This window comes from Lactuca saligna, chromosome 1, assembly GCF_052625555.1.
Source record: "Lactuca saligna cultivar CGN05327 chromosome 1, ASM5262555v1, whole genome shotgun sequence".
In the NCBI taxonomy this organism is placed as follows: Eukaryota; Viridiplantae; Streptophyta; class Magnoliopsida; order Asterales; family Asteraceae; genus Lactuca; species Lactuca saligna.
Window position 1 is genome coordinate 30,866,432 of NC_136417.1, and position 71,603 is coordinate 30,938,034.

Sequence of the window (71,603 nt, forward strand, 5' to 3'; positions counted from 1 at the left end):
ATGAGGTCCGAAGATCTTTGAAGACAGTGGCCCATGTCTGCGTCAGGAAGACCTCACGCAGACGTTTTCTGATCTGTGCACTTCCAAAAAACAAACAATCTGCGAGGGCATATGTCTGCGCGTTGTCTGCGCGGCGTAGACAAAAGTGGTTGCGCAGATCTTCACACAAAAAACAAATAGCCCCTTAGTCATGTTAGATATCTCTCTCTATTTTTTTTATAATATTTAATTCTTTCGTTGCTTAAACTAATTTTTTAGAGATAATCACTAAGGTGTTGTTTGATTTTCTGAACCAAAAAATTCATGAAGTCTGCGACCACCTCTGCAACCCTCTGCAGTAGAAGAGGTGGACCAAACAGCTGCAGACTGGAATAACAAAACGTGTTTGTTTTTTTAACATCTGCATACTGCTGTGAATAAAAATTTAAAATAAACTAATTTTATAAACCGACAATAATTTTTTAATACGTAAAATTTAATAATGTATAACATTTCGGTAAAAATTAATGATAATTCAGTAAAAAATAATGATATTTCACCAAAAAATAAATATATTTTAGTAAAAAATAATGATATGTCATCAAGAAATTATCATTATTGAATATAAAAAAACGAAAAATAAATTCAACAAAAATAAACAAAAAAGAAAAAACGAAAAAAAAATGTGAACTAAAATTTTAACAACATATAATCAAAATTTCAGCAATAAAAAAAAAAGAAGAAGAGGTTGGAAGAGGCAGTACAAGTGTTGTGCCAAACAGAGCACGCGTAGAAGTTTTTGACTCAGAAGACTTCTAAAAAACAAACAACTGCGAGATAAAAAGTGTTGCGCGTGTGCTGCGCCACGCAGCAATAAAAGGTTTGGAGAGGTTTTTTCCAAAAAACAAGCAGCACCTAACTATTTATTTACTTCTAGACAAAAATCAGCACTTATCCCATAATAACTTTTAAAACAGTAGGCTTGGTAATTCATCTACTCTTTTTGTCTAAAACCTACGTTTCAGGCAAATCTATATATATATATATATATATATATATATATATATATATATATATATATATATATTTTCATTTTCGAAATAAAAAACCGTAGGTTTTTAGAAACTTACGGTTTGCTCTCAAAGGTTTATGGTCTCCCAAAGAATAGTTCTTGAAAAACCTACAGTTTCCTCAAAAAAAAAAAACTGAAACTGTAGGCTTCCTTTGAGGAAACCGTAGGTTTTTTAAAAACTACTCTTTAGGAAACCGTAAACCTATGAGAGCAAACAATGTTTTAAAATCCTAGGTTTTTGATTTCGAAAATGAAATAAAAAAATTCTTTACATAGATTTGTCTAAAACCTTAGGTTTTAGGCGAAAGAATAAGTAAATTACGAAATCTATTGTTTTAGTGGCTATTATGGGATAAGTGTTAATTTTTGGCTAAAATTTTATAAGTAATTAGTGATTATTGCTAGTTTAATAATTTTATCATCCTTTTTTTTATGTTATGTACTAAGTTAAAACTCGTGGAAAACACAAACAAAAAAGAAAACACTATTGAATATATTAACGAACCCATTTATTTTGAATATAAACTTCAATTTTAGTTCCTTTATATATATATATATATATATATATATATATATATATATATATATATATATATATATATATATATATATATAATTAAAAGATATATTCAATTACATAAAATTTACTAATAAAATTAAATATCCACAAACAAATTACACGGATTTTGTCACACCCCCAAACCAAGGATGGCGGAAACGTCCGGGGGTGGAGGACTTCATGTATAGTATCATAACCACAATTTCGATAGTAATTTAAGCAAACACAACCAACATATATATAATTGAAAAAAAGTTACATCACTTGTATGAATTACATGTTTCAAAATCAATTACAATATGTTGACAAAATATGAAGAGTTTGACGTCTTAACGTCCCATCCTCAAAAGCACTTGATTACCTGTTTAGTGTTTTCCTGAGAATACGAGTTGTTTGAAAAGTGTCAACACAAAGGTTGGTGAGTTCATAAGCTTTTATTAATAAACTTAGTAGAAGTCTTTCACATGTAAATTCGCGTTTGTTTCAGAAAAATCCGATATTTTCCTTGAAATCCGAAAAATGTAGCCTTATAACCAAAGACTAGAATGTATGAGAAATCATCGTTTCTTAGTAGAAATGTTGTGAGTTTAAAATGTTATGGAAAGTAAATTTCTTTTATCAACCAAAAACCTAATTCGGTTTTATGAAACCCCGTAAACTTCATGAATTGTTATCTCCCTAGGTGAGTCGCTATAATCATATTGTGACTATGTGAACCTGCCACAACGTTTCTCAGGCGTTGCGAAAATGTAATGACATTTGTCACCCGTAGACCTGCAGGTCCCACTGTAGCTAGCAGCAAGGTGTGGGGTGTCAAACCCAATATAGATCTATATACAAGTATCACGTTCTCCCTCAAGGAGATTTTGATTATAACTACCAGGAATTATATCCCGCACTCGGACGTACGGGGAGAGAGAGAGTCTCACAACATAGGTTAACAAGTTTACGTGAAATGTGTGTGGATATAAATCTTTCTTGTATGAATGTACCCTTTTCGTACGAGTGTGTTGAGTGATGTATCATAAACTATACCTATTATAGTTTATCTAAAATGTATATAATATGTATGAATTCTTTTTATGGAATGTATTAGTGTTGTGATTTTATCCAACTATACTTTTTATAGTTACATAATACGTGTTCTAAAGGAATGAATAATTTTTAATATGAATAACTTAGTTTCAGTTCACAATGATAAACTAACAAGGATACACATTCAAATATTAGAACTTATGATTATACACTTTGCTCAACATATTACAAAGTGTTATGATATTTACATGCTGTTGGCTAACTTTAGCAATTCTGCCCAGTTTTGTAAAAATCATAGAAAAATCATACGAAGTCGAAAACTAGATCCGTAAATTCTGGGAGTTCACAAAATGTGTCTAGTTTACTCATAATTTTTATCACGATTTTTAATGACCTCCAACTTGGGTGAAAATGTCCATAATCACAGACTGGTCCGGATTGTTGTTTGAAATGATAGGCAGTTTTGTAAAAATCACCATAAATTGTAGAAAAATCGTATGGAGATGTGCAAGTAGTCATTTTAAAGCTAAGAACTTGAACTACTTACACCTTGTACAGTTTTGAAAACAAAAATGTTTAAGATACCCAAAACAGTCCGTGAATGGAGTTGAACTTTTCTGATGAAGGCTGTTAGAAAAATCTAGTTATGTTCTTAGTGTTTTAACTTGTATTCCCCCCCTGAAAACTTGAGAAAACATGAAAATGTAGGGGTATGAACTCACCTTAAGTGATTTCAGTAGATGATTGTTGAAGAATGGAAGTGTTTAATTCAAGAACACTTGGAGATGCCTTGAAGGTTTTCGAGAATCTAACATCATAGTTAGGGAGTTTGTGTAAGCAACCAAAGATTTGAGTAGAATGAAGTGAAATAGTAATAGGGAGGATGAATTTTTACTTACTAAGTGTGGAAGAACACTTGAAATCAGCCTTGAATCTCGAAAATTTGTGTAGAAGAGTTTGAGAGAAAAGTGGTGTTTGTTACTTAGTGGAATGAGAGAAATGAGAGAAAATGAGGAGTGTGGTTGTTTGTTCCAGCTCAAAAACGTGGGAGTGAGTGAAATTTGAGTGTAAGGGAACATTGAAGTGACATAGGTAAGGTGGGGAGGTATGGCTGGTCATAGAGTGGGTGTGGGGTGGTTGCTTGTGTCATAAGTTAAGGCAAAGTCAACACTCTACAAATAAATCCCCCATTAGATCTTTATTATTTAAATAATGATTTTTATCAAAATATGTTTAAATTATGAATATTTAGAGTTTATTATGTTAAAATATAATTTCTGGAGAAAATCCCGTTTTAAAATCACGAAAAACGGGCTTAAAATGTTAAAAATATCAAAAATGGGCTAAAAGTGACAAAAATGCGAAATCTGGCCGAGGCTCGGCCCTCTTATGCTGAACCGAGAGAGAGGGAGGCAGAAACCGAGAGAAGAAGAAGAGAGAAGGGAAGGAACCGAGAGGGGGAAGGAGAGAACAGAGGGGGCGCGAAGAGAGACAGAGCGAGAAGAAGGAACAGAAGGCGCGAATAGAGACCGAGAGGAGCGGAGCGTGAGCGACAGAGGCAGAGGCTCGGTCTCTGGTCTCTTAGCCACCAGAGGCTCGGTCTCTGGTCTCTAAGCCACCAGAGGCTCGGTCTCTGGTCTCTAAGCCACCAGAGGCTCGGTCTCTGGTCTCTTAGCCACCAGAGGCTTGGTCTCTGGTCCTAAGAGGCCTCTCACTCCGGTTTCGGTTCCTAAAGCCTATTTTTCTCGTTTTCGCCCCGTTTCAAGCCGTTTTTGACCCGGTTAAGGGCCGGAATGACCCGAATGATTCCAAAAAGTTACGGGAAACTTTTGAGAGAGATTTGGGAGAGATTTCTCACACTTGGAGAGATTTGGGAGAGATTTGACATTCTTGGAGAGATTTCTCATACAAAGAGATATTTGAGAGAGGTTTCACATACTTGGAGAGATTTGAGAGAGATTTGACATTCTTGGAGAGATTTCTCATACGGAGAGATATTTGAGAGAGATTTCACATACTTGGAGAGATTTGAGAGAGATTTGACATTCTTGGAGAGATTTCTCATACGGAGAGATATTTGAGAGAGGTTTCACATACTTGGAGAGATTTGAGAGAGATTTGACATTCTTGGAGAGATTTCTCATACGGAGAGATATTTGAGAGAGATTTCACATACTTGGAGAGATTTGAGAGAGATTTGACATTCTTGGAGAGATTTCTCATACGGAGAGATATTTGAGAGAGATTTCACATACTTGGAGAGATTTGAGAGAGATTTGACACTCTTGGAGAGATTCCTCTTACAAAGAGATATTTGAGAGAGGTTTCACACACTTGGAGAGATTTGAGAAAGATTTGACATTCTTGGAGAGATTTCTCATACAGAGAGATATTTGAGAGAGATTTCACATACTTGGAGAGATTTGAGAGAGATTTCAAGTGTGGCATTTGTGAGTGTTTGGTTCCGTAATGCGAGTCTCTTGAGCCCTGTTAAGTCATGATTAAGGATCCCATGCACTCCTAATGAGTATGCAACATGGTTTTCATCAGTTTAGTTCATTGATTAGTACTAGGGCTTAGGAAATTTTTAACACAAGACTTTTCTCAAGTGATGTTTTCCCATTAATATAGCAAGTTATACAGTATGAACATAACACAAACCCTAATATACAAGGTTTAATAGGGTTGACCGGCTTGACCTGATGACTTGACTTGACTCAAGATTGACGATTGTCACATCATCCCCCCGTTAGAGGGAATTTCGTCCCGAAATTTAAGTTCGGCTGGGACTTCAAGGGTTTGGGAAAAGATGTGGATACTTTTGCTTCATTTGATCTTCACGTTCCCAGGTAAACTCAGGCCCTCGTTTCGCGTTCCAACGAACCTTCACTATGGGAATGCGACTTTGTTTTGTTCTCTTGATCTCTCGATCCATGATCTCGATGGGTTCCTCCACAAAGTGGAGATTTTCATTAACTTCGATTTCTTCGAGTGGTATTACGAGTGTCTCGTCAGACAGACACTTCTTTAAGTTGGACACGTGGAAGGTAGGGTGCACATTACTAAGTTCTTGTGGTAGTCGGAGTTTGTACGCCACAGGACCAATCCTAGCAAGGATTTCGAACGGACCGATGTACCTTGGGTTTAGTTTCCCCCGTTTACCGAAACGTATCATCCCCTTCCAGGGGGAAACTTTTAGTAGTACCCGGTCTCCGACCTGGAATTCTAAACGTTTGCGTCGCTTATCCCCGTAACTCTTTTTTGTCGATCACGAGACACTTTTAGTCTTTCCCGAATTTGAATGATCTTTTCTGTGGTTTCCCTTATGATTTCAGGCCCAGTAAGGGTGCTATCAGGGACTTGCCCTCTGGCTAGCTGAGTATCTCCAACTTCGGCCCAACACAGTGGTGATCTACACTTGCGACCGTAGAGAGCTTCGAATGGAGCGACTCCAATACTAGTGTGATAACTGTTATTATAAGAGAATTCGATAAGCGGTAGATGGGTATCCCATGCCTTACCAAAATCTATCACACAGGCTCTCATCATGTCTTCCAACGTCTGGATGGTTCTCTCGCTTTGTCCGTCCGTTTGTGGATGGTAGGCCGTACTCATGTCTAACCTGGTTCCCAGAGACTTTTGTAGGGACTGCCAGAAACGCGAGGTGAATCTACTATCTCGATCCGAGATAATGGATGTTGGTACACCATGTAGTCGTACGATCTCCTTAATGTACGTCCTGGTCAACTTTTCCATCTTGTCTGTTTCCTTTATTGGCAGGAAGTGCGCGAACTTGGTCAATCTGTCCACAACCACCCATATGGTATCCATCCCACCTGATGTCTTAGGCAGTTTGGTTACGAAGTCCATGGTTATTTGCTCCCACTTCCACTCGGGTATATCCGGTTGTTGAAGTAGTCCTGATGGCTTCTGATATTCCACCTTGACCTTGGCGTAAGTGAGGCACTTGCTCACATAAGTAGCAATTTCAGCCTTCATGTTTGGCCACCAGTATAACCTTTTGAGGTCTAGATACATCTTATCTGACCCCGGATGAATGGAGTATCGAGTCTTGTGGGCCTCGTTCATTACAACGTCTCGGTACCCACCGAACTTCGGTGTCCAGATTCGATTCATGAGATAACGAGCTCCATCCCCTTTGACTTCCAAGTTCTTATCCATCCCCCTTAGTGCTTCGCTTGCCACGTTTTCTGGTTTCAGGGCTTCTAATTGGGCGTCCTTGATCTGGGTGGCCAGTTGGGAGTGGATGGTCATGGCTAGGGATTTTACTCGGCGACCCGAGTATTCTTTCCTGCTTAAGGCGTCGGCTACTACATTAGCCTTGCCCGGGTGGTAGCGAATTTCACATTCGTAGTCATTCAGTAATTTCACCCATCTTCTTTGGCGCATGTTTAGTTCTTTCTGATTGAGAATGTGCTGAAGACTTTTGTGATCAGTGAAGATGGTGCACTTGGTGCCGTAGAGGTAGTGCCTCCAAATCTTCAGGGCGAACACCACAGCTCCCAATTCAAGGTCGTGGGTTGTGTAATTAACTTCATGTGTCTTCAGTTGCCTTGATGCATAAGCGATGACTTTCCCCTTTGCATGAGCACACAGCCGAGGCCTTGATTTGAAGCATCGCAATACACCACAAAATCATCAGTTCCTTCTGGAAGAGACAAGACTGGTGCGCTGCATAGGGCTTGCTTTAGTGTCTGGAAGGCGGCTTCTTGTTTATCTTCCCATTCGAACACCACCCCTTTCTGAGTCAAGGGGGTGAGAGGCTTAGCGATTTTGGAGAAGTTTTGTATGAATCTTCGATAGTAGCCTGCGAGTCCCAAAAACTGTCGGATTTCTGTTGGCGTTGTAGGTGTTGACCAATCTTCGATTGCTTTGATCTTCGAGGGGTCCACATGTATTCCTTCCTTGCTTACTACGTGGCCAAGGAATCCTACTTCTCGGAGCCAAAATTCACACTTTGAGAATTTAGCGTAAAGCTTCTCGGTCCTTAAAACCTCCAGAACTAGTCGTAGGTGATGTCTGTGCTCTTCTTCGCTCCTCGAATAGACCAGGATATCGTCGATGAATACGATGACGAATTTATCCAAGAAGGGTCGACACACTCGATTCCTCAAATCCATGAACACCGCAGGCGCGTTTGTTAACCCGAATGGCATCACTACAAACTCATAGTGCCCATAACGAGTTCTGAATGCCGTCTTGGGGATATCCTCTTCCTGAACTCGCAGTTGATGATAGCCCGGCCTCAGGTCGATTTTTGAAAAGTAGCTGGCTCCTTGGAGCTGGTCGAAGAGGTCATCGATTCGGGGTAGGGGATAACGGTTCTTGATAGTGAGTTTGTTTAGTTCTCGATAGTCTATGCACATGCGAAAAGACCCATCCTTCTTCTTTACAAATAAGACTGGTGCTCCCTAGGGCGAGAAGCTTGGCCTGATGAACCCTTTGCTCAATAGTTCATTCAACTGGCTGGATAGTTCTTGCATTTCTGCCGGTGCTAAGCGATAGGGAGCCCTGGCGACGGGGGTAGCTCCTGGGATTAAGTCGATCCGAAATTCGACTTGTCGTGCGAGTGGTACACCAGGCAGATCGTCTGGGAAAACATCAGGGAAGTTGCATACTTCTGGAATTTCTTTGATGTCCTTCACCTCCTGTTTCTTGTCTACGATGTGGGCTAAGAAAACATGGTATTGCTTTTGGAGGTACTTTTGGGTTTTAACACAAGAGATGATTTGTAGGTTCGCACTAGGTTTATTGCCATAAACGGTGAGAACGTTTCCATTCGGCAGATTGAGGCGGACGGCCCTTTCGTAACATAGAATGTCGGCACGATGAAGGCTTAACCAATCCATACCAATGATTATATCGAAGCTTTTTATGGTGACCGGCATAAGGTCAATTTTGAACAAATGGTCGTCTAGAGTGAGAGTACACCCTATGTAAATATCATTAGCGCGCTCAATCTTTCCATTTGCCATTTCTACGATGTAAGAATCTTCTAGTGGTTGAGAATTTTGCTTAAGTATATGTTTGAATTGGTGACTTATGAAACTTCTTTCTGCCCCACTATCGAAAAGTACGCATGCATAAGAGTTATTGAGGAGGAACGTACCAGTAACCACAGAGGGATCCTTGACTGCTTCTCCCTGCCCTAAAGTTAGGACTCTCCCTACACCCCCAGCATTAGGGGCTCGTGCCTTGGGGCAGTTCCTCCTGAAGTGTCCCGTTTCACCACATCCATAGCAGGTTTGGCTTGCTCCAGTGTTGGCGGTCGTAGCGACTTGTGCGGCGGTTTGGGTAGTCGCTCTACAGAATCGTGCGATGTGCCCCTTTTTGTTACAGTTATTGCAGTGTAACTCTCGACAAGCACCGTTATGGTGGTAGTTACACTTGTTGCACTTGGGAAGAGTTCCTGTATACTGTTTCGGTGGCGCTGGAGCGACAGCAGTAGTGGCGGCACGCACAGCAACAATCGGTTGCTTTTTGGCGGGGTCTTGAATTGGTTGTTTCCTTTTATTGCTCCAGAACTTCCTCTTATTGTTCCCTCCTTTTGTTCGGTCGGTGGTGGTTATCACTGTACCACGGCTAGCCCTGTGATCTATGAGTTGTTGTGCCAATTCCTTGGCACTCTCAAAGGTAGTGGGTTTCGAGGCCAAGACACTATCTTGAATCTAGGATGACAGCCCCCAGAGATATCGTTCCACCTTCTTCTCTTCTGGAGTGACCATTGTTGGACAGAGGAGTGCTAGGTCGTTGAAACGGGCAGTATAAGTTTCAAGATCAGTGCCTGTCATCCTGAGGTTCCAAAGTTCTTCTTCAAGTTTTTGTATTTCGCCCCTCGGGCAGTATTCCTTTAACATTAGGGCTTTCAAATCCTCCCAGCTGATCGCGTTAGCTACTGCAGGAGTAAGTGACTTAACTCGGCCATTCCACCAAGTAAGTGCTTTTCCAGTGAAAGTGAATGCCGCAAACTTGACCTTGCTCGCTTCGGGACAAGCGCAGATTTCAAAAACTGCCTCGGTCCTTTCGAACCATTGAACCAATGTGATAACGCCCCCGCTTCCATTGAAAGGATCGGGTTTGCCATTCGTGAAGTCTTTGTAAGAGCACTCCCTCGTACGCCCCGTACTGTCCCCATGAATGGAATTGGTAGCTCCGGATCCAGAACCGCCAGAACCACTGGTTCCCATTTGCGACATTGCCGCCGCCACGGCTGCCGTTACTGCAGCCTGGAACATTGCAGGATCAAACTGCGGAGGTGGTGGTGGAGGCGGCACTGGGTTGCTGGAAGGCCTTGGTCTTTTCCTTGGTGGCATGGTTCTGTCATAAAAAAAATGACTAGTCGGTAAGACTTCAATAGTGATAACGAGTCGAGTGTTACTGGTTTCATCCCTCTTGTATTTTATCATAACTTTATTATTCGTAAACTGTTTGTGTGATCAGGTTATGCTGTATAGTGCCAAACATTCAATAAATAAAACACATGCCAAATTTCATTTATAACTTTTAGTACATAACGTTTAGAGGGAAAAGTTTGACCTCATAAGGGTCTACATTACATCGTTACAAAAGGTAGTTTTTGGCATTACAAAAGCCCTTTGAATAGTGTAATCACATAGTCGCAGGGTCGACCTACATACAAGGAGTAGCACCAACGCGTACTCATAAAATTCTACTACCAAGACGGGAGAATAGCAACGAGTTCTAATCACTGCGACCCTTCTTTGACGGAGGCTGCGATGATGTCGATGCGCCCTGTAGTTCCGCCAATTTGCGTTCGGCTGCAACCATTCTCTCTTCGAGTGCCATGTATCTTTCCCGATACTCTCTTGTTTCTGCTTGAGCCGCGAGAAGGTCTCGAATGAGTTGGTCTCGGTGGTGGGAGTCTCGTTCCAGGTTTCTGGTGCGATCCGTAGTAGACTGTACAATGGCATTTAACTCCCGGACCTGATCTGTCGTTGTCCTACCACGATCATCCATTCTTGCTATTCGTTGTATCGTGACGGGGAGAGCCCTGTCATCCGGTCCACCATGAGTGAGATCATAGTAACCTCGTTGGTAGCCATATGGTGACCGTTGGCGTTGTTGTCGGCTCCATCTTTCGATCGTTGTTATCCAAGGGGGTTCAGGTCCGTTGTAACCAAAACGGTGCGCGGGTACCCTCGTGATGTAGGGAGGGTTGAATACTTCTGGTGGTTCCTCCGCTTCGTTCCCAACCATGACTACCTCATCACCTTCCTCTACTTCCTCTTCTTCCTCTTCTTCTTGGTCGTCTTCCTCTTCTTCTTCTTGTTCGTCTTCCTCCTCGGGCTCCTCCTCGGGATCCTCTTCGGGATCCGCTTCGGGATTCTCCTCGGGATCCTCCTCGGGTTCCTCTTCGGGATTCTCCTCGGGCTCGTCTTCGATCCATCCCGCGTTTCCCTGATTGGGAAAGTAGGGGTCCCCGGGTATGTGAAATCCTGCCATGTCGTCTGCACGAGAAACGGGGTTAAGAAGTACGTATCGGAAAATAATAATTTGGCGCTATAGAAACGTACAAATACTCCTATAGTATTTTTAAATGTTTATATTTGGTTCTTAGCGTGTTCTTTATGGAGTGTAATTAAGTTTTTAGATTTGTCGCTCATTACGACTATTCCTTAGTGTGCGTAAGTTACTTCTTGGACGGATATAGTTGATCAGGCTATATCCTTCCCAGAATTGATTACACATGCTAAGGCGTATTAATAATGTTCGACTCCTCCTCTTTCAATTTATGTTCTTCTAAGTTATGACACCATGCTAGTATAGAATGCATGCAAGTATACTTTAAAACAAGAAATTATTTGTTTTCTAAAAGTACAACTCGTTAAATCACTTTAAGAATCAGAGACCTTTAGTCCCAAATGTGTTTATAGTTTGTATATCTTATGTGGTTTGACATACTTAATTCGCTATAAACCGTGCTCTGATACCAATCTGTCACACCCCCAAACCAAGGATGGCGGAAACTTCCGGGGGTGGAGGACTTCATGTATAGTATCATAACCACAATTTCGATAGTAATTTAAGCAAACACAACCAACATATATATAATTGAAAAAAAGTTACATCACTTGTATGAATTACATGTTTCAAAATCAATTACAATATGTTGACAAAATATGAAGAGTTTGACGTCTTAACGTCCCATCCTCAAAAGCACTTGATTACCTGTTTAGTGTTTTCCTGAGAATACGAGTTGTTTGAAAAGTGTCAACACAAAGGTTGGTGAGTTCATAAGCTTTTATTAATAAACTTAGTAGAAGTCTTTCACATGTAAATTCGCGTTTGTTTCAGAAAAATCCGATATTTTCCTTGAAATCCGAAAAATGTAGCCTTATAACCAAAGACTAGAATGTATGAGAAATCATCGTTTCTTAGTAGAAATGTTGTGAGTTTAAAATGTTATGGAAAGTAAATTTCTTTTATCAACCAAAAACCTAATTCGGTTTTATGAAACCCCGTAAACTTCATGAATTGTTATCTCCCTAGGTGAGTCGCTATAATCATATTGTGACTATGTGAACCTGCCACAACGTTTCTCAGGCGTTGCGAAAATGTAATGACATTTGTCACCCGTAGACCTGCAGGTCCCACTGTAGCTAGCAGCAAGGTGTGGGGTGTCAAACCCAATATAGATCTATATACAAGTATCACGTTCTCCCTCAAGGAGATTTTGATTATAACTACCAGGAATTATATCCCGCACTCGGACGTACGGGGAGAGAGAGAGTCTCACAACATAGGTTAACAAGTTTACGTGAAATGTGTGTGGATATAAATCTTTCTTGTATGAATGTACCCTTTTCGTACGAGTGTGTTGAGTGATGTATCATAAACTATACCTATTATAGTTTATCTAAAATGTATATAATATGTATGAATTCTTTTTATGGAATGTATTAGTGTTGTGATTTTATCCAACTATACTTTTTATAGTTACATAATACGTGTTCTAAAGGAATGAATAATTTTTAATATGAATAACTTAGTTTCAGTTCACAATGATAAACTAACAAGGATACACATTCAAATATTAGAACTTATGATTATACACTTTGCTCAACATATTACAAAGTGTTATGATATTTACATGCTGTTGGCTAACTTTAGCAATTCTGCCCAGTTTTGTAAAAATCATAGAAAAATCATACGAAGTCGAAAACTAGATCCGTAAATTCTGGGAGTTCACAAAATGTGTCTAGTTTACTCATAATTTTTATCACGATTTTTAATGACCTCCAACTTGGGTGAAAATGTCCATAATCACAGACTGGTCCGGATTGTTGTTTGAAATGATAGGCAGTTTTGTAAAAATCACCATAAATTGTAGAAAAATCGTATGGAGATGTGCAAGTAGTCATTTTAAAGCTAAGAACTTGAACTACTTACACCTTGTACAGTTTTGAAAACAAAAATGTTTAAGATACCCAAAACAGTCCGTGAATGGAGTTGAACTTTTCTGATGAAGGCTGTTAGAAAAATCTAGTTATGTTCTTAGTGTTTTAACTTGTATTCCCCCCCTGAAAACTTGAGAAAACATGAAAATGTAGGGGTATGAACTCACCTTAAGTGATTTCAGTAGATGATTGTTGAAGAATGGAAGTGTTTAATTCAAGAACACTTGGAGATGCCTTGAAGGTTTTCGAGAATCTAACATCATAGTTAGGGAGTTTGTGTAAGCAACCAAAGATTTGAGTAGAATGAAGTGAAATAGTAATAGGGAGGATGAATTTTTACTTACTAAGTGTGGAAGAACACTTGAAATCAGCCTTGAATCTCGAAAATTTGTGTAGAAGAGTTTGAGAGAAAAGTGGTGTTTGTTACTTAGTGGAATGAGAGAAATGAGAGAAAATGAGGAGTGTGGTTGTTTGTTCCAGCTCAAAAACGTGGGAGTGAGTGAAATTTGAGTGTAAGGGAACATTGAAGTGACATAGGTAAGGTGGGGAGGTATGGCTGGTCATAGAGTGGGTGTGGGGTGGTTGCTTGTGTCATAAGTTAAGGCAAAGTCAACACTCTACAAATAAATCCCCCATTAGATCTTTATTATTTAAATAATGATTTTTATCAAAATATGTTTAAATTATGAATATTTAGAGTTTATTATGTTAAAATATAATTTCTGGAGAAAATCCCGTTTTAAAATCACGAAAAACGGGCTTAAAATGTTAAAAATATCAAAAATGGGCTAAAAGTGACAAAAATGCGAAATCTGGCCGAGGCTCGGCCCTCTTATGCTGAACCGAGAGAGAGGGAGGCAGAAACCGAGAGAAGAAGAAGAGAGAAGGGAAGGAACCGAGAGGGGGAAGGAGAGAACAGAGGGGGCGCGAAGAGAGACAGAGCGAGAAGAAGGAACAGAAGGCGCGAATAGAGACCGAGAGGAGCGGAGCGTGAGCGACAGAGGCAGAGGCTCGGTCTCTGGTCTCTTAGCCACCAGAGGCTCGGTCTCTGGTCTCTAAGCCACCAGAGGCTCGGTCTCTGGTCTCTAAGCCACCAAAGGCTCGGTCTCTGGTCTCTTAGCCACCAGAGGCTCGGTCTCTGGTCCTAAGAGGCCTCTCACTCCGGTTTCGGTTCCTAAAGCCTATTTTTCTCGTTTTCGCCCCGTTTCAAGCCGTTTTTGACCCGGTTAAGGGTCGGAATGACCCGAATGATTCCAAAAAGTTACGGGAAACTTTTGAGAGAGATTTGGGAGAGATTTCTCACACTTGGAGAGATTTGGGAGAGATTTCTCACACTTGGAGAGATTTGGGAGAGATTTGACATTCTTGGAGAGATTTCTCATACAAAGAGATATTTGAGAGAGGTTTCACATACTTGGAGAGATTTGACATTCTTGGAGAGATTTCTCATACGGAGAGATATTTGAGAGAGATTTCACATACTTGGAGAGATTTGAGAGAGATTTGACATTCTTGGAGAGATTTCTCATACGGAGAGATATTTGAGAGAGATTTCACATACTTGGAGAGATTTGAGAGAGATTTGACATTCTTGGAGAGATTTCTCATACGGAGAGATATTTGAGAGAGGTTTCACATACTTGGAGAGATTTGAGAGAGATTTGACATTCTTGGAGAGATTTCTCATACGGAGAGATATTTGAGAGAGATTTCACATACTTGGAGAGATTTGAGAGAGATTTGACATTCTTGGAGAGATTTCTCATACGGAGAGATATTTGAGAGAGATTTCACATACTTGGAGAGATTTGAGAGAGATTTGACATTCTTGGAGAGATTCCTCTTACAAAGAGATATTTGAGAGAGGTTTCACACACTTGGAGAGATTTGACATTCTTGGAGAGATTTCTCATACAGAGAGATATTTGAGAGAGATTTCACATACTTGGAGAGATTTGAGAGAGATTTCAAGTGTGGCATTTGTGAGTGTTTGGTTCCGTAATGCGAGTCTCTTGAGCCCTGTTAAGTCATGATTAAGGATCCCACGCACTCCTAATGAGTATGCAACATGGTTTTCATCAGTTTAGTTCATTGATTAGTACTAGGGCTTAGGAAATTTTTAACACAAGACTTTTCTCAAGTGATGTTTTCCCATTAATATAGCAAGTTATACAGTATGAACATAACACAAACCCTAATACACAAGGTTTAATAGGGTTGACCGGCTTGACCTGATGACTTGACTTGACTCAAGATTGACGATTGTCACAGATTTGGGGAGTTCTATAAAAGATTAGTTTATATCATTGAAAGATATATTCAATTACATAAAAATTACAAATAAAACTAAATATCCACAAACAAGTTATGTGAATTTGGAGGGTGAACTCGACTTTCAACAAATCAAGTTGGCTAATTAGAACTATCACATTCATAGAAATTAAATAGTAAATAGAGATGAAATTAATATGCTAAAATGTATAAAAATTAAAATGAAAGTTGAATGCTACAACGGATTGTATTTCTTAATAAAAATGTATAAGACACATCATACTTCTATCAAAATATGGGTAGGTGTCTACACAAATCGTATGCCTATCTCCCTAATTATATTCGACCATCATTGCTTATAGATCATTTGGTGTTTAATACTTTCTTAAAGGGATTAAACCCTAAATTGAATAGACCCCTTCTCTCGATTGGAATTTCTTCTTCTTGTAACTCTTCTATGATTCTCAGTTATTTTTAAATCCATCTGCAAACCCTGCACTTTCAAATCGCACTACATGATTGCTGTCACCATCACCCAGCCACTACCCGAGCAATTGGCAAACATGGCAACAACGTTTGAGCATTACTGCATTGAGGTTTGCATTGATCAAAACGAAATTAATATTCTCGTTTTAACATGAATTGGGAATCGTTTCAAGTTGTTATGTAGATATGGGAAAAAGGAATTAATGTTGTTTGATTATGTTACTATCTACACACCAGTAATGCAAATCATATGATAAGTCTTATTTTTCAAAGCAATGTCAATGTAACGGCCCAATTTTCAAAAGAAATTTTCATTTTTATTAACCGAAATACTTTCCACAAACCATGAAATCCAAAATACAATTGTTTTCAAAATTCATAACAAATACAATTTTATTTCAAATCATCAGAGTGTCCCATAAAAACGCCTGAGAGAGAGAGAGAGAGAGAGTGCACTTCGCGTCATTAAGCCTTGCCCTTGGGTTCAGATGTACCTGAAAGAAATCCATAAACTGTAAGTTAATGCTAAGCGAGTCCCCCAGAGCATACCCCACACACAATTCACATAATACATATCATATAACCTATAAAAGCTACATATATCATATAAGCTATACATATGATGTTGGGTTTTTGATACTACAACATCTATGGTGCACATATAACCCTAAATATCTTGGATCTATGTTTTCACTAATATACATGCAAGGATATTTCCAAGGTATTAAGCTTATAACTAGCATGCAATTGTCACATATCATACAAGATACTAATTAGGGTAACATACCTTTTGTGTAGCTTGAAGTCTTGATGTATTTGGCCTTAAAAGCTTAGCCCTGATAGTGTGAAAGCCTCAAATGAAGTCACAACACATCATGAACAAAGGTGGAACTTGAGAGAGAATTCCTTCCACACCAAAACACCTCCGTGAACTCCAAGTACAAGTCTAGGTGTTTTTGGCTATGAATGGATATATTTATATGTAGGATTCCAAGAGTCATGGGTATAACCCAAATCCATACCCATGGGTGTTATGATAAATTGTTCATGTGGCCCAACTCTTTATGTATCCATACATAAACTTGGTCCAATCATGGATCATAAGCCCAACACATACAAATATAACTAATTACCATAATTAGTCCCCATATATTTAAATTAGTCTCTTTTGATCACTAAATTAATTCCAAATTAATTCTTGATCAATACTAATTAAAACATATGATTTCATATTAATATATTATAACTTATAATATATTAATAAATCATATATATAACCTTCTCTCAAGAATCCATCATAACAAATTATCCTGATGATATGCAACCTAAATGGACCATACTACTCACGGGTCAAGTACATACCAATAATAGTTATGGGCTTAGATATCTAATCCAACATATAACATATAAGGAAGCCATGGAAACCCTCTAGGGTCTTACACCTAGTGCAACTGGAACCCCTACGTGGTCTTACCACCTACCATGAGAACCCCCACATGGTCTTCTTACCAAGCAAATATCATACAAACTAATCATGCAAATATAGTAGGATGCCATGGAAACCCTCCAAGGTCTTATACAAAATGCCATGGGAACCCCCACGTGGTCTTAATCTACTGCCATGGGAACCCCCTGGGGTCTTCCATGCAAATGTCATACTAACATAATGCATAATCAATCGACAATCCGCATATCATAAAATGGTCCAACCTTGGTGCCTTAGACCAATTGGTATGGTGAGAAGACTCACCTCTCGAATACTGAACTGACAAGCTAAGATCAGATATATCCCAAGCACTGCTCCTCCTCAACTGTCTAAAATCAACATGTGATTAACTTGTCACAATCCCATAAATATCCTCAAAGTTAACCCTAGTCAATCCTGGTCAAACTCAAGGTCAACAGTCAATGTTGACCTCAACTCGTCGAGTTCCTCCCGAGTCCATTCCACCGAATCCCATGTCAACTCGCCGAGTCACTACAGTGACTCGTCGAGTTCATCAAATGTCCAGAAAACTAACAGTTCATGCAATCCCAAAACCCTAATCCTTCACTGCACTCATTCCGAATCTCGAAAACGGGTAAACCCCACCCAACTCATCAAGTCAACTAAGGGACTCGACGAGTTCCTTCAGTCGCTCTTATGTTTAGTCATTTTCAGTGGGATCTAAGGTCCCAAACTTTAGATCCAACTTCCCCTAGTGCATTTACCATGTAAAGTTGCAAACTTTACGTGCATGTAAGGCCTAACAAGGCTAAAACATTAAAACTAATCTTCCTACAAGGTTTTAGTGCATGGAAAGGGCCTAAGTTGGATAAAGGGAGTAACTTTATGCCATTGGAGACCTAGAGAGGTCCAGATCTAGAGCCACCTCCTTGTGATAAGTCCAACTCCGAGTATGACTCCATTTTGAACCAAAAATGGTTATTTACTCCAAGGAAAGGGGATCTAAGAAACTAAGGATCAAGGTAATGACTTTATACCTCCAGATGGTTGCCAATACAAAGTAGATGTGGGATCTACTGCTTCTCTCCTTGCTCCTTCTTCAAACTCCAAAATCCTTCACAACCACACTAAAACTACTCACAAAGGCTCTCTCTCTCTCTCTCTCTATCTCTCTCACACACACACACATACACTCAAGGAGGTGTAAGGTTCAACTAGGGTTTTCTCTGTTTGATGAAGTGGTAAGGAGGCCACAAGAGGTAGGTTATGTCCTTTAAATAGGGTGCAAACCCTAAAAATTAGGGTTTTCCTTTACAACGCCTACCCGTCGAGTCGGGGCCTTCCGACTTGTCGAGTAAGATTTAAAATCCGCGTCCATATAATGACTTCTACTCGACGAGTTGGGGCTCCCCAACTCGCCGAGTTCATGCACAAAACCCTAGAATTGATAAATTAAATAATACCTGGAACAAGTGTTATAGTCAAGCAAAAGTTTCTCATGTTCATTTTAGGTAAAAGTATGCTGCCAGAATTATGGTATTATGTATGTACTTGTAATGTACAAAATATTCTTCATATGTATCTTTGTGATGTTTTCTCATTAGTTCTATGTGTTACATGCCATTGTAGAGTAGGATAAAAGAAGAGATGTACAAACATTGAAGGTAATATTATACAACGAATTTTCTCCGTACACAACAATTATGTTTTATAAATTTGTATAATACAATATTTTAAAGCACAAGATGTTGTGTATAGAGAAAAATCTTGTGCACGAATCAGCTCCCAATACTTATACTCCAATATTTTTGTAAAACCTTTTTACTGAATTCGTTGTTGTTTTAGTTCTTATTATTATCATCATGGTAAGAAAAGTAGTTCCTTTTAGTGAAACATATAAACTAACTTGATTTTGGTATAAAGCCTCTCTTGTAGATGGCATACAAATTGATAAACTAACTTGATTTTGGTATAAAATCTCTCTTGTAGATGCACACACACACACACACCCAAAAAAAAAAAAACACAACACAACACAACCATTCTCGTATGATAAACTAACTTGATTTTGGTATAAAGTCTCTCTTGTAGATGGCGTACAAATTGATAAACTAACTTGATTTTGGTATAAAATCTCTCTTGTAGATTCACACACACACACACACACACACACACACACAAAAAAAAAAAAAAAAAAAAAAAAAAAAAAAAAAAACCATTCTCGTAGATGGCGTACAAATTGAAGATGTGATAGAATATTATTATGTATGAATTGGAATGGAACATAAAACAAATAAATTTTAAATGGAGATTGAAGTGTATACTTGGTATGTAATCCTGATTTTATGGGATTCGTTAAAATCATTAATGATTTAAATGGATCTTGATATTGTTACCAAAAAACTGGATTTTGAAATTTTAGAATGAATATTTCGAGATTTTGTAATTAATTTGTTGTAAATAAATATTTTATTTATAATAGGAGCTCAAAAAGATTGATACATTATAAATACTGATCCACATTAGGCTGTGACATGGCATCCTAAAACTATTCTTCTATTACGCAGAATGAAGGTAGATATGTGAATTTGTACATAAAACTAAAATTATCTTGAGGTACATTTTTATTTTTTACAAACAAATTGTTATGGGTTTTATTTGTAGACTTTAGAATATGTTGTTTTTATGTATACTTCAAGAATACATAGTTAAAATTAAAAGATAGAAGGTAGATAGAACTGCCAAGTATAGCCAGTAACATATAAGTGCATATATCATATCATGTAACACTAAAAAAAACAGGAAACAGAAATAGATTTACCATATCATATCATACCAAGCTAAAAATAACAAAACCAAAACCAAAACCAGTTCCAAATAAAAACATCAGCATCACCACGTTTCTTTTGGTTTGGGTCTCTATCTATAACCACAATTTATAAAAAAAAAAAAAAAAAAAAAACGAAAGAAAAAACAGTTTTACCATTAACTATGTAAACGATCTAATATCCATCAAAGCCTTGTTTATTAAGATGCTTATTTTGAGATTGAATCATCAACTGCTCAGAACTTGCAGAAGCCCTCATCTGCTGCTGCATATTTCCACCAAATTGGTTTCTTGGAATTGTTGATTCTTTAGAATTATTATTATTATTATTATTATTCATATTTGTTTCAGAACATGAGTTCTCCATCAGCCCTTGTATCTGGAGTCAAATAGTCAGCAATAATCACTTTATTATCATAATAAATCAATTAATCAGAAACAGATAATATATAATAGATACTGCTCTCACCATATCCAGACGCTTCTTGTGTAAATCACTTGGTGGCTGCATTTTAGTTTCAAACAATCAATTACATTTTAATTTTAATTTTCTACACACAAAAAAAAAAAGTCAACTTACATTGTCTTTTTTTTGCTTCTTCTCTTCACTTGAGAACCCAGGAATTGTCAACTTGTAGTTCTTTTCTGTACACAATACAAAACAACAAAAATGTTGAAAATCCTAGGTTATTCTCAGAAAAGTAGTGTGTATTTTGACCCTTTTTAAACCAAAAAAGTCACAGGAATATTTTTTTGACAATAACTGATATTTCTTAATTTTGTAAATGAAAAAAATTAGCACCTAGGTGTAGCAACACATCTTTTGATTCTACAATTGAAGAGTTGCGGTGCTTGGCCAAGATGGCTCCAAATGAAGTAACCTAAAAAATTAAAAAAAATCAGGAAAATTAAATATATCTTATCTACACATTTAAATTTAAAATTTTAAAAATTTAACAAGTCTCACTCACCGAATCAATAAATTCATCAGCAAGCATCAAAAGCATTTCTTCAAGTTCAGGGTCCAAAACTATACTTGGATCAATCTGAACACCAAAACACACAAAACCATTATTAAATATAAACAATAAATTTCACACCAAATTGCACACACACACACACACTACCTGTGCAACCAAATCTCGAATTTTCCTTTTACCAAGAAGATGGTTGCTAGCTTCTGTCCCCTGGCTTGAACTTCCGCCAGGTGTCGTCGTCCCAGAAGCTGTTGCATCGGGTTGCGACCCGGTCAAACTTAAAGACTTTTGACCCGCGGATCCTCCGATTCTCGGTGACTGTTGCTGCAAAAGTTGTTGTGGATTCTGTTGGTGTCCAATTGGTTGCTGTTGTTGATTCTGATGTTGTTGTTGTTGTTGTTGTTGAACCATTTGTGAGATTTGTTGCTGATTTAAGGACATGGAATTGTGCATTTGAGAAGAAGGAAGCTGTTGTTGTTGCTGCTGCTGTTGTTGTTGTTGTTGTCCCAAAAGTGCTGCTTGTTGTTGTTGTTGTCTTTGTTGTTGTTGAAGGCGATATGAAGGAGAATTAGGTGCTGACATGGCAGGCATTTGTTTTGACCATTGTTGTTGTGTGAGGTTGTTCTGCATCATGGCTAATTGACCATTTTGACTTAATGCTGATAGCTGTGGGTTCATAAATGGGGTCCGTGATAAGCCCTGTGCCTGCAATTTCTAGAATAAATCAATGAAATTAGCAAAGATGAAAGGGAAAAGCTTGTGCTTAATATATATATATATATATATATATATATATATATATATATATATATATATATAGATTTCCGTGTTCAATTTGTAGAAAAATCAGTGAAATAAATTCAATTTTCAACCAAAGTTTCTTGTTTTGACGTCATGAGGTGGGATCACCACCTAGTGTATAATTAGAATAAAAAATCGGCAACTTTTTTTTATTTTCAAACTGTGTCAAATAAATAGAAAATCTAAAAATAGAATACAAAAAAGAAAAAGGACTTTTCCGAGGATGTGTGATATATGAACACAAGGATTTGCAAATTTTACAAAAAGATATGGTGAGGTTAAGAGATAGGCACGCATTAAGTCTAGAAAACCAATAAGAGAAACAAATTGAATTTCATATTGTGTAGTTTATATCCTAAAAGGAAACGGTGTAAAGATCAAAATTAACAGATTGGAAAATATATTGACAATCGATTGCTTAATAACATCAACAACCTTAAAACACTAGAAAGTCAAAATGTATTCATTTGGTGATAAACTCATTTTTCCTGTTTAAATGATGATGAATCCAAGATGAAGCAAATTACTGAGGTTGTTTGGGATATATATATATATATATATATATATATATATTGTTGAAAAGGAAAAGAAAAGTGGAGTTGTAAGCCCAAATACAAACAATCAATCTGATGACAGCAACTATAAATGATCCACAACTTATCTTTTTCTTGACATGTGGTATATCAAAGCTGTAGATATGTCTAAAGGCTGTAGACATGTGTTTAATTCTTGTATAAAGGAAGTTGTTATCATACTAAATCTTACAGAAAGAAATAGTAGGCACTAATGTATAATATTTTTGTTTATGGAAACATCACTTGACATCCAGATATACTTGAGAAACCATCGAAAAAATTGATAATATAATGTACTTGCGTGCATATTACTACACCTAATATGTGAAAAACTGTTAGGGTTCTATTGGACATAAAAGTAAGAAGCATGAAAACATCTGTCATATTCTGTGAATACAACTATTAGCAAGCATGGTCTTCACTTGCTAAAAAGCCATATAGAACAAAAGATTGGTAGCTTATGTGAAGCAAGGAGAATTATCACAAGTACCCATTTGCACAATGTTCACAAAGGCCTGACAATTACATGTGTGACTTTAAAAATATAAATCTAATAGTATTTCATGCAGCTTAAGTTAACATTGACAAAGAATCAAGTTATTGAGATAATATGTTTACCTGACTAGATGCTAGTGCATTTTGTTGGGCCAATTGTGGTCTCATCTGCCCCTGGTTTATCCTTTGTTGAGAGAAAGCAAGAGAACCATTTGCCCTAATTTGAGAATTCAAATTGTAGGGGCTGATCATGTTCATCCCCATTTGCATTCCTTGCAGTGATTGCCCTGGTGTATTTCCTGGATGAAACTGAGACCCTTGAACTAACCCGGTTTTCTGCCTAGGCTGCAAACACAATGACACAACAGATCAGACACAACATTGATCAAAGAAAGTAACCCTTTGTTTTCTATTGAATCAGACCTACTAACACTGATGGAAAGTAGCCTTTATTACTTTTGCTCAAAAGGGCCTCAAATCGTACAATTACGCTACAAATTGAGAAGTGAGAACGATTACCGATGCTGACAATTGGGATTGTAGATTAAGCTGCGCAGCAGCGGCAGCTTGACCGGGCAACATTGTCATGTGACCGGTTTGGCCCATCAAGCCTGAGCGGGTTAGGGTAGCGTTTCCTATCTGACCAATTTGTTGATTTTGTTGCTGTTGCGGCATCTGCTGCTGCCCACTAGCAAAATTCATCTGTCCATAGATTCTGGCAGCATTATTCGCACTCATATTGTACTGTTGTTGTTGTTGTTGTTGCTGCTGTTGCAAGTGATTCAAACGCGATATAGATGGAGACCTCTGTAAACCTTGTTGATGAATTTGGAAATTGGCTGTCCCCATCAAATTACTTTGCTGTTGCTGTTGTTGAAGCAATTGTTGTTGCTGCTGCTGTTGCGATAGAACGTTGGATGAATTAACTTGTGGCGCTTGTTGTTGTTGCTGGGATGGCAATGATGGGGTTGACATGATTTGACCAATGGTGTTGTCGATTGAAGAAGGGAGGTTTTGAGAAATCGATTGTTGCTGCTGTTGCTGTTGTTGTTGATCCATGGATGTGGTGGCGTTGGTGATGGTTGATTGAATTGGGGACGACGATGACCCGTCCGCCATCATCAAAATTGAGAAAAATAGAATGAGATTGAATGATTAAATCATATGGGAAGGGAGATAATTGGTGTATCAGAAAGTATGAACAAAGTGGCAGTAACAAGGAAACTCGATCGAGAGGGAATTTGGAATGAAGGTTACTCGGTAAGAGACGAGAATGGGTCCGCTCAATTTATATAAAACTATTAGCCGATAAATCACTACAATATTTCTTCCAAAAATCATAAATAAACCCTAATTTGAGGATAATAAGAATTGGCAAATTGTATTAGGTTTTAATGTTTTATGATGACTTTTGAGATTGCAACTATATTATTTTGACATCAACATAAACTCTTTTTTGGTGAAAAATAACTGCCACTTGTTTAAAAATAACGGTTTTTGACATGTTATTATCTATTTCTTGATCAAAGTGTTAATGTAGAATTTTCAAAAAAAAAAAAAAAAAAAAAAGATTAAATGGCTTGATTGCCATTTACATTCAAAATCAATTAACATTAGACAATTACAAGGGTTTCTCGAAAAAGAGTTCACATAATATCTTCTTTCTGGTAAATGATAAAGTTCAAGTTCGATTCATGTAAGTTTGATTTTGTAACCTTCTTTGTGATCTTAACCATAATGTTTGCATTGTAGTTTGTTGTGTTTTTGAGTTTGCTACGAATGTTATGGCTTTTGTATATTTATATACTACCGTTTTTAAAAACATGATAAATAATAACTTCTTAATACTAAGTTAAATGAATAAAATAAAAGAGAATCTTTCGATTTAGATATTAAGGTTGAGTTAGTATTGAAAAGTGGAAAACAATCATTTATTGAACCTTTTATGTGAATATATATATATATATATATATATATATATATATATATATATATATATATATATATATATAACACAACATTTTTTTGGTGTAAGGACAATATTAGATTAAAACACTAGTAAGAAGCTAACAAAAAATAGATTAAAAGTAGCAAAAAGTAAAGAAATGTTATACCAACTAATGCATTTCAATTTATGTTTTTACATCTATTACAAATCCAAAAATAGAAATGACTTTGAGAGAATATGAGGTTGATGATAAGGTAATACAAAATATACGATGATAACTTTAAACCTAATGACAAATAACATAATGATTAAGACATCTTTTCACATGTAGAGCACATAGTATACAAGCCTTAAACATATTTGTTTTGTCACACATACAAAAATTATTATTTTATTAACCATTCGTGGAAGTTTTAGTTAAAACACTAAAATGACAATGAACCAAAAAAAAATTGGCACGTCAATTACACATCAAAAGATTGCATTCTTCCTTACAATTTTCAAGATCGAACACTCACCTCACTTTCATCTATAAAAATGTACTTACATATCTCATATTATGTCTTGTTTAGGCTAAGACCATTCAAGATCATCTTATTGTAAGTGTTTGAGCTTAGTGTGAGCAATTCTTCAGTATCCACTTAAGATAGTGTTTAGAAGTCAAGTTAGCAAGATGTGTGCATACGGTTTTCATATTTATATTTAAAATCTCATTTACTGTAAATTGCTTATCTCAAGCGATTTAGTGTTTTAACAACTATTACTATTAACATTTGTTGGTGATTTTAATGTTATTAATATAATTTGGTGTAATTATTATTAATAATGAAATAGGTCGAGTTCACTTTACTAATCGAGATAGGAGGTGCGGTATGCACACTCGGTGTGTTAAATGTGAACTTGGAAATACGGGAGTCCGGCGGCGATGTCCAAGGGTGCAAAGTTCCAAGGGGCTGAAAACCCTTGGTGGGGTCTAGGGATGAGTTGTTTGTACCAATTCCTGATCCTGTATCGGTAGCGTACCGAAACCGGTACCGAACCGTACTGTACCGAATTTTAAAATATAAGATTGTACTATGTACTCCAAATTCACGAAATTCGGGATTCAGTAGCACCGGTACCGTTGATGTTAATTCGGATCGGTATTCAAGATTGACTTTTGATTAAATTCGATTTTCGGGAAATCGGGAACGGTACGGGTCGGTACCGGTTTTGTCCAACGCTCATCCTTAGCAAGGTCTAGGGGCAGCACCTCTTGCGGGGTCCAAGGAGCAGAGCCCCTGGCAGCGCCCCGAAACCTAAACGGATTTTGCTTCGAGTGCGACTCCAATCATAACAAACTTTCCTCTTTTTCGGGCAGTCCCTCGACATGTGTCCCTCCTCACCACAACCATAACAAACTTTCTTAGTGAGGGTGCATTCATTGACATAGTGGTTTTCCACATTTAAAACATGTGACCACCACCTCACATTTTCCATGATGCTTCTTCTTATATTTTTCGCACCATTTCGCTTTCCCTCCTCCTCCTCCTCTCGAACTAGACTTCGAGAACTTGTTTATCTTGTTGGACCCTACAGGTCCATCAAATTTTCTCTTTTCACCAACCTTTATCCTTTCCAGACCCTTTTCCTTCTGTTGGGTCTCCACATTCTTAGCTGCTCGAACAGCTGTTTTCAGAGTGGTTGCCATCTTAACTGTCGGGCCAAAGTCAGCAGGCAGTTCATTAGCGAACCTCTCAATCTTGGAGAGTTCTGTTGGCACTAGGTACAAAAATAACTTCATTTTCTCAGTGAATACAGTAGCATAGTCATCTATGCTCATCCTCCCCTTCTTCAAGTTTTGTAACTCATTATTCAGATCAATCAGATCTATCTCTGAACAATACTACACCCTTAACTGCTCCAAGAACTCCTCCCATGACATTTTCAGGGCTTCTCCTCGTGGCATAGTATCTGCCAACAACTTCCACCAACTCAAGACTCCAGTCTTCAGTTGTCTAACTACAAAGACAGACTTCTGTTTGTTGCTACAGTCACAACTTTCAAATCCCATCTCCATTTCGTAGATCCAATCCATAATCTCAACAGGCTTCAGGCTCCCAGAAAGACTTGGCGGCTTGGCGCCCAAGAAATTCTTGTACATTCTCCCATTCTTGTTGTTTCTTCTTTCCAGGTCGTTCCTTAGTTCTCCTTGAGTCCCAACTTGACTCATAATGTGATTATTGTTCCCTTCCTCCGATTGCTCGGGAATCAATTTAGGTTCCTCGCTGAGTATGATAGGTTCGTTCCTATTATCATGCCACATCTGTTGCATTTCATCCCTTTGTTCAGCTAACATAGCCCGAATCATGGCTTGCACCCCAGCCATTGCTATTGGTTCTGGTGCTGCTGCTACAACAGGTATTTGCTCAATCACTGGCGGTTGATTCCTGTTTTCATCCGCGTTTCCAATGTCACTCCTTGTTCTCACCATTTAATTTATCTACACACCAAATAAGGTGAAATTAGATCCTCATCCACGATAGATATTCAAATCATCCTTATTACTCCGAAACGTTTACATGCTAGTTCTAATACCATAGACATACGCTTAGAATCCTAAACACATAAGGTTTCCAGATCCGGTCGGCAACAGACCATAGATCCGAACAAATAATATCATATATGGTAACATATAGCATTTAGCACATAAAAGCATTTTAGGCAAATTTCCTAAAATGAACTAGTGCTCGTGTCTGAAATATAACAGACACACATCTAACAACCTTCACTTAGCATTCTAAGTTTATGACTAAAAATCCTACAAATTCCTAGATCGCTTAAACTAATGCTCTAATACCAACTATGACATCCACAAAATCTCGGTCAGAAAATACCGATTTCATTTATGCTTTTAAAAATAATTTCAGAGTAAATCCTTTTGATTTAAAAGAGTTGCGGAATTTGTTCCCAAAAACAAAATATGATAAGATAATATTTATCAAAGCATTTCATCAAGAGATGCATTTTCATTGTATAATCAAAACCCGGGATGTCATGTTCCGATACAGACCATAAAGCATAAACGATACCATTACAAGTCATTCAACAAATATATACATATATAGAATTGTAAACAAAACAACTTGATGATTCATCCATCTTATACCCTTGCGTCACTTCCTGTAATACAAATAAACTGAGTGGGTCAGGCTTGGGAGCCTGGTAAGCATATAGGGTTTTCAACCCACAATAAATAATTATATTTAATTTCACCAACCAACAATAATCCGATTACCCATTCCTGTTATCCTCACTTTATGTCCCTAAAACAACATCTATCTCAAGGGACCTAATCTAGGATTTTCATCGGGACAGACATTACTGCTAAGGAGTTTCCTCAACAATAGATATCCTAAAGGCAACCATGAGGGGGATAGAGTACACCGGTGAACACATCGTTCACAACAACTACATGTTATCAACCTGCTAGTGTTCCACAAGACTGTCTAGAAAAAGAGTTTGTGGTCGTTATCCATACTCCGTTGAATAACTAGATTAACAACAACGACATCGAGGCCTCTCATCTGCTTATCATACATCAACTATCTACCCATGTTCTACCCAACATATTAGTAGATCAAAATATATTTTTTTATACATAGTTTAAAACCTGTATAACATGTTCAATCAATACATATTCCACATAACAGATGAGGCACACACAAACAACTTGAATTTCATAAAGAATAAATCAGACTATGAGATAGAATAAAATGAATATACAATTCACACATATAATCAACAAATATACACATAACACGTATTTCGTATAAAATACTTCATAATTATGCGTTAGAAGAAGGTAACTACACACTCACTTGATCAGAAGATGATCGAACAACACTACGACTTGTAGAAGTAGTATTCTTCGGTAGATCTGGAAGATCTTCACAAAAACCGGGCTTCTAGTGGGCAGAGCTTCGGCTCGGGATTGATACTGGGGCTTCGGGATACTTTTGGCACGCAAAACGATGCAAACGGGAGAAAGAGAAGAGAAATTGGCAAAAGAAGCCGACTGCCCTTGCATGCCTTTTATAGAGGTTGAGGCCTTGCATTACGCTGGGCGTAATGCTCTACGCGGGGCGTACGCCTCAGAAAATGTCATTGCTTACGTCTCCGGAGTACTCGAGTGCGAGGCTGGTCACGCTTCACTGTATGCTGGGCGTACAGCCTTACGCTGGGCGTAACCCGGATAAGTCCGGTGACTCCCCTTCGGATAATATTGGGTTTAAGAATTAAATTTATATTTTAATTATTTAATAAACTTCAAAAATTCATATCTTCTTCATACGAACTCCGTTTTCGACGTTCTTTATATCTACGCGTAGGTGAGACTACGCTCTACAACTTTCGTTTAGACTCCGTCAGCTAGTTTTGAATTTTATTTTTATTATTTATTTTTAATAGGCCGGGACAGGAAAACTCCGTTATAAATTCATAACTTCTTCATCCGACGTCCGTTTTAATCTGTCTTTTCACCAATGCACTACTATCAACGAGATCTTCGATTCCCGTTTAGATTGTTTCAACCAACAATCACTCGATCTCGAATTGAGTATTCAGGCTACATACTGCTAAGTCGAAACTTCCAAAAATCATAACTTCCTCATACGAAGTCAGATTTGGGCGTTTTTTCATGCATGCTCTCGGTTTAACGAACTCTACAACATTCGTTTAGATCACTAGGGATAAATATCATTCTAACGTAAATTCACTTTTTACGTCATTCAGCGTTGCTCATTCAGCGTTGCCGGTTCTGTCGCGAAACTTCGACAGGTCATAACTTCTTCGTTATAACTCGGATTTCGGCATTCTTTATATATTCGGAAACCTCATTTCAACTACTACAATATTATACATAGATATCAAGCTTATATAACATTTTATTTTGACGCTTATTTTTTTTTATCTTTAATTCATTTAAGTCACACAACTAAGCACAAAACACATAATACTCAAATAATACATCTTTATTATTTCAAAACAGGTTATAAAGGTTAACCTAGACTATTATATCAACATTAATGACAAGCCCAGAAACACAAGCGTTACAGTCCGTGGTCGTCATCAATACTCCTCTAGATGATTGGATCATCGTCAACACTGTGGCCTCTCATCATTTTATTTAATTACACACCAACTATTTCATCTATCCATGTTTTACCCAACATATTTGTAGATATAAAATACATCTACAACTCGCATATGAAAACGAAATTTATATATTTCATACAACATAGATCTCAAGTATAAATTATTCATATATAATGTTCAGATCTGAAGTGAGAAAGTCTAGATCTGAATGAAAAGGTTCAGATCTGGAAGAAAAGTTTAGATTTGAAAGAAAAAAGTTTAGATCTGAAGGAAAAAGTTCAGATGTGACTCTATTTTTAAAGTTATATTTTTAACAAGCCGGGACAGGAAAAGTCTGTTAAAAATTCATAACTCCTTCATCCGATGTCCGTTTTCGTATGTCTTTTTACTGTTGAACTACTATTAATGAGACCTTCGATTCCCGTTTAGGCTGTGTCAGCCAGAAATCGTTCGATCTAATATTCGAACTTCGGGCTGCGTACTGCTAAACCGAAACTTAGAGAAATCATAACTTCCTCATACGAAGTCAGTTTTGGGTGTTCTTTTTATGCATGGTTTAACGAACATTGCGACTTTCTTCTAGATCGCTAAGGCCAAAAAGTCCTCTATCGTAACTTTACTATTTACATCATGCAGTGTCGTGGCGATTTTGTCACGAAACTTCGACAAGTCGTAACTTCTTCGTTATAGCTCATATTTAAACGTTTTTTATATCTCCGGAATCCTTGTCACGACCACTACAACTTTCTTCCTAGATATAAGGTTTATCTAACATTTATTTTTGACGCTTATTTTTATTATATTTTTTCAAACAAGTATATAATCACATAAAAACATATAATTCACATAATATTCAAGTAATTCATCTTTATTACTTTAAAATAGGTTACAACAACTGACCTAGACTATTACATCATCATATCAATTCTTAGCCTCGAAACACGGACGTTACATATTCCAACCCGATGGTTAATTGGACCCAACATGATTGTTATCGTATAGGGTGAGAATGGACTGCTTTGTTCGTCGGTCAACAGGTCAGGGGTATTCCAACCCGATCGTTGATTGGACCCAACATGTTTGGTATTCCAACCCAATGGTTGATTGAACCAAACATGCTTATGATACGAGGGTATTCCATCCTGAGGATGACTGCGCCCATCGTAGACATACCCGATATTCCATCCCGAGGCTGATTGGGTAATACATGAGTATTTGTGCATGTGATTTATTTACTATGTGTTTGTGGTGGTGTTTTGGAAAAACTTACTAAGCTTTGTGCTTACAGTTTCAGTTTATTGTTTTAAGTGCTTCAGATGGTTGTGGTAAGGCGAATGTGTGACTGTACACATCCTTGGTTTTATAATTAACTGGATCTTGGAAGACTTTGATTTTAAACCATGTTTTGGAAACAATGGTTTTGTAAACACTTTTATTAGTAAATGAGTTGTTTTGAAATGTTTAAATTTGTAGAAAATTTTGGGATGTTACAGAAACCCTAAAATCTTGGGCTTGGGTTGCAACGCCCACCACGTCGTGGCCATCCTCTTGCCACGTCGCGACAACCTACTAGACACGATTCTCCATTCATGTGCTATGGCCATGTCGTGGTCATCATCCCGCCACGCCGTGACATAAGGTTTTTTTTTCCCAAACCCTCTTAGTTGAAATCTTTAAGTCTTCAAATTGTTAAACTGAAAAAACAGATGTTACAAAGATAAGTGCATAAATGAAGGAAATGTAAGAATAACTACACTCTACACTCACAAGTTCCTTGGATGATTTGCGATTCTAGTGTTCAAATTAACTTCATTTGAGCTTCAATTCCTCCTTTTACTTGTAAATCACCACTCTTATGACCTTATCCGAGCAATATGTTGTTAGACATGATAAATAAGGTAAAAAGATGGTCTTTAAATTCTAATCGTTCATAAGTTGGCACAATTATCCCATCCATTTGCTATTTTGGCTTTTGACCCCAAAATGACATTCCTGACTTTAAAACCATCACTTTAGTCTTGAAAAGTTAATATTTTAATAACTTAGTCCCATTACAATGTTACTAAGTTCAAGCCAAACCATGCCAAAATTCATATACTTGGTATAAATAGTTCCTCCACATAAAAATCTTGATTTAACCCCCAAGATGACGTTCTAAATAATATTTACATTTTCTTATCTTCTATTTCAACCTTAGGTGATAAAACTTCGTATAATCAAGCCTATATTTCAACTTAATGATTTTATTCTAATATTGTTCATTAATTCCAAACTTTAAAGATTTTTAACTTCAACATCCACACAATCTCTATAACTAAATTTCAATTTAACTATTTTCTATATGTTAATTAACTTTGAGGCTTTTAAATCTATTATTTATTAACTAAATTAGTTTATTTAATTTTATTTTATATCAGCATTCAAAATATTGTCACTTAAAAATGCAAAACTTCTAGCTATGTATATAATGAGAATTTGATCCCGAACATAACGAAAGACGAGAGTGAAAGCGGTCGTGTTACCATTAGGGGTTGAGGTAGAGCCCCAAAGTGTCTTTATAAATTTAGAATTAGAATGCAATAAAACCCATAATCATAACAAAGGAGAGTTGAAAAACATGTCAAATTTGGGGTCCGTTTGAAGACAACTTAAAAGCACCTTACGTTGCATTGTCTATGTGACATCTTCAATATAAACTACTTGTGACAATTCTAATCAAACATATTGTAAGAATAATTTATCCATAAAATATTTTCAGACGCTTTTCATCAACTATATCCAATTTTAGGATAGATGATTATATATACTTGTATTTTGCATTTTTTGATTCTCTTATCATACTGAACAAAATATATACTCTTTAGAAAGTTGGTTGTTATTTTGTGCCTAGAACATAAAGTAGTCTGAAACTATATCTCATTAATTTTTTTGTTAACTAGATATATAATATACATAATATATTGAGAAATACTAACACAAACAAACTTACACGATTTGTGAAATATCAATATTCATTGGTTATCACACGCTTGTTTTTTACTCCTAAATTTCTAACAAAAATGATATATTTTCAAACTTTGAGTCCATATCTAGGTTTGAAGTCGATTTAACCATATTGGGATGCTACCCTAATGGCAAAATAAACTTGTTTTTATATATTTAGAAATAAGTTAATTATTTGAGAACAAAAATACTTCACTTTTGTACCTAGAAACAACTGGACTGGGGCACTGGGCTATGAACTGGACCCGATTCCCAAATCTCATTGACACACACACACACACATTACAGCACCCGAAGCGTAACGAGAGTTTGGCGAAACGCATCATCATATCATCCCTCGACCCTCGATCATCATCACACTAGTGGTGAAAAGGGGATAGCAGCCATCACCACCATCGTTGCCAATTCTTTCTCACTTTAAGTCAGCCCTAGAACCGGTGCCTTTATCGTCGCCGATTCCGGAAATCAAGCCCTCAACTTATCCCACATCTACTTCTATCCGTATGTATTCGCTTTAAGACTTACAGTCCATGCCTTCAATTGTTCGCCGAATCCTGTTGATTTAAGTCGCTGATTTAACTCATTTCATTCACTTCCTATCGAGTAGTTAATTCCGATTTAGTTTTTGCATAAGAAATGCTTGAGCTGTTTTATCATGTAAAAACAGCATGAGAAATCTGGAATTGGGGTCGAATTAGATATGCGTTCTGTGAAGCAATTAGGTCCTTTTGTGAGAGCTCTAGGATTATCATTGATGCTTTACATATTTCTATCTTTACCTATATTAGCTTGGGCAGCTGCCAACATAGTTTAAACATAAAGAACCATGCATCTGTCTTTTCAGTTGTTCTTATCTTTTGACCTTGTCAAGATGTATATTGCTTCTGAAAGTTTGCTGCTTTTGTTTCCTAAAAAACTTAAGTAGGTTGAATGCTATATGCCCATTCATAAATTGAGATTTTTTGCACTGCTACTACTCTTAAAGCTCTAAGTAAATAAGATGTTGTGCTGGTGTTCTTGTAGTATACATATAGCTTTACATGCTCAACTCTGCTTATGGTTGGTTTAAATTCTACCTATTGAAACTCAGAAAAGATACATAATTTGTATATTCTAATAAATATTTCTTCTTTATATCCACAGTCAGTCATAAACAAAGATGGGGATCATAGAAAGGATCAAAGAAATTGAAGCCGAGATGGCACGTACCCAGAAAAATAAAGCAACAGGTTATGAACATAAAGGCTTTCATATTGTCATTTGTCCCATATCTCTGTCAATGATACATCATTCTTTATATGAAGATTATTTCACAAACATGTAGTTCATTTTGCCTTTTTTCTAAACACAGAATATCATTTGGGTCAGCTCAAGGCTAAGATAGCCAAGCTAAGGACACAACTACTGGAACCCCCCAAAGTAAGCAACTGATGGAGTTTTTCTCAATGGTGATTTACTCATTCTCATGATGTATATCTTCATATTCCTTTTTCATGATAAACAGGGTTCTAGTGGAGCTGGAGAGGGTTTTGAGGTGACAAAATATGGCCATGGTCGTGTTGCACTTATAGGATTTCCAAGGTCTGTTATCAGGACTTATCTGCTACCCCTTTTCCACCAACAGAAACTAATGTTGTAATATATATATTTTTATACAGTGTGGGAAAGTCAACACTGTTGACCATGTTAACGGGAACACATTCAGAAGCTGCATCATATGAGTTTACAACATTAACTTGTATTCCTGGGATTATTCATTACAATGATACCAAAATTCAATTGCTTGATCTTCCTGGAATCATTGAAGGAGCCTCAGAAGGGAAGGGGCGTGGTAGACAGGTGATAATTTTACAGTTTCACTATAAATCTGATTATGGAAAGATTTTAATAAAAAAGTAAAAATGCTCATTCATTATTTTCAACCTCAGGTCATTGCAGTTTCAAAGTCATCAGACATTGTGTTGATGGTTCTTGATGCTTCAAAAGTAAGTACTTGTTGTATTTCCATGTTTGGTTCTTTATAATCATTTTGTGTAACATTTTTATGAAATTTTTTTAGAGTGAAGGGCATCGACAGATATTGACAAAAGAATTGGAAGCTGTTGGTTTGCGTTTAAACAAGAAACCACCCCAAGTAATATGTCAAATCTTATTTTCATGTCAAGTATTTGTTTTTTTATTTTTATTTTTTAATACGTAGTTTTTGTTGATGATTTGGATACGTTTTGACAGATATACTTCAAAAAGAAAAAAACCGGGGGTATTTCTTTTAACAGCACCATGCAGTTGACTCATGTGGATGAAAAACTTTGCTACCAAATTCTACATGAATACAAGATCCATAATGCAGAGGTAATCTAAGGATTAAAGTGTTGTATACATAAGGTCTGAATAAGCCATCTGAATGAGATGAAATGACCATTTTACCCTCACATTCCAAAAAACAAATAACACAACATTCATCAACTTTTAACATGAGATGAGTTTGGAGGCAAAAAGAAGGGCAAATAGGTAAAGGGTTAGTGTCTTAACACATGAAGACAGATTTTTTTGCTTAACCCACTAAGTCATCCTGTCCAGATTAAGTAAAAAAGAAACAAGTCAACAACGAAAGTGGATTTACCTCAAGAATCTTTTTTGATTACTGAACAACAAAAAGTAATTATTATTTATTTATTTTCAGATTTTGTTTCGTGAGGATGCAACTGTGGATGATTTGATTGATGTGATAGAAGGAAATCGAAAGTACATGAAGTGTATATATGTCTACAACAAAATAGATGTTGTGGGTATTGATGATGTGGACAAACTAGCACGACAACCCAATTCCATTGTCATTAGTTGCAACTTGAAGGTATAATAATATTTTGTACTCTTCATATTTCATCCGAGGCTAAATTACTGTTTTGACCTTGGTATTTTGCTGCAGCTGAATTTGGATAGACTGCTTGCAAAGATGTGGGATGCAATGGGGCTAGTTAGGGTTTACACAAAGCCACAGGGGCAACAGCCTGATTTTAGTGATCCTGTTGTTCTTTCTGCTGTATGTATATGTATATAAATTATTTTTTTAAAAGGAAAAAATTATTTTGGAATAAATGTGATTAAAAAATAAAAAATTACAGGATAGAGGTGGATGCAGTGTGGAAGATTTTTGTAACCATATACATAGAAGCTTGGTGAAGGATGTTAAATATGTGTTGGTGTGGGGGTCAAGTGCAAGGCATTACCCACAGCATTGTGGGCTGAGTCATGTTCTTCAGGATGAGGATGTTGTTCAGATTGTCAAGAAAAAGGTATGATTACATTTTTGACAAAAATAATAATTTAGTATTTGTTTTAAAAAAACTTTATGATTTATGTGATATTACTTTGCTTGCTTACAGGAGAGGGATAGTGAAGGAAGAGGGAGGTTCAAGTCGCATACAACTGGTCCTGCTCGAATAGCTGATAGAGAAAAGAAGGCTCCACTCAAGAATTAAGTTTTATATATGCATGCATGCAGATGAAAAGAATATTATAAATTTTGAGAGGAATGTTAGTTATATTATTATGTTGCCCCAGATGTTTAATGCATGCAGTTTAAATGTTTTTTTTTTTTTTTTTGATGGGAATTCGGACATAGGTTTTGTTTTTTATATGGTGTTATGATATGTAATGTGGACAATGGAGGAGACATGTGATATTATGTGTTTCTGTTGGTATTTCATATTTGGATGTTGGTTTCTTGTTTTGGGAAGATTTGTGCAATCTAGGTAGATGCCTTGCATTTTTACACATGTTTTATTGAATTATGTTAAAGGGCTTTTGACATGAAAGTCATTAAGTTTAGCAAGAAACAAACATTTTTTTGATCAGTTATGGCTTCTGGAAACAAAATAAAGAAATTGAATTGTCCCTTGCCTCTTGTCGATTGGCTCTCATATGCACCCAAAAAAAAAAAAAAAAAGAAACCGGTTCTACTCATATGCACCCAAAAAAAAAAAAAAATGAAACCGGTTCTACCTTTTTGAACGATTCTTCACCAAAACCCCTTTTGTGATCTTCCCACCATTAATGGTAATAGAAAATTGGCTTCCATCATCCATGGAAGATACTCAAACTCAAGTAACTCCTTTTTTTTTATATAATGTTTTTGATGTTGTAAATCTTGATTCTTCAATTTCATTGATCTTGTAATCTTGATTATTGATTCTGTAAAACTGTAATCATGATTCTTGAATGAAATTTATGTTGTAATTTTGATTCTGGAATCTACTTAATGCTGTAACTTTGATTGTTGAATGTCTGTTGTAATGTTGAATGCCTAATGTTGAATATCTCATTGATGTCGAAGTCTTAATGCCGTTGTTGTTGACTTTATGTATTGTAATATAAGTAAATGTTTTTATTATTATTATTTTTTACTGTAAGATGATATGTTTGTTGAATCCACCCCGCCCATGTTGTTGTTGATGATGATGATTCAAACAAGGGAAAAGAAGAGAATATGCCGTTGTGATACAAGTAAATGTAACTTTTTGTTAACTATCCTTATAGCCGATACAAACAAAAACATAATGTCTAGTTTAAATAAACACGTCATGCAAAAAAATCCAAAAAACGATAAAGGGCAAACCACTTTGCAATTTTCAAAAAATAAGCTTGTGAGGATGGTAGTAGTGTCACAACTTGGAAACATGATGATGTTAGGATCAAGAAAACTTTGCTTAACTTATTTGTTGTAGGTGAACTACTCTTTAAGTTTGTAGAAAATGGAGCTTTTATTGAGTAAAAAAGTGCTTTTAACGCGAAAATTACTATACTGGTGATGTTTCTAATGACCTCAAGTATCCTAGAGGTCATTTACATGATAGTTTGAGGCCAATTTGCACCTACAGGTAATCATAAGCACAACAGAAAGCGTACATTTTACCTTTTCAATATGAACCATAATCTCTAACAATCTCTAATGGCATATCCTAGCTTTTGTTTTTGTTTTTTTTTTTGAACGAGAAACTTAATTAAATTAGAAAGACAGCAATAAGCTGGACAAATAAAGATAACGTAAACAAGAGAAATGGAATCAATTCCATTTCTTTCCTTTCATTTTGCTAATACCAAACAAGCCCCAAGAGTCATGCGTGATTCAACCATAAACTTAGCACATTTGAAGGAGGTAAATAAACTAATTCACCATTCACCAATGCAAATATGAATAATAACAGTTCACTTGAGAAACAGCTAGCGATTCAAGAACAACAGAGTTAATATAAAAACCTGACCAAACATTCTTCCAATTCATTAAAAACATAAATCACAAAAAACATTAAATCAACCCAACACAAATCTAGTCACGCTCACTGATGGCAGTCAAATGTTCATCAATTTCCTCAGTCGACAGCACACGAAAAACTGCATTCTCTTTTCTCACAACTCCAACCTATTTTACCATAAAACATACCAATTAATTAATGTGTGTCAAAAATCATTTTCTTTTATTTTTTCAACAAAATTTGATCTTCTTTTTTTGGCATACCTCAATCTCATTGGCCTTGAAGTCTTCTTGTAGAACAGATTGCAAAGCAGAAATTGCAGTCTGCATCAAGCATATGTCAATGTCAAATACAATTAGTACAAAAAAGTTGCAACTCAAAGAAAGTGTAGTAATTCACCTGTACAGTTTCATCATAAGTAAATTGAGGGTCATTTTTCATTTTCTTCTCAAGGAAATTAATTGCCTCTTGCTCTTTCAACCCAGCACTTGTTGCCTACAAACAAAATTTAAAAACTACATCAGATAACAGATTTATATATTTTTTTAAAACCATTACAAAATTTCACACACCTTATGTCCAAAAAAGTGTCCTGCTGGATCACATTTGAAGAGTTTAGGTCCATTTTCATCATCGATACCCAACACCATGGCCACTGAAGTTCAAACAAATAAATAAAATCATGCACATTCATAAAAACAAGCATCACAGTTAACTCCATAACAACTTCACATGTAGAAACTAACCTACTCCAAGTGGTCTCATGTAAGCATGTTGAGTATAAACTTGTGATTTGTCAGCAATCCTGCAACATATAGATCTATCAACATACAAAATGATATGACATAATCTGATAAATGGAACCCAGGTAATACAGTAGGATTAATACCATCTTGCCAATACATCAACAGGCATCTCATAACCATATTTATAACGAAACTCAGCTGCTTCATTTCTTGCTTGTTGAACCAATGTCCTTGCATCAGCTGGAAAGATGTATAAAACACTACTTATTAGTAGTCTTGGTTACACAAAATATATTTGATTAGATGCTGCAAATCATTGGAAAAACAAACCTGTAGTGCCAGTAGCTAACAATCCAAGGAACTTAGTAACGGGGAAAAGATGTGTAACGCTTGTTGGATCCAAAAGCTTGTCCTGTTTGTATCAAGATACAAAAGTTTAAAAAACCGTGAAACTCTTAGGATTTGAAAGCGATTTCATCTCAAACTGAGTCGCAGACACTCACCGGAACCTTCTTCTGGGTCACGACACATACGGAGTCTTTGCCTCGAACACCGATTGAGGTGACTCCAGCTGCTTTAACAGCTTTAAAAGCATATTCTGTTTCAATTCACAACATTCAACATAATTCATAAGGAAAAAACCCTAATTCAAATCAGAATCGTATAACATTTACTGAAGTGAACCATACAGAAACGTAATTTCCTTATCCAATGATCCATCATAGAAGAACATCAATTCTTAATAAGAAGATATTTGGAGATAATCGTGATGAAATAGGGTTTAGGGATTCATACCGACTTGAAAGAGACGACCTTCGGGCGAAAATATAGTAATGTGACGATCATATCCACCTCCACTTCCACGACTCATGATGATGATGCTCGGAGGATCAGTGTTCTTCGGTGAGTATTAGTAATGATCTTCTCTGCCCTTTTGAATCAAGAACACGAACACTTTTCTTTCTTCTCAAGACAAGATCCTGAAGGAGGACTAGTAACCTCTTGGGGCGGGGTAAGTTGGACCGAAAAGATTAAACAACATCGTTTTGCAGCCCAATAAATCTTTTACAACTTTGGGCTTTCAAAAGTAGGCCACGACAACAGCTAAGGCCCAGGATGAAAACTCTTTGCTCTTGTTGGGCCTCCTCATTAGAACACTATTAAAAAGTTTTTTCCTTCAAAATCAATCTGCAAAATCTAGGGTTTTGAATTTCTCCATTTGTGTGCTCGAGCTCGACGCCAACGCAAGAAGAATAATGGGTCACTCGAACATCTGGAACTCGCATCCTAAACTATACGGACCTGGTTCTCGAACTTGGTTAGATTCATGTTCCTTTTCTCGTTTTTTTGCTCAATTTTAGTGTTCGTCTAATACATTCGAAGCTATTTTTATATAACAAGAAGGTAATGGTTACTCAAATCTCGCATCAAAGAAATGCATCATTTTCAATAGATTAAATCTAGTTGTTGATGTTTTTGGTGATTTTTTGTTAAATTTTGTCAATCAAATCTGAGTTATGTTTGCACATGGTGCATTTGAAGATTATGTTAACCTTGGTTATATCGGGTGAGTTTATGATCTGATGATTTTTTGTTGTGGTATATCAGCCGTGTATGTGGTAACTCGCATGGACTTATCAGAAAGTATGGGCTCATGTGCTGCAGACAGTGCTTCCACAGCAATGCCAAGGAAATTGGCTTTATTAAGGTTAGTTTTGAATCTGCGACAGGTTTCAACTCTTGAAATTATCAAATTATTTTGATGAAAGTTAAAACATACTGTTCAAATTCTATCATGTTCAGATTTTTGCTTTGTTCTTTTGTTAGCAAAATCTTGTTTTGTAAAGATGTAACCTTTCTAACTTATGCATAACAGTATCGTTGATTAATGGATGGTGGAACGATCAAAGGTTGCAATTTTCAAGCAGAAGCATGTTATGAAGACTGAAGTAGCTGTCAGTAATCTTTTAGCCTTGAAAATTTGGCATTATTATTTCTAAACTAATGTTATGTCTAGTGTAAGACTTTGTTGATGAAGTTTGGTAAGAATTGTTTTAATTTAACCGTTTTTCTTTACACATTTTTAACGCCACAACAATCAAATTTAACCTAAAGTCTTAAAATTGAACTGATCAAAAACCTTTGATTTTCAATCTGTCTTCATACTCTGTAAATGTTCAAAAACCTTCTTTTAGTTCTTATCATGTTTTAATTGTGTTTTCTTTTTCATATTGGTAAAGCAAAATGTGACGTGTTGTGTTGTATTCGTGGTATATAAAAATGGTTGCATCAATTTAGCTAAATACTTGCAACCCCTACCAAATATAATTAATATAATTATGAACATTATGTTTTTATTTTTGCATTGTGGGTGCATTTTAAAAACAATATCCTCAATGGTTTATTGATTGGTTCAAATATACTTGAAAAGTTAAATAGACTTTATGAATGATTTACTAATTACAAAATATTTCTTTGAGTTATAACGAGATATGATGACCGAATAGTTTGTATTTAATGCTAAATACTCCATGGATTGTGTCATGGACATATTGTGTTAAAGAGCAAATGAAGAAAGTTCAAATTTCCTCTATAGACAATTTAGTAGTCCATCAAGGCAAGTGATGAAATCAATTTAACCATTTCAGGAGTTTGAACATTTGATATGCAACACTTCTAAATGAAATATACATATTTTTAAATTCCACATGTTTCATGCTTTGGTTGCCTGTCCTTTCAAAAAAAAATAAAATAAAGAAATACAGTCGCGGTATAAAGAGATTATGGTAAAGTATCGTGAAGACACATTCAAATCTTATGTGATTATCGAAATAAATTTTATTCGACTAACTTTATTCTCAAAATAACTATAATTGCCAATATTGAGTAATTAATCAAATGATGATGTAATTATCAAATGGGCCGATTAATTATCAAAAGGAGTTAACTTACGTGCCTTTCGTGCATCTGCTTCCTATACCCAACTCTCATGAATGTTGCATTCGGTTTACAACCAATTCAAATTTGGGTTTTTGACCTTTTTCACCACCTAAAAGAGATTGGTTCATTTCAAACCTTTTTTCGAGTTGAAAATTATTGAATCGAAAATCCCCGTAGTATATACCTTGATCTTTTTCTTGGAAATGAGATTTGTACATAACAATTTTTCTCTTTTTCTCCATACACAACAATTGATGCTTTAAAATGTTTTACTGTACAACTCTATAATGCATAAATTGTTGTGTAAGACAAAAAACTGTTGTGTACGAATCCCTTCCATTTTTTTTTATGTTAATGTTGATTTAGTTGAGTCAAACTGGCAAAGGTACGGCAGACATTAACGACACTTTACGCCATGAGTAGTCATTAACAATCAATGCTTCTTATTTTTTTAGAAGTTATTATAATTTATACAATATAATTTATTACATTAGTTTTAATTCACACGTACATTTTCTCAAAATTGTGCTACAAAATGTTATAATATATACAATAGTAACACACTTATTTTTTAACCGTAAATCTAATCTAACTTATGACATTCAATAAAATAATATTATAAGCTTGACGTCACCTCGAGTTTAACAAAAATATTTTATTATTTGTACTTTTTTTTATTAAATTAAGACTATATATAAATAAAAAACTTGAAATTAAACTCAAAATTTCTAATTTTAAATACAACTATTGATGGTCAACAAAATAAACTACCGAACTTTGGTAACGAGCTGAATTGAGTGAAATTTTGTTACATAAAATTTGATATTCTCGACGTAAATAGTTAATGCAAATTACAAAGTCACCCATCCATTTTATTACGAATTACTTTAGGTCTTTGTAGCATAAGGACATGGTTCTAAGAATATCATAGGACCTAACAATAATTAATATGTTATGATACGATATAATTTAGATAGATATAAACACCAAATTATATCAGGTTTCAGTTCTGTATTTATTTTTTTGATCAAACACGCATAATTATGATGGGATTAAATAACGATGTATCACTGTTGATAAAGACAAGAAGAAGGATTATGTCTAGAAAATATAGACTTTTTGGTTGATGAAATTAATTAATATCATGCATTTGTCAATTTTTCATCCTATGTCTTGTTTATAAATCAATGAGAGTTTGATATTATTGTGCATGGAGGATTCAAATAATGAGATATCCCTTACTCTATTATTCGAGACTTGGGAATTGTTATAGTTAGTGTTATGTTCTTGTGGATGAGGAGCATACACATCGTATCAAAGAGAAGAAGTTATTGATTAACAAGGAGATGTTTTGTATAACCTTCATGATTATTTTTTCTAGATTAACTAAGCTCAAACACTTACAAGATTAATAATCATAAATTGATTTCCTAAACAAAAACGATAATTCAAAGAAACTAGTTGAAGTTTGTTAGATGAAAGTACATTTGAGTTTTCATCACTTTCATAGTCGCAGTAGGTTGACCGATTTTCAAATTAAAAGTATATTTGAGTTTTGAAAATAACCAAAACTTTGTTTCACAAGTCTACAAACTTAGTTGATCGAGTTTTAGTTTTTACAAAATCAGGTTTTAAAACATGGTAAAAACTGAAAATACATCAACATGTCAAATTAACATTTTTTTTTCTAGTTTCTTTTGGATTTATATCCTGAAATGAAGGTTTTTTTAACCTTACAAAAATATTTTACCATTATTAATCTTAAATTTTTTTTCTAGTTTGTGAATAACCATTGGATTCTCTATTTTTCTCATAACTCCTCATCATTATTTAGTATTAGTAACAACTATTTCAATGTGTTTAATGAATATAATAATACACCATCATAATGGGCATTCATATTATAACTCATATTTCATCTTATTTTGATAATATAAATAATGAGCATATGTATTAGAAACTTGATGATTTCATCATAAGTATTAGAATAAAATTTCTCTCCACTCTCATGTTTTTCACTACTTTATAATTTATCTTGTTATTAGTTTCATATTTTATAACAATAATACTCGTGATTTCATTAGAAGTATTAGATTAACCTTACAAAAATGTTTTGCCATTATTAATCTTAACTTTTTCTCTATAAAAAGCTAATTATATTATAAACGATTTTTTTAAATAAGAATCTTGTTTTTTAACAAAATATAACTTCAAACCTTTTTCCATCAAATGACAAATGATAAATGCGTTTAATTGCCTCCAAAAAACGAATTATAATGCAAAGAAAACGAATCATAATACAAATAAAGTTATCTGACGAAGACAAAAATGATGCAAATCTTTGTGTCCGTGGACGGACACCCACCAGTGCCCTATTCGTATGGTCACATCTTTTTCTATTATTATGTCACGGTCCTTTGTACTATCTAGACGTCTAAAATGAACGTTCTCGTTAAATATCAAGTCATTTTGATACTTTATTTGAGTCTTTTATGTCGGAAGACATTTGTTTTTTAAGCTTTTGCACATATATGTAATAACTTAGCTGTAAGAGATAGTGCATAGAACTAAATTGTAAAGGAGGTTTTCATATGTATATCTAATTAAGGGGGTGTTTGAGATTTCTTATTTAAAACAAATTATACCTATTTGTAAAATGTGTTTATTAGCTTATCGGGTGTCAAAGCGCAGTTTAAAAACGTTTGTATTAATTTATCTAGTTTCAAAATGAAATAAATTGATAAGTTACTTTTAGTGTTTCACAAACTCTTATTTATTTATAATAAAGAAACAACTTACAAAAAACTTCTTGTCAATAAATAAGTAAGTAGGAAATAAAAAAAGTTAGTGTTTATGAAATCTTTTTATCAAATACTAAAACTCTTTATTATCATCGCCAAACTAAAATAAATCAATAAACAATTTTAAATAAGTATCCAAACACCCTAAAATAAAAAATTTAGGTCTCACAAGCACAGAAAGAATTTAACAACTTGGTGGTTAATCCTTGGAACTTGAAGCTCCACATTTAGTAAACATGTGCACACTTGGGTTTGACCTATTTAGATTTCAATAATATAGTTTGACCGGTAAGCTTATTTTTTTCTCTTTTTATTTTTACGAAGGAGACCAACAAGGCAACAAGACTAAAACAAAACATAATAATAATAATAATAATAATAATAATAATAATAATAATAATATCAACAAAAGAAGAGTCCCCCAAAGCTTTAAAGAAGTCGGCCAAAACTATATATGTTTAAGCGGTTATTTACGTAAAAAGAAAATAGTTACTATATTGCTATTCAATTTAATCTCAAATCTATAAATAAACAATTAAAATATACTTAAAGTTCATGAGTATTTTTGCAATAAACACCGTATATTATAACTTTCCACCCGATGAATCCCACATCACCCTAGCTATATTGACGCACCATGATCATCGTTCTGTCATTTGACTTGTGTGCCGATCACTCTCCTACGTTACCTTTTAACCAATTTTTTATTTTCGAGCAAATTGCATGTAAAAATATATTTTTTTGTATAGTTTTATTTTGAAAAAAAAATGTGTATTCTTCACCGGAATTTCTATAGTATATATGTTTCTAATGTTAAAATTGATTTGAAAACGTGTTTATTTTATACATATATTTTGGTGATATTTCAATGTAAAGTGTTTTTATGGTTTCATTACTTGATAAACAATGTTTATTTTTTATGATTGTTAAAGAAATATAAATGAAAGATACTTTAGCTACCTTAATCTATTTTTATATAGCTTAATATAAATGACACTAATTAGAAATAATAATTAAATAATATCTTCCAACTTATAGTTTATAGTTTGATAGCCTATCAAACACTTACAAATAGATGTGCATGATAAAGAATTACAAACCTCAAAAGTCATACACATATGCGTCCAGAAAGAGATTGAAGTCTATTACCAGTACAGAACATGGCCCCTAACACCAATCATCATCATCATCATCATCATCATCTTCACCATCATCATCATCATCATCATTTCCCTTCTCTTAAAATGATCTCTTTCCATCTGTCATTCACACAGTCACTAACTCGCCCTTCAATCTAAGCTTCAGTACTCTCCCTCCGGCGATGGCAGTTAACGAGTTTTCCAGATCAGTCGATATGGGAATCAGACTTTCCAAGCGGGTATACTACGGAAAAGACAGCCCTTCCCCTTCCAGGTCTGCTCCGAAGCCGCCGTCCATGGAGAAATCGTTATCGACGTCTTCCTCCGCTTCCTCAATTCGGATGCCACAGAATCACCATCCTACATCGCCGATGGCTTACGCCGTCATAAATGAGCCTCTATTTGTTGAGAATCCGGATATTCGGAGCTATCAGCCGTACATATACGGACGCTGTGATCCGCCGGCGTTGATTCCGTTGCACATGGTCGGAGTAACGATGGAGGTTGACTGTTATTTGGACACGGCGTTCGTCACCGTTAGCGGTGTTTGGCGCCTTCATTGTGTATCTTCAACCACATTATGCGATTGTCGTATCGCGATTCCGATGGGAGAGCAGGTAATAACTGATTATGCGTTTGAAATTCTTACGACAATTTTATCTCATAATAGCTAGTAATTTCGATTAAAAGTTTTGATCCGAATACTTTGCAAAAGTTTACATACGACATGAAGATCATATTTAAAAAGTATAATATCTAAAATCAAAGATTTAATTTATATTTCATTTCTGAAAAATCAGTTATGTTCTCGACTATTAATTAAAGAAAGGAAAATTAAAAGGTGGTGCAGCTGCACCATTTATCATCAACAGGACCATTTCAAATCAAATCATCTATAAAATAAAGTATTTTATATTTTATAATCTATATTTCATTCGTTCTCCATCATTTATTTATGAATAGTGATATACCATGTTATATTATTTACTTTTCATCGAACTATAGAATTTAGTTTTATATACAAATCGTGAAATAAATATGTATTTAGTATTTGAATTTTAAATACTTATCATAAAACATATTTTTACCAAAATAAATAAATGAATATACCATTTTATTATTAAAATAGTAAAGATATATATTCTATGATGTATGTTTTTGTATGTGGTTATTTTGGTCAAAGCTTATCATTTTCTTAATTCTTAATATATTATGTATCTTATTATTAAAATATTACAAGATATATTCTATGATGTATGTTTTTGTAGGTGGTTATTTTGGTCGAACTTATTTTTTTTCTGATTTCAACAGGACTTGAATATTTGTGTCATTTCTATACAATATTGTCTCATCTTTGATGTTTAAACTTCATGTTTAAGTTCTAAAAAATGCATAAATTTGGCTTAATTACCAGGGTTTAGTTCTAGGTGTTGAGGTTGACACCACTACAAGATCATACTTTACTCAACTCATAACCCCAGAAGATGAGAAAAATGACATCGAACGAGAAACCAAAAAAGATGGCTTCTTAATGAAAGGCAACACCTACACTTTTCAAATCTCACAGGTTCCCCCCAAAACTTTTCAGCATTAAAATATTTGTAACCTTATTTATATCACCAAATAAATCACTTCTTACATTCCAAGGTTGAAGGAGGATCCAACATCCATGTGAACGCTAGATTCTCTCAGAAACTATTATATCAAGACCATAATTTCTGCCTCATCGTTCCTTTCACTTTTCCCCCTCATGTATTTCCAGTGTTCAAGAAAGACTACTCTTGTACAGAAAAAATACTTCTAAATGTCAATTCTGGTAGTTGCACTTCCATTACATGCAACAATGCTAGTCATCCTTTAAAGGTATATTAACCTTTTTAATTAATTACTCTTTCATAATCCATATCATATTTGGTTAAAATTCTATACTAATAGTCATATTACACCTCTCTTTGTTTTTAAAGGAACTAAATCGACAGGCTGGCCAATTCGCCTTTTTGTATGAGGCAGGAGTTATCAAGTGGTCTTCTCAAGATTTCTATTTTTCATATTCAGTAACATCATATCTATGATCTTAATTATGTCTCAAATTAAACGTATGTTTAGTGTTAAACTAATTAAGTTGGCTACATTTAATTAATTATCAGGTATGCTCAAATGAGATATTTGGTGGTATGCTCCTTCAGCCTCCATCTTTACATGATTATGATCAGAGAGATATGTTTTGTTTTTATCTATTTCCAGGGAATAACCAAAACATAAAGGTGGGTATATATCAAAAAGATTTTAACATGTTCATTGGTATATTGATGATAAATTAATAAATGTGTTTATGGATATGCTTATAGCCTTTCAGAAAGGAAGTGGTGTTTGTAATTGACATAAGTGGCAGCATGCGAGATGACCCTCTTGAGAAAACAAAAGATGAAATCATAGGATCACTCTGGAAGCTTAATGAAGGAGATTCATTCAACATTATAGCTTCAAATGAAAACATTAAATCGTTTTCATCTTCGTTGAATTTGGTAACACAAGGAATGATTACAACTGCAATTGAATGGATGAACACAAATCTTATTGCTAATGGAGGTACCAACCTCATGCTTCCCCTAAAACAGGTAATTTAATTTGTGTAAGTTTTGGAATTGGATCACTCTTTTATATATATATGAAACTGAGATTGAAGAACTTGATGATCATGATATTCAGGCAATTGACATGGTTGGTAGAACTAGCGATTCCATTCCGTTCATTTTTCTGATTACTGATGGGTCTGTTGAAGATGAAAGAGAGATTTGTAATATGGTGAAAGGTCATATTGTGGATGGAGAACTGAACTCTCCTAGAATTTGCACATTTGGAATAGGTTCATACTGCAATCAATATTTCTTGCAAATGCTTGCAAATATTGGAAGAGGACATTATGATTCTGCATACGATGTAGGTCAGTTTCATCAACCACAAATCCATTTGTCAAGTTATATGAAATATCCACAATTATTGACTCTTTTTTTTTACCAGATTTAATCAGCATTCGTATACGACAACTGATTGACAATGCTACATCACCTCTATTTTCAAATGTAACCCTTGATGCTTTACAAAATCTCGAGTCGTATGAGGTATAAACTATAAACTATAAACTGCCTGATTTTTGGTAATGTATGTGATTTCTAGGCTCACTTTCTTTTGTGATTGTTGCAGATATTCCCATTTCGTATTCCAGATTTATTGTCTGAAAGTCCTCTAATTGTATCAGGCAGATTCAAAGGGAGCTTCCCTGATATTGTTGAAGCTAGAGGTCTTTTAGCGGATCTAAGCACTCATGTGATTGATGTCAAAGTGAGCAAAGCAAACGACATGCCTTTGGAAATGGTAAACATTTTGATCTGGATTTGTGGCTTCTCTTTTCATTATTAAATTCTAATACTCATTTTCTATATATCCTATTTGAGGTATGTGCAAGGAGGGAGGTTGGTATACTTACAGCACAAGCATGGTTAGACCAAAACACAGAACTAGAGGAGAAGGTTTGCTTTTTTGTTCTTGAATCCTGATACCGTTTACATTTCAATATTCAATTCAGTTGCTTGAACTATTATCGTTATTCTAGGTTTCAAAAATGAGCTTACAAAGAGGGGTTCCTTGTGAATATACTCGTATGATACTAGTTCAACATGATAACCTAAAACAAGCAATCAAATCAGATCCACCAGACGAGGTACGCCAATTTCCGTAAACCATCGTTTTTAGGCAAGTGAAATCAAATAACCAGGTTTGATTTGATTGCAGAAGTATACGAAGCTGAAGAACGAGAAGATAACGTACCTGATGAATCTAAACTTTGGATTTGGTAACTTGATTGCGACTGTTGAGAATTTACCTCCAAGGAACGAAGAATTGAAGCTAAGTGGACCACCTGGAAAAGTTGTGCAAGCAGCTTCGTCTTGCTGGATTATGTTTGTTGATCGATTTTGTTGCAGGTGCATGATTCAGGCATGTAGTAAAATAAACAGCCAATGCTCCATTGCAATGACGCAACTATGCGCAGCCCTTGCTTGCTTTCCATGCGCAGAATGTTGCTGTGAGATGTGTTATTCGTGTGCTGAAATGTGTTTGTGCCTGTTCATGTAGAAAGTTGGTTTAAAGGAAACACTTGCGATGGTTTAAAAAGTGTGTACCTATATAAATATATACATGATATATAAGCAATGTTAGAACTTATTAAACTTGTATATTGTATGTGCTAAGTGCTAACGTTAACGTGACTTATTAATACAACTGGCTTTTTATTATTTTGTCTGCAACGATCATTTGTAAACATTTTCGGTTATTTAGAGAGGCGACATGTAGACAACGGCTATTTCCAACCATCTTTTACTTGTTGAAACTAAATTTATTAAAAACATGTATACGATGTTTGTTAAATTTGGTAATGTATTAGTATAGTAACAAAATTCTAGATTTATATAACTTAGAGTACATTATACGGATGGTCCCTATGGTTTGGTGTAATTTGCACGTTTGGTCCCTAACTTTAGTAACTTATTTTTTAACTCTGAAGGTTCCTACAGTTTGTTTTTGTTATGCATTTGGTCCCTGTCTTAACTAAAAATATTATTTTACCCTTGATATTTTAATTTATTTAAATAAGATGGGGTAAGTAAGATAAGGTAAGGTGAGGTTGATGTAAGGTTGAAGATGTGTTTATTTAAATAAATTTAAAAAAATCAATGGCAAAATAGTCTTTTTAAGTAAGACAGTTACCAAGCACGCAACAAAAACAAACAGTAGAAACTCTCCGAATTAAAAAAAAAAAAATAAGTTAAGGTTCAAACGTGCAAATTACACCAAACCATATGGACTATTCGTGTAATTTACTATATCACTTATGGCAATTAGAATGCAAGGAAATGGGGTATCCTCACCTTAAATCCACCTCGTCATCGTATCATTTCATAAAGTTTTGTAGAAATCGTGCTTATCGGTGAAAGAGATATAAAGAGAGTATGAATAGAAAAATAGATTCTTTTCCTAAAGATCCTAGACCACTTTCTTTACACAAGAAACTTATTATACTTTGGGATCGTGTCTACTAATAGAAACCCTTTCTATATCGGTTTTTGTGCTTTTGCCTCGATATCGGATAGCCTAACTGAAAATAGAAATTAAATAATTAATCAAATAACATATTATGACAACAAAAAAACATTATAGTTAAAAGTTTTGTTATTATGAATGTTATAATCTTGTCACAACCATGGTTATCAAACTAACATGGCTAACCCAGACGGTGGGCAACCCGAGCTATTGCTCAGGGCCCACGTCTTTAGAGGGTCCAAAATTTATGAGCTATGTAGTTTATATATATATATATTACCTAAATGATTTTTAAGTCCTAAAAGTAGTTCACACTCAAATTAGCTCAAAAGATAAATAATTTGTTTTGGTTATTATTGCTAATTGAACACTTCTACAATTTGTTTTAAATTTTTTCAAAACCAAAATCAAATAACAGACTGTATATCATAAAAACATTTTGATTTGGTTTTAAAATAAAAAAGCAACCCTTAAAATTTAGTGACCATTGCCCTTAAACTTTTTCCAAGTTTTTTTTTTTTTTATGTCACGTGAGAGAACCAAAAATCTTAAAATATCTCCACTGTTTTTACACCGTGTTTTTTTTTATCAATTTTGGGTAAATGGCACTGTAACGCCCCGATTCTCATGTATTGTCCAATTGTAGTTTCTTGATTTGGCCCTACTCGTCGAGTAGCAGCGAGATTGAATGGCAACTTAAGTGACTGACTCGGCGAGTAGGAGCTGGCAAAAGAAACCCTAAGTCCCGGGTTCTACATTCTATTTAAGGAGGCTTAAGCCCCATTTAGCCTCCTTACAGTCAGATAGAACTCAAAGGAAAACCCTATCCGAGTATTGTGCCATTAGTGCCTTGAAAGTTTGAAAGAAGAACTTGTGGAAGGAAGAACTTAGAGAAGCAAAGGACTAGATGTGACATCCCCATTTTCATGGCCAGAAAATACCGATTTTTGTTTATGCTTTAAAAAAATCAGAGTTCTTCTTTTAATAAAAATGTTGCGGAATTTGTTCCCAGAAAAACATGATAAATATGTTATTAAAACATTTCCGAAGAAACGTACTTTATTCATTTTAAAACGTTTAGGATGTCATCGTCAACACAGGAACATAAGCATAAACAGAACTTACATTTATTTACACTAGTGATCTACATCTCTTTAAATCTCTCAGTGTAAAGTGACTTCGTATCAACACCTGTGATATAAATAAACTGAGTGGGTCAGGTTGGGAAACCTGGTGAGTACATAGGGTTTTCAACTCACAATAATATAATTATTATGTTTAAACAATCAAACAATCAACCCAATTACCCATCCCCATTATCTTCTTTAGTCTTAAGGATCTACCCTAAGAATCAGCTATTCCTCGTTTATTTAGTCCTAAGGATCATCCTAAGGAATCAACACGAAGTCCATCATTACCAAGGCTTATAGAATATATCTGGTGAACACGTAGTCCGAAACATCTAGTAAACACTTAGTTCAAAAGTAACTAGTGAACATACTTAGTTCAAAATACCTAGTGAACACACTCAGTTCATAGATACGTAGTGAACACACTTAGTTCAAAAATACCTAATGAGCACCTAGTTCAAAAATACCTACATGTTACGAAACTGCTGTCGTTCCACTGGACCGTCTAGTATCGTCCATAGTCGTCATCTATACTCCACTAGATGACTGGATCACTGACAACACTGATGTCTCCCATCGCGTTATCACAAAACAACTATTTCATCTACCCATCTTTTTCCCAACACGTTTTGTAGATATAAAATACGTATACAGTTTAAATCATTTAAAACATGTATAAAAATCTTTCACTCAGCATAGACAGCAAGTATTCAGACAATATGTACACATAGCACGTAATTTATATTAAAATACTTCATATTTATGTGTAAGATGAAAGGGACTATGCACTCACAACACGTAAATTATATAATAAATACTTCATATCTATATGTAAGATAAAAGGGACCATGCACTCACCTAAGAAGGTGGTGACTCGGTACTCGGACAACGCTTCGTTTACTTTAAAATAATTTCCTTCGACGAAACCTAGTATTATCACCAATAGATTTTAGTCTATTATTCGCCGAGACTAATTAATAGTTTAGCTATTATTACTATTATATAAGCATTAAAAAATACTTATATAACTCATAATAATAGCCCAAGTATTTATTATATGTTCTTAATAACGTTAATATAATTAAATAAAAACTATATTAAAAATAGCGTAGGCGTAGCTCACTTACAGCAGGTTTTATAGAAAACCAGGTTTTGCTTGGAGCAGCGTTTCCGAGCCGAAAAGCTCTTCTTTTCGGAGCCGTCGAGCACTCCGCGGCTTCCGCCTCGTGCTAGGGAGGTTCCCTAGGCTTTTCGGGGGATTTCGGGGCTACAGAGAGGTTCTAGAGAGAGAGTAAAGAGAAGAAAGAATGGGAAAGGTGTGAAGAAAATAAGGGTGGGAGAGATGGTATTTATAGGGTGAAAATGGCTAAACTTGGTGCCACATGTCACCATCTAGTGGCAATACTTGGGGAGAAAGCAATGGCCAAGATTGTGCCACATCACCCATTTTCGCACAGCACACTTCCGACTTCTAAAATCCGTAACTTTCACATAAGACCTCCGTTTTTGACGTTCTTTATATCCACGCGTAGGTAAAAATAATATCTAGAACTTTCATTTTGACTCCGTTGGCTAATTCTCGACCGATCTTAAATTTAACAGTACGAGGCGTTTAGACTGTTAAATGACCGCGAAGAATCGTAACTCCTTCATACGGACTCCGTTTTCGTCTGTCTTTTTAACGTTGAGTTCCTATTAATGAGATCTTCAACTCTCATTTAGGTCGCATAAGCCAAAAACCGCTCGAACTAAAATTCGAGTTTCGGGTTGTACACTGCTAAGCCGAATCTTAGAAAAATCATAACTTCTTCATACGAAGTCAGATTTGGGCGTTCTTTTTATGGATTTTCTCGGTTTAACATATTCTACGAATTTTGTTTAGATCACTAAGGCTAAATCTTGCTCTATCGTAAATTCACTTTTTACGCTTCCCGGTGTCGTGCCGGTTCCGTCGCGAAACTTCGACGAGTCATAACTTCTTCGTTATAACTCGGATTTCGACGTTCTTTATATGTACGGACACCTTGTAACATATACTAAAACTTGGTTCAAATTATTTATTCTAAATAATATTTTGTCGAAAAGTCATTTTCGACCCCTATTATCTCTAAATTGACTAGCCCAGATCTACGGGGGTTACACTAGAAGCGAGGGAGGAGTGGAACTCGAAATCTACTCAGATAGCACTCATAGAAGGTACCAAGTCGACACCTTTATCCGTTTTCCCTTCTAGATCTCATATAGTGGAAATCTAGGGTTTTTGAGGTGTAAGTAAGGTGATATTGTCGAGTTCTAACTTCAGACTTGGACCATTCCCGAGTTCTAGATCCATAAAGTTCCTGTCTTGGATGTGAGTGAGGCCTTCCTTGTGCATGAAACACGTTAAAAAGCTTAGTTTTGGACATTAAGGACCTTTTTAGCCATGCATACACGTAAAGTTTGCAACTTTACGTGAAAGGCATGCCCTGGAAGCTTGGATCTAAGGTTTGGAGTCGTTGCATGGCTTAAAACGGATCTGTATTGCTTAAGGACTAAAGGAACTCGACGAGTCGCAAGAACGACTCAGCGAGTCGGATGAATATAGTTGTGAACTCGACAAGTTTGTAGAATAACTCGACAAGTCCGATGAAGGTTGCCTTAGACTCAACGAGTTGCATGGGTAACTCGACGAGTCGGATGAGTTTCCTCCAAGTTAAGAATGCATATGTATCAACGTATTACTAGAAGAGAAACACGTCGAGTGGCTCTAGGGCCTCAAGCGAGAATCATAGGAACTCGGCGAGTCACGCCGGTGACTCGACGAGTAGGTAAAAGTTTCGAGGAACTCGGTGAGCAGCCGGGGGTACTCGACGAGTTAAGGTCAACATGGACTGTTGACCTTGACTAAGGACTTTGGCCTTGATCAGGGTCAACTAGTTGGGTTATGGAGTACTCTATGAGGACAGAGACTTATGAGCATAATCGTATTATGGTAATAGGTAGTGGAGTCTTCGACAAGTGATCGGAGAGCTGTGATTTCTTACCGAACCGACATCTAAGGGGTCTAAGGCACCAAGGCCGGCCCATTGGATTGATATCCTAGTAGTCATTGATATGTTGAGTTGAGTTAGTAATGTATGCCAGTTGATATGCTAGTCGGGTAGATCTGTAGGACTGCGTGAGATACTGATTGATTACCCGTCTGTGCATTTATCTGTTACATGTCGACATGTTATGTGGGGTGGGTTGAGGTTGTACTGCTCCGTGCGGTAGCCAACAAACCCGAGAGTATTCCAGATATGAGCTGAGGGCCCGGTAGGCATTCCAGACTCATACTGAGGACTCGAGAGCATTCCAGATACGAGCTGAGGGCCCGGTAGGCATTCCAGACTCGTACTGAGGGCTCGATGGCATTCCAGATACGAGCTGAGGGTTCGGTAGACATTCCAGACTCGTACTGAGGGCCTAGGGGTAGTCCAGCTTATAAAGCTGTGGGCCCAGTGCATGTTGTTCTGTTTTGATTGATATGATATGTTAATGTTGATATTGTTATGTGGACTTTATGTGTATCGGTATTTTGGGGTGACTCACTAAGCGTTCTGGCTTACAGTTTCAGTTTACGGTTTCAGGTACCTCAGGGGATCGCGGCAAGGCCAAGGCGTGATCGTACAACTCCTCCTACTATGTTATGTTTTTGGGAAAGACTCTGATAATTAATGTTTTGAAAACTAAATTTGTAATATTTTGATGAACTTGACATGTTTTTAAAAGTTTAAATTTGTTTGAAATTTTGGATGTTCCAGGCACAAAAAACACTCTTTTTACACAGAAATTCGATTTTGACACCGTGTTTTTTTTTTGTCAATTTTGGCACTGTGTTTTCCAATTTGTTACAATTCTGACCATTTGACCGGTTAACCAGTGTACATGCTGACGTGACATGATGAGGTGTCAGTTTTGATGACGTGGCATGCTGATATGATATGCTGACGTGTCAAAATTGAATTTTTTTTCTCACAAAAAACACTAGATTTTCATTTTTTTTCGATTTTGATACTAAGTTTAATTTTTTCTTTCAACTTTGACACTATGTTTGTTTGTTCCAAATCAAACATCATTTTTTCCAATTTTGTTTAATGTTGACAATTTTCTTTTTGAAACCGTATAAATATTTTTTAAATACATTTAAACCGTATAAATATGTTTTTTTTTCATTTAAAAACCATAGTTTTATATAAATACTATTTTTTTTTACACTCAAACCGTATTTTTATGTATAAATATGTATCAGTTATATAAAAATTGTATTTTATATTAAATATGCAACTTTAAAATGTGTTTGAAGGTTTAGAGGCGTGTAGTCGATCAAAACTCGGATATCAAGTTTGCAACCCATCAAATTTTTACATCTTATTAGAAGCTTATGGTTGGTTTGATTATCATGATATAACTAATGCTTTGAATGTAAGGAAAAAAAAAACATATTGTATTTAAATAAAAATGTGGTTTTTAAACAAAAAAAAATATATTTATACGGTTTAAAATGTAATAAAAAAATATATTTATACGCTTTCAAATGGAAAATAGATAAAATTGAACAAAATTTGATAAATAATGTTCGATTGGAACAAAAAAAACATAGTATCAAAATTGAAATAAAAAATTAAACTTAGTGTCAAAATCGAAAAAAAAAACGAAAACTTAGTGTTTTTTGTGAAAAAAAAATTCAATTTTGACACATCAACATATCATGTCAGCATGCCACGTCATCAAAACTGACACGTCATCATGCCATATCAGCATGTAACTTGGTTAATCGGTTAAGTGGTTAGAATTGTAACAAATTGGAAAATACAGTATCAAAATTGACACAAAAAAAACACGGTATCAAAATCAAATTTCTGTATAAAAAAAGTGTTTTTTTTGTGCCATTTACCAAAGTATAAAACTCATAATAACTTTTTTTTTTTTTTTTTCTATTTTACAAAGTTTATTCAACAAAAAAAACCTTTTCCAAAAATTTGGGCACGTGCCTAACGCGTGCAAGTTCCGTCAACAGCGTTTCTTCCGGTCCTTCACTACTCTCATTCCCGCCTATTCCTTCCCTGAATCAACACCCTCTCACGCTTCCATTGTCCTCGCAATTACGCTTCGTCGACGGCGATCGTCGACTCAAAGGTTCCATTCAGTAACTCTTAACTTCGTATTCTTCTCCTTATGTTTTGTTTTGCAATTGTTTTTAAATTCATATACGGTTTTCTGTCCATAAGTGATTGACAACTTCGAATTTTCATCACTTGATGTATCTGATACCTGATTTTTTTCTTCATTTAGATGCTTATGAATCTCCGATGTGGCCTTTGCTTTGGGGATGCTGTAATAATTAGCCTTCTGGCCTCTGTTGCTGCTCTATCGCACAGGTGAATCGTGTTAGGGTTTCTAATTTCTGAATGATATGCTTAATGAATTTCAATGAAATTACGAAATTGAAGTCTATAGATCTAACTAATTTATTCAAGTTGTTGCATAAGCTGTCTATTCAAGTAGTTGCATATCTAGTAATTGACGAGTTGTTTGATGCCAAGAGCTCCCTTTTCTCTCTGTTGTGTTTTGTTCACTGGACTTGCTTATAGAACTTGCTCTACTACTGTCGTATTACATACTTTTAGATCATTGGCAAATGTTGAATTGGAAACCGAGAGGACATTAGCAATAGTGAAACCAGATGGGGTTTTTGGTAACTATACTAGCTCAATAAGGAAGATTATTCTGGATTCTGGCTTCAGCATCCAAAGAGAAGCTACATTACACCTTGATGAAGATAGTGTGAGAAGTTTCTATGCCGAGCACTCAACAAAGAGTTTCTTTCCCAACCTTGTTAAATACATGACAAGGTATTTTCTTGTCTCCTTTAAACTTAAAACAATCTGTTCAGTTTTCATAAAAGTTACAATCTAAGCTCATTCTTCTTAATATTGGTCTCTTGATCTTCATAACTTTTCAGTGGTCCAGTGTTAATAATGGTTTTGCAAAAAGCTAATGCTATTGCTGATTGGCGCACTCTTATCGGACCAACTGATGCTCGCAAGGCTAAATCTACTCATCCTGACAGGTTTTTTTTTTTTTTTTTTTTGTGTTTCTCTTATCATGTTGTATTCTTGTGATTCAAGCCTGAAAACTTTGTATCACTAAGGAATATAGTTAATGACACCTTTTTTACTTTCCATGGTGATGTTGTTAAATGTTAATTGTTATCTAAAGTTTTGTCTTGTATAGCATCAGGGCCATGTGTGGGGAGGATTTGGAGCGGAATTGTGTTCATGGTTCAGATTCATATGAGTCGGCTGCAAGGGAAATTTCATTTTTCTTCACACAGACATTTTCAGGTTAATTTTTTTTTTTATCATGTTACTTTTGTTTAGCTTATGAACTACAATTATCACATGAACATAAAATAAATTATATAAAGATGAATGTTTTTTTATAATAGTAAAACACACAAAAAAAAAATGTTTGTTGGAAGATGAGATGAGTGACTTATCCTGGTTTTTGTAATTGTGTAACACAACAGAAGGAACTATTTTGAAGCATGATGAACTCTAAAGAAAAAAACACATACATGAATGGTAATCAGGGTGTTATAGCCTGTAGCAGATGAATTATTTATTTTTGTTGTTTAAGTTATGTATGATTTACGTATTCTTGCATTTTTCATTAATGATTTATGAAAAAAGTTTATTTAGAAATGTATTGATTGGTGACAGTAGACATCATTAGCCATTTTTTTTATTTATTGTAAGAAAAGAATGAACTTCCTAATTAGGAAAGTTGGTTCCACCAATGCTGATATAAGTAGGCTGTATTTATCAACTCAATGACTTGGAGGCCCATCACAGGCCTTTATTTCCTCTTTCTCTTCTGTTAAAAGTTAAAATTACTATTAAGTCATTGGTTGTAGTGATAAGTGATTGCTACTGTCCTTTTTTTTTTTTTTTAACATGCATCTCGATGGATGGAAGATAAACAACTCTCAGTAAAAAATCTAAATCCCAAATTGATGATGTAGGGCATGACGTTTTTTTTTTGCAGGCTACAAAACCATGTCCACTACACAATTTCTATTATAATCACCCCCATTATTCAAAATTATAGACCCCATTCCATACAAAAATCACGTACGATTTTCTTTTAGTTTTGGTTTTTTGGGCTTTTTCACATTATATATTATAAATAAGACACAATTAAAAAGAAGTCGTCACGTCAGTCATCCATTATTAAAATTACTGTATGGTTTATTATATCTTATTATCTCCAAGAATATGGGGAGTGGTTTAAGTGGAAGCAAGAAGCGTAATGAAGGGACGATGTAGAAAATATCAAAATAATTTAATTGGATTAGGAGGTGGAAGAAGGAATAACACTTGTTTTAATTATAATTAACTTCTTAATAACGCATTTACCTAATCTCTAGAAAGAACCTGCTGGACGTTCACTTATTCCCATTACCACGTGTCGTCCAATTATCCATTAATCCATCCGGCCCATGCACTAATTAATATTCTAATTGCCTAATTGTATATTAATTCTTCTTTTCATAAGTCCTTGGAAGTCAACACACACACGTCTACATTTACATTCATCGACACACCTGCTTATCTAAATGCCTTTACCCAATAAAATACTACGATTTGTATCTTAATTACTGCTATCTGTATTTCAATCATATGATTATGAGCAACATTAGCTAAGCAATGACATATTAGGCACCTTGCTTTGAGATTCAATTAATTATGGCCGATCATTAAAAAGATATACAAACTGTTATTATCCTAAAATATTACCGGAGCTACAACTGAATGGGTTCTATTCTATATGCAATTTATACTTGATTATTATTATTATGTTTAACATATATTTAGGAATTAAGATTGCTTCAAATGACTAAAAAAATATGAAAATATATAATTTGTTAAGAGTTCAAATAGATTAATTAAGCCATATGTGTAATATATTAAGAATTAATAATCATGTTTAATAAAATTATTGATTAAACCTGGAAATCCCCGAGAAATTTGAAAATGGTCCCTACGAGGCTACGATCCATGAGAAGTCAAAATTTGTTACAAACGGGGGTATTTTGCAGGGAATTTTTAAAATAATAAATAAAATGATCAACGTGTTGTCCGATGGGAGTTGATTTGCTAACGACGTTAACACTTAAGTCAATGTTTTTTCAGTTAATCCCTGAGATGAGTTTGCTTAATTTTCCTCATCGGCCCCTTGATTAGTAATGAGTTCCACTTTCAGCTATTTTTTTTACATGTGATTATTCCAAATAATTAGAATCATATTACCCAAAATAATTAGAATCATATTACCCAAAATATATCATACGGTTTCTTTTGTTATCTTTAAAAAAAATATATATTATTGTAAAGTGGATCAATGCTTTTCTTTTTTAATGACAGAAATATATTAAAGAAAAAACGGAATTTCATGTATCAGGATATCAGGATATTTACTTATCAGGGTAATTATCTTTTCATTTTGTTCACATCTAGTATTTACTTAGTAGGGATTTCATTTTGTTCATTTTGTTCACTTCATTTTTTTACACATCTATGTGACAAACTTGGAGGAAATGTTTACATATGATCATTATAATCGGTTGTAACAACTTACAATCGGTCATAATGATTATATGTGGATACTTTCAATAAGTTTGTTATCTAGATATCTACAGAAAAAAAAAGTTATCTAAATGTGAGCAAAATAGAAAGGTAATTATTCTGATAATTCATTTTTTTTTCTTTTTTATTTTACCTTCTAATTTTGATTTGGTATAAAATTTAACCTAAATGATAAATATTTTTAAAACCACATTATTTTGGTAAATATCTTTAACTCTAGATTTGATAGGGAAAAAGCATATCTTATTTTATGTAATTTTATTGTTTAAGATATGAAATATAAAAATTAAAATTACTACATGCTAAAAATACTAGAGATAAAGAACAATAACATGAAATAAAACACCATTTTTAATGAAATTTGCTTTAAGTATTACATGAATTTAAAATACAAAGTAGCTTTTATTTACGTTGATAACACTACTCTTGTCTTTTATATATATATATATATATATATATATATATATATATATATATATATATATATATATATATATATATATATATATATATATATATATATATATATGGTCAGGATTAAATATGAATCATAAATATAGTATGAATATGTGACTAAATTCTAACTATCATTGAAAAAAATAAAATGATGTCATCATAGGGTACATAGTATTAACATATGCTATCATTTACTACATAGCAACACTTATATATATATATATATATATATATATATATATATATATATATATATATATATATATATATGGTCAGGATTAAATATGAATCATAAATATAGTATGAATATGTGACTAAATTCTAACTATCATTGAAAAAAAATAAAAGGATGTCATCATAGGGTACATAGTATTAACATATGCTATCATTTACTACATAGCAACACTTAATTGCTTATAAATGCATTTTACAAAGAGAGAGAAATGAGGAATACATGTATTTTGAGAAACAAAACCAAATTAATTATTAATAATCAAATATTAAAAATACAAATTTTTTTTTATACATTTGAGAATTCAATTTCCATTTTTATCATTATAATTCTTAAAGAATATGTTTTTTATTGGAGATTGCTTTGAACATTACCAAGAATATAAATCAATTTTCATTCTTACCATTTTAATTCTTAAAGAATAAGTTTTTATTGGAGATTGTTTTGAACGTTTCACGAATATAATTCTATTTCAATTCTTATAATTTTCCTTGAAAAATATTTCATAAATTACAAGTTCATATATAATATTCTTAAAGAATAATAAATTATATACACTTAGTTAACTAACATTCTGACATAATAATATAATACAATGATTTTCTTAGTAATCAAGAACAACATCACCGAGAATTAAGAATGATAGGTCAGCAATCAAGTTCGAGGCTTCGGTAGTGTTTCAAAATGAAGTTCACAAATACATATGATGATCTGTTAACTTTGGACGACGAAGATGATTTCATAGCCCCATCATTGGGCTCATTCTTTACATCATTCTTCAAAAAACTTAATAGTCTCATTTTAGTAATGGTCTAGGGTTTTCAATTTATCAATTTGTAAGAATACCATGTTAAAATCATTTAAAAAAACTTGCCCTAACCGATACCATAAAATGCTTGTTCTACAGGAATTTAAGTATATTGGAAAAATATGATTTATAAGAAATCGATTGTTAAGAATGAAAGTTATGAAGCTCACTAGTTAACAGAATATGTTTTCATCTTTGTTAACAATAGTTGGTCGTATGGTTGTGTTTGTGTGTGGGTATAGATTTTGTTTAGAACAACTTCTAAAATAGATAAATTGATTGCATAAGACCTTTTATTTTAGAATGTACTTGATTATAAAAGTTATAACTAGTTTCTTCATATTCATTATGAATTATTGTCATGTATAAATTAGAGTTTGTTGAATGTTAGAAAACATGATAAAGGCACTTCATATTTTTATATGATAAAAACATGATAAATGCAACACTTGTAAAATTCATGCCAAATTTAAACCTTTAAATCATCTATACACATACAATAACAAACAACATACTATGGGTCCAATCATCTATTGAGATGGAATACCCCATTCCCTCAACCATCAGGTTGGAATGTCCACATACTATAAGTCTAATCATCATTGGGATGGAACACTCTTGTCCCACAACCATCGGGTTGGAATGCCTACACACAATACATATATAACAGATACTATGGGTCCAATCATCCATCAGGATGGAATACCCCAGGCCCTCAACCATCGGGTTGGAATGCCAACATATTATACATATATAACAGATACTATGGGTCCAATCATCCATCAGGATGGAATACCCCATGCCCTCAACCATCGGGTTGGAATGCCAACATACTATACATATATAACAAATAATATAGGTCCAGTCATCCATCGAGATGGAATACCCCAGGCCTTCAACCATCGGATTAGAATGCGAACATACTATACATATATAACATATACTATGGGTACAATCATCCACCAGGATGGAATACCCCAGGCACTCAACCATCGGGTTGGAATGCCAACATAACCAATCAAACATGTGCACCTATGTCAGATAATCATATAACAATGTATAAAGACAACATACTAGGGTTTTATCATCCTCGGGATGGAATACCATCAACTACCAATCAATCATGTGCACATATAACATGTAATCTCCTACCAACATACAGACAGTCAGACCAACTATAGGTCATTAAGCATGTCCACTTGTGATCTACCAGGATACCGATCTAACATATCATACTAGCATATAACCATCCAATCTACCAGAACACTGATCTAACATGTCATACCAGCATATAAGCATCCTATCTACTAGGATACCGAGCTAACAGATCATACCAAAATATAACCATCCTATCTACCAGGATACCGAGCTAACTGATCATACCAGCAACAATCCCAAATAACAAATCAAAGGGCCGACCTTGGTGCCTTAGACCCTTGAGTGTAGTGAGGATAACTCCCATCGCAATGTCGATCTGAGTTGAAGAATCGAACTCCCGAATCGCTACCTCACCAACAATTTGAACTATCCAAATAATAAATACCAAGTCATTACACAACATAACAATCTTGACTAAGGGTGTCCACACAATCCATCATGTCCATTCTCTTTATTGGGCCAAGGGCCAATGCCAATTCCATAACCTTGAAAGTCCTTATGCAAAGCCCATTATTGGCCCAATTTACCAAATTGGGTCCAACTCCCTAATTGGGCCTAATTCCAAGATCCATTATCAAGACTTGGCACAAAACATAACATTCATAGAGTCCAACAAAGGCCCAAATCCAACTAGTCCATAAACAACCCAAAACTCAAAGCCCAAATGCCAAAGGCCCAACAGAGGACGTAAGTGGGGCGTACTCCTCTGGTACGCAGGGTGTACTCATCAGATGTTGACCAACATCAGGGTGGTTGACCCGATACGTTGGGCGTACTGGATTTACGGTGGGCGTACGCGGGGTTTCACCAAAACCCTAATAAGTGATTAATGGCTTAAGCACTTAATCCCAAACGCTAGATCCATCGACCAAATGTGCCATAGGACTATAAAGTCTCGAAATTTACCACTTTGGACGTCCAAAAAGTTCTTAACATGTGGTATTAATCCATTAATACCTTCCTTTTTCATGCATGAGACAAATATAGCTATTGGTACACCATTTTTATCACTTAGGACCTTTTCTAAGGTCTGAAAGGACAACTCATTTCGTCCAAGTCATAACATGCACCATTTGGGACTTTTGGGACAAGAATGATTCCAAAAAGCTAAAATGACTAGATCTAATAATTACAAGTATAAAGTTCCAAGCTTTTTTACCTTCTGGAGCTTCTAGCACACAAACCAACTTCAGATCTACAGGCTTGATCTTCTTCTCCAACAACTTGATGCAACACCCTCTTCTTAAAACACTCAAGAACACTCAAAAAGCTCAAACACTCAAGGAAATGGCTAGGATTTGGGAAAAACGACTCTAAGCAGTGGAGGTTGGGGTAAGGGAGGGTCTTGTGCTCATAATGTTGCTTATATAGTCCCCAAACCCTAAATATTAGGGTTTCCTTCTGCCATGAGTATGCCCTGCGTACACATGTGTACGCCCAGCGTACTAGGGCGCACCTAGTACGCTCAACGTACCCTTATGTACGCGCAACGTACTCCTCTTAATCCCAATAATTGAAATTTAACCTTTAGACTTTCATGGCTTCGCCCTTCAATCCCCAGGGACTATAAATGACAAATCTTGGGATGTTACAATAAAGGAACTTTCTGATTCTAACAAAGGATTATTCTGAATGAATTTGGGTTATTACAAAATATATTTTTGAATCAATTGATTCTTCAAGAAAGTAGGTTAACAAGTTAACTTATTAACTGTTTGTATAATATGCTAATTCTTACAGACTGCTTTTTTTTTTCTATCCAACCTTTTTTCAAAACATAATATTGTAATTGTTTATCAAATGTATCTATTCTTAAAGAATTTGTTAATTAACTATACAAACCCTATTTTTCAAGACACTAAACAAAAGATTTTCGAAAACTTATAGATAATAACAAATTCTGTAAGAATATAATAAAAAATAACTCTATAAATATATTCTAGAAGAATATGATTGCATATACATAATCACATATCCTTTTTTTTAATTACCAATACACTACACATTCTTGAAGAATGTGATAGCTAAAAAGCAATTTTCATTTTTTATATTTATAAAAATATTCCTAGAGAAAAGGCATGTTAAAAATATCTAGAAACTACGATTTTATGAAATTGATTTTTGATGACAACCATATAAATTTTTTTGGCACCTGTGATTAATCTAAGAAGGATGTAAGTAAGATAAAATGTGATTAACAAGAAGATGAAAAAGTTGTAACATATCTTCAATTTCCTTCCATTTTTATCAGTTTGTTATTTTAGGATAATATAACCATATGTTATGAAAATACAAAAACACTGCTATCAAATGATTTGACCATATTTGGTCATACATTCACACAATATTTAAGGTTTATATATGATCCTAACTATATATATATATATATATATATATATATATATATATATATATATATATATATATATATAGAGAGAGAGAGAGAGAGATTATTAATATGATTTGATAGTTATGTTACCAAATCAGTTTCCAACATGTCATATCACCAATTAAAATGCTTTGAAATGGTCATAAATATTGTTTTATGGAAATTTAATTGAATCTATTAAAAGGGAAATTAACTTATCATGATAATTACATTTTCGTTTTGTTCACATCTTGGTAACATTTTTATGTATACATCTAGGTAACAAACTTGTTGGAAGTGTTCAAATATGACCATTATTGTAACATCCTAATGATGGGGTACTTCTAATTTTGACATTAAGTATGAATATTATTTGCATTTTTGCCCTTTTGCATGGAAAAGGTTGCCTGGCCCATAGTGTCATTTTTGTAAGAAGTGAGCAAAAGACACTTACGTTGGGCGTACAAGCTTGATACACCGGGCGTAAGTCACTCTAATGGGAAACAACATCGTTTACTAGTGTATATGTATGATCTCTAAACTATACCTATTATAGTTTACTAGTGTGTTTACTGTATAACTGACTTGTTGAAAGGACTCAATTGTTAAGCATAAACAATCATGTTAAGTAAGACCTTAAGAAAAAGGCTTAATGTTCATATAAGTATTTAGTATGTATAATCATAAGTTAATGGACAGTCATACTAGCGAATATTACCCTAAGCCCACAACCAAACAAGGAACTGGAGTCAAGGTCATTAACACTAGTCCTAAGTCCATTAAAGTATATTTATACACAAATATTTATACGAACATGATTTTGAAAGTAAAAGAGTTTATAAGTAATTTTAAAAAAAAGGTTTTGATATGGAGTTTAACAGTGTTTGGAAACAGTAAAAGTCCTTTTTTTTTTTGTAAGTAATCAAATGTATGAACAACACAATTCTATTGTGTTTCAACTTGTATCCTCCCCCTAAAAAGCATTTAAAACATGTAAAAGGTTGATTGTAGGGGTATGAACTCACCTATAGTGAGTGATTCGAATGTATTATCAATATAGGATGTTAAGTAATGCCAAGTGAAGTCTCGAGCACAAACGAATCCTATTAAGCATATAATAACACATATATATGTATACAATTAGTGAATATAACAAATAACATGTCAAGGAAACAACCTTAGGAACTAGGAAACAATTTCTATGAAGTGTTAGAATCACAAATGATTGATTGAAAGGAGTTCTCGGCCAAACAAGGAGTGTTCACGGCCATAGAACACATGATGTGTTCACGGTCCAATCTTGCATCTAAGAAGGGTTCACGGTCCAACAAAGGTTCATGGCCCAAGATCTTGTGAAGGGTTTAAGGCCCTATATAGGGTTCACGGCCGTGAACTCTTGAAGATCTTGAAGATGGTGATCAAAAATGATGAATCAAGGCTAGAACAAAGGGTTTCTAAGCATGCACAAGTAAATGGATGAAATAATTACGTTTTGAGGCCTTTAGGAGTGATCACGATTGAAGATAGTTGAGAAAGAATGGGGATGTTCACAGCTGGAGCTGGAAGAAGTGAGGAGAAAATGAGTGAATCCTATATATATGGAGAGTGGTTCACGGTCCAAGCATGGGTTCACGGCCATGAACCACCTTTGAAGGTTTTCCAGGCTCGAGTGTAAATTATTGATTCCAAGATAACGCATCCCAACATTCAACCCTTGAGTGCAATTGACTTAGAGACCCTCAAATTGACTCTAAACACAGTAACAGATAGTAGAAACGAGTCTGACTTTTGATTGATTGAATTGACTTTTAAATAGTGATTTCGAGTTGTTACACACTATTTGTTTGGATTAAGGTGCGCCATCTATACTGATCACAAAAGTTTGAAGTATTTGATGGATCTGCAGAACCTTAACATGGTTTAGAGGAGGTGGTTGGATGTGCTAAAGGATTATGATTGTGAGATCCTATACCATCCAGGGAAGGTCAATGTGGTGGCTGATGCTTTGAGCTGCAAGATGGTAGGGTCCCCAATTGGGATCATTTGTATGAGTATGGCGGTGATATCTCCTTTATTGGATATGATCAAAGAGGACCAAGTTGAGGGAGTGAAGAAAGAGAATTGGAAGATAGAGAAAATTTGGGGACATTATCATTTGTTTGTCAAGGATAGTCATGGCCTCTTGACGCAATCTGGTTGTGTGTGGATTCCGGTGACTGGGGGAGTGAGACAGAGGATATTAGAGGAGGCACATAAGTCCAAGTTCTCGATACATCCAGGGGCTACGAAAATGTATAGAGACTTAAAACTGAGTTATTATTGGCCCTACTTGAAACGGGAGATCGCCTGGTTCGTAGAGCGGTGCTTGACCTGGAAGGTTAAGGTCGAGCCTCAGCGACCTCATAGCGAGGTACAACCACTACCCATTCTCATGTGGAAGTGGGAAGAGATCACTGTGGACTTCATCATGAAGTTACCGAGGACGGCTAGGGGAGTGGAAGCTATTTGGGTGATCATAGATAGACTGACGAAGATTGCCCACTTCATTCCGATTTCCGAGGGTATATCCATGGAGAAGTTGGAGGATATTTATGTACGAGAGGTGGTGTCTAGGCACAAGGTGCCAGTGTCGGTAGTCTCTGACAGGGATGTCCGGTTACATCCATGTTCTGGAAGAAGTTCTACGAGGAACTGGGTACTCAACTACATTTTAGTACGGCGTATCGCCCCAGACTGATAGCCAGAGCGAGAGGAAGATTCAGATGTTGGAGGACATGCTTCAAGCATGTGTGTTGGATTTTGGAGGTAGTTGGGACACGTACCTCCCACTGGTAGAGTTTGCGTACAATAACAGTTACCATGCCAATATTGACCGAGGTCCATTCAAGATGTTATATGGTCGGAGGTGCCGCACGTCGGTTTGTTGGGACGAGGTTGGGCATCGGGTCATAGGGAACACTAAAGTAGTGCTCAAGACCACCAGGCTGATTCAGCAGGTGCGCGGCCGGATGCGTGTCGCGTAAAACTATCAAAAGAGTTATGCTGACCGACGACGACCAAACTTGAATTTCAGGTGGGGGGATTTTGTGTACCTGAAGGTGTCTCCCTGGAAGGTAATTATCAGGTTTCGGAAGAGGGGCAAGCTGGGGTCTCGGTTCATAGGCCCGTTCAGGATAACGGCCCGGGTGAGCAAGGTGACATATCGCTTGGAACTGCCAAAGGAGCTTAGCCAGATTCACAACACCTTCCACGTGTCTCAGCTTCGGAAGTGTGTCGCTGACGAGTCCGCAATCATTTCATTGGATGATATTCAGGTGGATGAGGGCCTGAACTACATCGAGAGGCTGGTGGCCATCTTAGACAAGAAGATGAAAGGTCTTCGAAACAAGGAGGTAAAGTTGGTAAAGGTGCAATGGTAGCACCAAAGAGGCTCTGAATGGACTTAGGAGCCGAAGGAGGAGACGCGGGAACATTATCATGATCTATTTGCAGCTACGAACTTTGAGGACGAAGTCTTGCTCAAGTAGGGGGAGAGTTGTAACACTCCAAATCAGGTACACCTTTTGAAACCCTTGAAAATTAATTAATTGGAAAAATAGTCCCTCTCATACGCTGGGCGTACCTAAGGGTACACTTTGCGTACTATGGGAGAAGGATCACTAAGGAGCCTTTCGTACGCGCGGCGTACGTAAGGGTACACCGGGCGTACGCAACAGAGGGCCAAAACCCTAATTTCCGGACTTAAGACCTATATATATATATATATATATATATATATATATATATATATATATATATATACACCCTTAACTCATTTGAGCCTCACCCTAAACAACCTCCTTCACCTTCAAATGTCTCTAGAAACCCTAATACCATTTGTGAGTGCATTTTGAGCTATAAGAGTGTATTTGTGGTCCTTTTAGTGTTCATTCAAGAAGGAGAACTTGTTAAGGAAGCTTGGAGTGACATTTGGCTTCAAGAATCTGCATATAGGCAACCTTGGGAAGCTTCTGGAGGAATAAAGCTTGGACCTTGCCATCTTATTCATTTGATTTAGCTAGGGTTTTCTAGTTTTGTCCCTATGGTTGATTTTAGACCTCCTCTTGTGAGTTAAGCAACTCCAAAGGATGGAAATGATAGATCTGAGGTCCCTTGGTCTTTTGTCAACATAAAAATGGAGTCTTGGTGAGTGTTTTGACGTCATGCATGGGTTAAGAACCTTGGAAAGGTCTTAATGGGGGTGTTGGGAGTATATGAAGCATGCAAAGGCATAAAGTTGCCAACTTTATGCCCTAGGTCTTCTTAATAAGCTTAGATCTGACTTTTGGATGTAAAAGAATCGAGTATTGAGCACTTAATGGAAAAAGTGATTAATCTGTTAGTACGCAAGGCGTAACCCAATGTAAGCTGCACGTAAGTCCCCGAACCAAAATACATTGCGTACCAAGGTGGTATTTTAAGCGTACGCATCACAGATGGTCTTGGATTTGTTTTGGGCCTTTGAACCGTTGGGCCTCAATGGGTTATTGGATATGGTTATATTTTGAGGATGGTGGGCCATATTATCTGTGGTGGGCCATGGATGTTATGATTGGGGTCTATTGGGCTATGAAGCGCATTAATGATTTATGGACATAGACTTTGGGCCCATTAGCAAGGAAAGAATAGTTGGGCCTTATGGAGGGACTTGAAGTTTGGGTTTCCCATTGAATGTGTGAAATTCTAACATTGGGTAATGTTATTATTCAGTGCGGGTGATTATAGATTGTTAGGAGAGCAGCTTTCAGATTAATCAGAAAAAAGATGAGTCTGCTCACCATACCAATGGGTCTAAGGCACCAAGGCCGATCCATTTTATGATATGTGGTACACTAGATGTGGTAGCGATATGTCGTATGATAGTTAACTTTATGCTAAGTTGTATGTTAGTGATTTTGTGATATTTGCATGAAAGACCATGGGGGAGCCCATGACACTTGAATGTAAGACCATGTGGGGGAGCCTATGGTTGTCCGGCAGGGAAAGACAATGCGGGGAGCCCATGACACTTAAGTGTAAGACCATGTGGGGGAGCTCATGACATCCTTATGCAGGGATATGTGGTAGAGATAGCTATCATAGCTAATGTTATATGGTAGAGATAACTTATGGCTAACTTGATATGCTATGTGGTAGAGATAGCTTTATAGCTCATATGATATGTGTTATGTGGCTTGTGTGTGGGGTATGCTTTGGGGAACTCACTAAGCATTAGCCTACAGTGTATGGATTTATTTCAGGTATATCTGAGCCCAAGGGCAAGGGCAAGGGCAAGGCTTGATGACGTGACGTGCACTCTCTCATCGATGTTTTACGGGACACTCTGATATTTTTAAATAAAGTTGTAATGAATGTGGATTTGAAAACAAGTGTTTTAAATTCATGGTTATTGGAAATGTGTTTGATTAATTAAAAATGAAAATTTTCTTTTGAAATTTGGGTCGTTACATAAAATTCATCGTCAACGATTTGAAGATCATGTGAATCGAGCTTTACCGGTGGAGTATCTAGCAGGTGGGTGGGTGACGCCTTCAACGAAGCAACCCTTCACAGTTTCTGAATAAACAATTGTTTCATTGTATAATTTCTCTTCAAAATTTTATATTTCGTTAAATTTTAGGGTAGACACATACAATGGATAATCCGAGCAATGAAGAAACCACTGGAATCTAATGCCTCTTATCAACACAAACACCCCTCAGGTGACATTGG

At 35.4% G+C, this 71,603-nt stretch overlaps 7 protein-coding genes across 9 annotated transcripts in view; 5 read left to right on the forward strand and 2 right to left on the reverse strand.

The window, feature by feature from the left end:
• Positions 1 to 20,085: 20,085 nt before the first annotated feature.
• EER4 (Transcription initiation factor TFIID subunit A) lies at positions 20,086 to 24,245 on the reverse strand. Of its 2 annotated transcripts, none has more exons than XM_078979432.1 (8): positions 23,483 to 24,245; positions 23,087 to 23,308; positions 21,243 to 21,797; positions 21,087 to 21,161; positions 20,918 to 20,996; positions 20,696 to 20,760; positions 20,585 to 20,620; positions 20,086 to 20,494 (listed from the first exon to the last, which is right to left on the reverse strand). In XM_078979432.1, the coding sequence occupies exons 1-8, from the start codon at positions 24,083 to 24,085 to the stop codon at positions 20,291 to 20,293; spliced, it is 1,839 nt and encodes a 612-aa protein (XP_078835558.1). In that variant the 5' UTR covers positions 24,086 to 24,245; the 3' UTR covers positions 20,086 to 20,290. The 2 variants fall into 2 exon arrangements, with proteins under 2 accessions (XP_078835558.1, XP_078835552.1); XM_078979426.1 differs by having other exon boundaries at positions 21,243 to 21,806.
• A 9,057-nt stretch (positions 24,246 to 33,302) lies between these two features.
• On the forward strand, positions 33,303 to 36,789 carry DRG1 (developmentally regulated G-protein 1). The gene is made up of 12 exons (XM_078979443.1): positions 33,303 to 33,551; positions 34,194 to 34,279; positions 34,402 to 34,469; positions 34,555 to 34,631; positions 34,709 to 34,889; positions 34,979 to 35,035; positions 35,110 to 35,184; positions 35,283 to 35,402; positions 35,734 to 35,904; positions 35,980 to 36,093; positions 36,176 to 36,346; positions 36,437 to 36,789. The coding sequence occupies exons 2-12, from the start codon at positions 34,210 to 34,212 to the stop codon at positions 36,530 to 36,532; spliced, it is 1,200 nt and encodes a 399-aa protein (XP_078835569.1). The 5' UTR covers positions 33,303 to 33,551; positions 34,194 to 34,209; the 3' UTR covers positions 36,533 to 36,789.
• Positions 36,790 to 38,244: 1,455 nt separating this feature from the next.
• Positions 38,245 to 40,035, reverse strand: LOC145031013 (proteasome subunit alpha type-6). Its single transcript, XM_078979456.1, has 9 exons — positions 39,847 to 40,035; positions 39,555 to 39,649; positions 39,382 to 39,463; positions 39,195 to 39,291; positions 39,052 to 39,110; positions 38,878 to 38,960; positions 38,705 to 38,800; positions 38,569 to 38,628; positions 38,245 to 38,472 (listed from the first exon to the last, which is right to left on the reverse strand). The coding sequence occupies exons 1-9, from the start codon at positions 39,920 to 39,922 to the stop codon at positions 38,380 to 38,382; spliced, it is 741 nt and encodes a 246-aa protein (XP_078835582.1). The 5' UTR covers positions 39,923 to 40,035; the 3' UTR covers positions 38,245 to 38,379.
• Positions 40,036 to 40,222: 187 nt separating this feature from the next.
• On the forward strand, positions 40,223 to 41,114 carry LOC145031020 (small ribosomal subunit protein uS14z/uS14y/uS14x-like). Its single transcript, XM_078979468.1, has 3 exons — positions 40,223 to 40,369; positions 40,660 to 40,759; positions 40,928 to 41,114. Exons 1-3 carry the CDS (start codon positions 40,308 to 40,310, stop codon positions 40,934 to 40,936), a joined length of 171 nt encoding a protein of 56 aa, XP_078835594.1. The 5' UTR covers positions 40,223 to 40,307; the 3' UTR covers positions 40,937 to 41,114.
• Positions 41,115 to 45,881: 4,767 nt separating this feature from the next.
• On the forward strand, positions 45,882 to 50,226 carry LOC145031026 (uncharacterized). Its single transcript, XM_078979480.1, has 12 exons — positions 45,882 to 46,548; positions 47,346 to 47,498; positions 47,579 to 47,794; positions 47,896 to 47,985; positions 48,079 to 48,195; positions 48,280 to 48,549; positions 48,641 to 48,875; positions 48,953 to 49,053; positions 49,136 to 49,306; positions 49,387 to 49,461; positions 49,545 to 49,652; positions 49,724 to 50,226. Exons 1-12 carry the CDS (start codon positions 46,114 to 46,116, stop codon positions 50,063 to 50,065), a joined length of 2,313 nt encoding a protein of 770 aa, XP_078835606.1. The 5' UTR covers positions 45,882 to 46,113; the 3' UTR covers positions 50,066 to 50,226.
• Positions 50,227 to 57,208: 6,982 nt separating this feature from the next.
• Positions 57,209 to 58,886, forward strand: LOC144996934 (Nucleoside diphosphate kinase family protein). 2 transcript variants are annotated; one of them, XM_078956730.1, is made up of 6 exons: positions 57,209 to 57,318; positions 57,475 to 57,560; positions 57,810 to 58,034; positions 58,145 to 58,252; positions 58,417 to 58,526; positions 58,712 to 58,886. In XM_078956730.1, the coding sequence occupies exons 2-6, from the start codon at positions 57,475 to 57,477 to the stop codon at positions 58,741 to 58,743; spliced, it is 561 nt and encodes a 186-aa protein (XP_078812856.1). In that variant the 5' UTR covers positions 57,209 to 57,318; the 3' UTR covers positions 58,744 to 58,886. The 2 variants fall into 2 exon arrangements, with proteins under 2 accessions (XP_078812856.1, XP_078812865.1); XM_078956739.1 differs by having other exon boundaries at positions 58,423 to 58,526.
• An 8,983-nt stretch (positions 58,887 to 67,869) lies between these two features.
• The window catches only part of LOC145004406 (uncharacterized), an 8,780-nt gene continuing 5,046 nt past the window's right edge, over positions 67,870 to 71,603 (forward strand). The window contains exon 1 of the mRNA XM_078963320.1: positions 67,870 to 68,547. Within this exon, the coding sequence (XP_078819446.1) occupies positions 67,870 to 68,547 (678 nt within the window). The remainder of the gene's footprint in view (positions 68,548 to 71,603) is intronic.

Bases quoted from the DNA above. Each gene is read 5' to 3' on its own strand.
- EER4 (XM_078979426.1), bottom strand. From the start codon at position 24,085: ATGATGGCGGACGGGTCATCGTCGTCCCCAATTCAATCAACCATCACC. The intron at 20,997-21,086 runs GTGAGTGAGACT...TTAATTTTTTAG, and splicing joins CTGATGAATTTATTGATTCG to GTTACTTCATTTGGAGCCAT. The intron at 20,495-20,584 runs GTGAGAGCAGTA...ATTTGACTCCAG, and splicing joins ACAAGAAGCGTCTGGATATG to ATACAAGGGCTGATGGAGAA.
- DRG1 (XM_078979443.1), top strand. From the start codon at position 34,210: ATGGGGATCATAGAAAGGATCAAAGAAATTGAAGCCGAGATGGCACGT. The intron at 35,036-35,109 runs GTAAGTACTTGT...AAATTTTTTTAG, and splicing joins TGGTTCTTGATGCTTCAAAA to AGTGAAGGGCATCGACAGAT. The intron at 36,347-36,436 runs GTATGATTACAT...GCTTGCTTACAG, and splicing joins TTCAGATTGTCAAGAAAAAG to GAGAGGGATAGTGAAGGAAG.
- LOC145031013 (XM_078979456.1), bottom strand. From the start codon at position 39,922: ATGAGTCGTGGAAGTGGAGGTGGATATGATCGTCACATTACTATATTT. The intron at 39,111-39,194 runs GTATTAATCCTA...TATATGTTGCAG, and splicing joins GTTGATGTATTGGCAAGATG to GATTGCTGACAAATCACAAG. The intron at 38,801-38,877 runs GTGTGTGAAATT...TTTTGTTTGTAG, and splicing joins GACACTTTTTTGGACATAAG to GCAACAAGTGCTGGGTTGAA.
- LOC145031020 (XM_078979468.1), top strand. From the start codon at position 40,308: ATGGGTCACTCGAACATCTGGAACTCGCATCCTAAACTATACGGACCT. The intron at 40,370-40,659 runs GTTAGATTCATG...GTGGTATATCAG, and splicing joins GGACCTGGTTCTCGAACTTG to CCGTGTATGTGGTAACTCGC.
- LOC145031026 (XM_078979480.1), top strand. From the start codon at position 46,114: ATGGCAGTTAACGAGTTTTCCAGATCAGTCGATATGGGAATCAGACTT. The intron at 48,550-48,640 runs GTAATTTAATTT...CATGATATTCAG, and splicing joins TCATGCTTCCCCTAAAACAG to GCAATTGACATGGTTGGTAG. The intron at 49,054-49,135 runs GTATAAACTATA...TGATTGTTGCAG, and splicing joins AAAATCTCGAGTCGTATGAG to ATATTCCCATTTCGTATTCC.
- LOC144996934 (XM_078956730.1), top strand. From the start codon at position 57,475: ATGCTTATGAATCTCCGATGTGGCCTTTGCTTTGGGGATGCTGTAATA. The intron at 58,253-58,416 runs GTTTTTTTTTTT...TGTCTTGTATAG, and splicing joins AAATCTACTCATCCTGACAG to CATCAGGGCCATGTGTGGGG. The intron at 58,527-58,711 runs GTTAATTTTTTT...GTAACACAACAG, and splicing joins CTTCACACAGACATTTTCAG to AAGGAACTATTTTGAAGCAT.